The following is a 59,623-nucleotide window of genomic DNA, read 5'->3' on the forward strand; positions in this document are numbered from 1 at the left end:
ATTCGCTTTTGTCTTGTTGTAAACAATTATAATTATATAGTATATTTTCCATTTGGTTTTCGTTTTTATTTTTTGTTTTATAAATTTTCTAGAAATTTCTTGCAGATTTTTGTTGTTTCAGTTTTCAGTTTGAAATGAAATATATTTACATCCAAAACTTTGTTCACCTGTTATTTGGTTTTCCATTGGTAATTTGTATCTATTCTCATTCTCATATATGGTGGGTGATTTTTTTTATTTCATTTTATAAATATGTTTTTTTCTTTTAACAAGTAAACTATATGATTTAACTAAACTAAACTAAACGTATTATTTGCTAAGCAAAGGATTTTAATTTATTTAATTTACGAATTTTACCTCAATTTGGTATATTTCTGTTGTTAACCAAATTTATTTATCTCTCTAGAATTTCACATCCTCGAAATGTATTAAATCTTAAGTATATGCTAGCTCGAGATAATCTAAAAAAGAAGATTGTAATAATTGTGAGTTTATTATAGGATCTATTTTTATGAATCATCAGACTTTGCAGACGTTAAAAAAAGTTGAGAATTTCAAATATAAAGAAGCGAAAAAAGATTTTAAAAAACCAGAGTTTCGCCCTTTATCAGCAAAAAACATTACATAGTTTTATTTTTTATACAGTTTGCTGTAACCATATGCAAAAATATGGAACGAGATTTCCCCAAGCAAATAACAGCAGCAAGGACGTACCGAACCGGAGTGAAAGTGGAGAGTCTTCCGTTGGCAGGTCCTGAAAGAGCTATAAGAGCAGACTGGGCAGCTTTCTGTGCTGCCTTTGCAATAATCTTCTTTGTAAATTTGACCTCAAGCCAGCTTGTACGAAAGATTGGTTAAATTTATTTATTTTCCATACTTTTAACACAATTTTGGTTTACTTTTTCGGTATATTAGATGATTATAACCTTGCAAAATATTGCCTTTGGCTGACAAAGATGTCAACAAGTTCTAGCTTCGGCTAAAAAACTGTTTTGATACATGAAAAGCGGACAGATTTGAATATAATTCCAAGTTTTCTGGATTTGGAAATTTTTATTGAAAAATTTTTTCTTGTTGTCAAATAAAGGTTTGGTGTACTCTCATATATTTTAAGATAATCTTGAATTCTCAGGTTGTTGCGACTTTTGCAAGGATACAAAAACTTTGACAATTTTCCAAAGTTAGACCAGAGTTTTAATTAATTTTAAGACATTTCCAAATTTTCATTAGTTTCATTAGTTTAAAAATGTTTTTCGTTTTTGAGCAATGTGGTTTAACAATTTTTCATTTGTAATTTACAAAAAATTTTCATTTTGTTTTATGCATTGAATTTTTTTAATCAAATTTAATCAATACTTTTTTTTTTTTTTTGTTTGTTTTCTTTAGTTAAGATTGAAAATAATTTGTTCTAATGACTTGTTCAGATTTTAAACTGAATTAAAACAGTTTTTTTTTTTTTTTTTTAATATTTTACATACACTTACTTAAAATATGTTTACTTTAAATGAACGAATATTTGGTTTATATTATGTTATTTTGTTTTTGGATTTTTTAGCACATCAAAAAACTATAAATATTTGGACCAAAAATTACCATTGAACCGTATTGATTTTAATAATTTTCTCTTAAGTTTTCAAGTCAAATATGTACAAAGACAGAGAGAAGTACAGAGAGAGAGAGTGAAAGAGAGAAGAAGGGAAAAAAAAGAATTTTAAAGTTTAAATTTACGAGGAACAACGAAACTGTGGGCTTATCTCTGCCATTCTACATGACTATTTACAAGGTCAACCCATATCATCAGCTGTGGCAACATGCAGGATGAGTAGGTTGTCGCCATTTCGGCTGCCGTTGACATAGTTTTCCCTTCTTTTACTTGAAAGTTCATTGAAATGGTGGCATTCAAATGTGTCAGATAAACATTCCCACTGACACTTTATGTTTAAATGGGACAGACAGAGACTGAGAAAGACTGTGAAAATGGGTGAGGAAAATGGCGCGTGAAAGTCAAGTGTGGAAATTTATAGTCTTCGCTTCTAAGATTTTCACAATATGCATAGAAACACCTCAGCCAGAGGCCAAAGTCAAATCAGCACAGATTGGCATAGGGCAAGGAGCATGAGAGTGTGGTTGAAGTTGGAGAAACTATCGCCGCTTGGCTGCACACAAGTGGCCACATTTATATGGACGATATGTTTGCTTTGTCCCTAGCCAAGTCGTTTGTGCAAGTGTGTGTGTTTGTGTGTGCGTCTGTGTGTGTGTTATGTATGTTGTAGTCATCTCAAAATAATCAGAGCTAGATCCGGACATGGCCAGCATACATATATCTCTGTCAATGACAGTTGTCAACATGACATTTATAGGGACACTGAGACACAAATGTAACGGATGTTTTTTCTCCTTGCTTCAAGCTAAGAATTGTTTCTTGGACAAAGATTGATACACGAATCCCACAAAAGTCCTGGCAGTTGCAGAAGTACTGATACTACTCTTGAGTGAAGCGGTCTTTTATGCAGCCAATTTGATAAATTTCCTTTTAGTTAAGGACCTAAAGTCTGTATCATGAACAACAGAAAATATTTAAGAATAAGAAAATTATACATTAATTGGTGTATTAATTAGATTTATGCCCTCAAGAAGATATTGAGTTTTTTTATATTTTCGATATTGAGATATTGAGTTTTTTTATATTTTCGTCTTGGCAGTTTAAGTTGTGGTGTTCTTTATTTTATTTTAAAAACTGTTAAAGAAGTGGCAAAGAAGTATTTTGGGTTAAATAATCACAACTGGAAATACAGTTCAGACTAATAGTTAAGATTTAATTCCAATTAAGAAATGGTAAATGGATTAAAGTTTAAGATTCTGAGTGAAAATATTTGACACTCAGTTTGAGTACAGTAAGTTTAAGCAGCACTGTATAAGTTGAAGAGTCACTGCTTTGATTTTAGTTCAAGAAGATATCTCTGAAACCGCTTCATGTTTTCTGACTTAAATATTGAGAAAATGTGTTCACAACAATTGTTAAGAGTATTCAAACCATTTCACTTAGATGCTTACACATAATTTTAGTTACACTTACAGTTTGAGCTGCACTGTTCAGCATGGAAAGTCCCATTTAATTGCCGGCAATCAGTGAGTGGGCCCTATGTAAATGCCACCCATGCCCATGCTATCGCCACTATCGTTAGCAGCTGCACTTTCCTCACCCTCACCCCCATCGTCATCATCATCATCGTTATCATCGTCATTAATATGATCATCATTCTCTTGCATGTCCCTCTCTCCGACATGTCTTCCATTACTTTTGCCCAACATTCGGCCCGGTTCATAGGTATCGCTTTCGTCCACCATATAACAATCGCCGCATTCATCTGTGGATGAGTTAATCTCATCACTGAGATCATCCAACAATGTCACTTTTGGTGTCCTCAATTCGTCCGCACAGGCCACTGAGGCACCAGCCACTGAGATCTGGATATTGCAATTGGTGGAGGCTGTGGCCTGATGGGCATGAGGAATGGGCTGTTGTATAGGAGCCTGGGCATGGCTCGCTCGATAACTTAAATTTGGTGTCCTTTGACCCATGCTGGCCATGCCTGGCGGCATCTGGCTGTGGGTCATACTCAGTGTGGGTGGCACACTCAAAACCGTTCCTGTTTTATGAGGATGAGCGTGACCGGCATACAATTGATGTGTATCCGAGGCCAGATTGTGAGCAGTCAATTGCAATGGATGTTGATCTTTGCGTTCTAGATATATATTGATATCGGAGAAAAAAACAAAAAAAGGTTTAAGTCAAAACAGTTTAAACACAAAAATGTCTATAATAAAGTCATAAAAAACAGAATTCTTAAGCTACATATGTATGTGTGCGTCAGACAATAAACACTTCAATTTGTTGAGTAGTCAAGTGAATAGTCAAGGATGCGGACACGGACACGGAAACGGAAGTGCATACATGTCAGCGATTGGTTTATCGCCCCACACACACAATGTGCAGGCATCTGTGAATGCTTCAGTCAAGTGGGCTGAGTCCCTACAATTCCCGCTGGGCTAATATTGTTCACGAGCATATTTATCTATGGTCGAGTGCAAAAAGTTTCCACAATACAATGGCTTTCAAACTATGTGAACGTGGTTGTGTTCGAGTGTAAGAAGGATGTGCCTACAAGTGGGTTCAACTATGTTGAACTCCACCTTTTGCCATTTCCTTCGCCTATCTCCACCCACTTTTACACATTCCGATTCAACGCAATTATCTATAAAATGAAACAAAAAAAGTACAACGAACTTTTCCAAACCCCCCTCCAACCAAGAAGAATATAAAGAATTGAAAAAATTATCAACTCACCCAACGGGGCCAGAAGTTTCGGTTGAAGCGGCAGCATAAAGTCATGTCCAGTTGTTGCCGCTCTTGGTTGCAGACTCTGCACTGGCGGCACACTCAAGTAGTCCGCTGGAAAACAGGAAAATGCGTTCCGTTAAGTCAACAATGTAACGGCAGCAAAGTAAAAGCAAAAGTTTTCCCTACAAACCAAAAGAACACAAAGACCATAGAAAGGAAAAAAGTTTAAATAAAAAATAATAAAAAAAGGCAACCGGCACGCAGCAAACATTATGATAAAAAGTTTGTGGGTACAGGAACCTAAAAAATACAACGAAAAAAAAAACCCAAAAAAGGAAACGGAGTAGAGAAGTGAAAAGTTGCGAAATCATTTTTAATATTTATACATTTTTATCATTTCTATCATAAGCACTTGACGAATGCGAAGAGAAACTTTAGACTAACTTAACAACAAGAGCATGCAAAAAATAACACCAAAAAATGTTTGCTTAATTTGCTTGAAAATACTTTAACAACTAAAGCAAATATAATTTATATTTACGTAAATATAATTATATAGAAATTTATATCGTAATTAATTGTTCTATTTATAATTTCCCTTTTCGATTGATTATTTCATAGTTTATGTTTCAAAAATCAAAATGGGACTGGAATGTTAAAGGCTAGTTTCACTGTTAGTTAAATTAAAGACATATGTATGTAGAGATCAGTATCTGAAATTTTCAATGTAGTTGTTAACCTGAAGGGTCACAGTTTGATGATCAACTATTTTCAATAAATAAAGTTGAAAGAAAATTTTGATTTGAGAGAAATGACTGATTTTGACCATCTTGACGAAAAATAACTACACAGGCCGACATTTTTGAGGTCATGAAAAAGTGTTTGAAGTTCAATAGTTCTCCTATAGTAATTGGGGGGTGCTGATAACGGCCCTGTACTCAGATTTGCTCCATCACGTCAGGATTTTGATTTTGCATTCAAAATGACATCATTTGCTATTGAAAATTCCATGATATAAGCATAATGTTGTACTCAAAACATTATTATTTTATCCTTTTAATATATTTGGCTTAATTGAAAAGAAATTTACAAAACATCAAAGAGTTATTTCTTTGTTATGATGGATAATACCTTACACTCTGGATATAGTTCTATAATGAGTAAAATTTCAACCAAAAAGTATGCAATAGGAATTCCAAGAATTGTCTGCTTTTAAATTTTAAAGAATTGTGGAAATTTTTTGCGTCTTACAAATTGTATATTAGTTATACATATGTGCAAATAAGAACTAATTTTCTTACACAGAATATTCTAAAATAAATTTTGGTTTAAACTTTCTATAGTATACTTTTAAGAGCCTATTTTCCAATCCTAGATCTCTGGATTTCACAAAATCTCTACGTGATGGACAAAAACCAAGTCAGAATCAGCGTACCCGAATTAGTTAGGAACACTTCTCAAGTTAACGTCAGCAAAAATCATGTCGGCCTGTGAACAATAGCTATTGTTGAGACGGTGAATATCTATCTTATCCGATTTCAAAACTAAAATGTGTTAGTCGACGCTGAATTCAATTCAATTTCAAAAATAATAATCTATAATTAATTAGTGACTATAAATGACGGCAACTAGCAATACCCTATAATCAAGATCTTCAAGTAACCCCCAATTTGGATTCTGCTGTTAAATCAACTATTTGTGGTAGTTAGTTTTACTAGATCTACAACTTTAGTTTATGGGTTCAAGAGTGTATTAACGATTTTAAAAATTTTGGATGTGGGTCCTTCCAAATTGACAAAACTTGTTGTTTCACTATCCCCATAGAATGATTAACTTTATCAGAATCAAAGAAAGAATATTTTTCGTCTCAAGTATTTTGCAAATTTTATGCATTTTTTTATCAAAAGTCTTAGTTGTTGCCATTTATTTTATTTATTTTATCATTATTATCTTCTAAATAAAAGCACTTTACCAGTTAAAGTTAAATGACAATGATAATAAGATTAAGAGTAGAAACATTTTACTAGTCTATGCTTATCATTACATGGATCCTTTATAATCGGAGCTGATGGAAGTATTTATCTATGTTAAATGTTGCTTCGGCAATTCTTGGCAATTAAGCCGACAAAGTCAACTCTTTTTTGGCTTTAATGGCATTTGCTTGTTGACGTAGCAAGTGGAAACTATCTGATGGCAGCCAACGGAGAGGTATGGATATATTTTACTTTTACAGTTTTAATTTAAGCAAACGCCAGAATTTTAAATATTAAAATTAATTTACGCTGCTTCCTTGTTTCCCTCTTTGTCCGACCACTTATTTCTCACTCATTCTTTCAGTGGCTGCTCTGATGGGGTCTGGGAAAGTTTCCCGGGAGTATGTAAAAAGTAAATACATAGACGAAGCTGGAGCTGAAGTAAAAATGCCTTTAGGTGTGTGCATTTAATTGAAATTCTTGGCTTGCCCTTTTTAACCCCTCTCCCTCTCACTCACACCAAGACGAGCCACAACATAAATTGTTCACGCCTTTTGAGTCTGTGTTGTGTTTTTAATGGCCACTACGGGAAAATCTCTTGACACCCACCAAGAAACGCAACTGGCCTGCTAATGATTTAGTTTCGTTACTATTTTTATATATTTTCTGGCTTTGGCTTCGTTTTTAACCGTAAAATGCTCTTTGGCCGCAGTAATTTGCGACACTACAGAGCTTGACTTAAGCCACACACCTCGAGGCAGAAGTTGCCTGCTTTTGCCTCCTTTGCATTTCATTCTTTCCTTTTTTGAGCGCATTTTCCGGCAAAAAACACAGAAATGTCATTTGCCTTTTTGCATAGCGCTCAGACGTGCCAAAGTATGCAAAACACAGTTCCAACATACCCACTACCCATGGGTATAAATGGGTATATTCAATTCGTAAGCATTACATGTGCAAAAGAAGAGTAGACAACATTATTTCGATCATCTGAACACTTAGCTTCTGGTTTTGTTTTATCACAGGGTATCTTAAAGTGGACACCTTGATTTCAGATGCGTTTTTGCTTGTATCATGAAACCAGAGCAAACGAATGAAACTGCTGAGGAAAACTTTTAGCAGTTTCCAGAAAAAAATCAAGTTTAAAAATAAGTTTTTATGATAATTACATTATGTATTACATTCGTATGTGAGTCATATTTAAATTTTAAATGAAAACTGCGAAAAATCGTCTACATTCAATGAATGAAAAAAATAAAAAATTATTAGGAAAATTTACTAGAAAATTATCCATGCTTAAATGTGATGACAATTAAAGCAAGTGCCTTAGTAAAAATAATAGAAATGAATTTTAGTGATAAAAAATCGGATGTTCATAACCTTAGCCAACTATCTAGTAAGAAATATTATTTTGGGTTGGCTCTATTAGGAATTGGAAATTAAGTCAAATTTAAAAGGATACAATTTGGCTTTATAAATTTATTTAGCTTTACGTAGTTAGGTCGATTATATATGTATATATTCAGAAAGTTCTATATGCCTGCTGATCAAGATTTAACTATAAATTCGCTTGTGTTTTGTTAATAGGATAAATATGTATTATTTTCCAAAATTCCAAGTTCTTAAAAGTAACATATTAATTTAAAACACATAAGATCAAAATTTTACTAATTTTTCTGATAATGGACCCTCAAATAAATAAGTCTTTTTAAGATTTATACTTTTTGCTTTTAAGTTTGTGCAGCCTTTAACCACTTTAAGTTGCTTCAATTAAAATTTACATCAGACACAAAAAAAAAAAAACGAGAAAGAAGCTATCTTTGACAGCGCCGAAGTTCAAATACCCTTGTAATGGGGCACATATGTAGTTATTTTCTTGAAAAAACTCTTTCAAATTTATTATAAGATTTTTTATTTAATGAAAAATTTCCCACCAAGTTTAGTTTGAAAAACGTTTTCTATTTCTTTAGTGCAAATTTTCTGAATAAAAAAGGATTTTCGGTCGGTAAGATTCGTTTTTTTGATATTTTTGTGGTTTTTTAATTAATATGACAAATTTTTAAAAAAGGCAACATCAATATGATTTTTTTTTACTATAAGACATAGTTCGGTAGTAAACGGGGTGATGTTCTTTAAGTCAGCTACTTGTTATAGTTGTCCGATCTGACGGATTGTCATATTTGATCTCAATTGGGCTTGAAAACTAAGGAAGTATCATTCCAGTAACTTCTTAAATGCTTAACTTATTAATATCATAATTCCATCTTAATAAAGTTTATATATTGGAAAATGGGCTTAAACTTTTCAAATTTTCTACAGAAAGCGTTTTACGAAAATGTTTTTACTAAAATTTAATTAAATCTTAATTAAAAAGTAATAAGAATAAGAATATTGAAAATATAATTCAGAAATAGGGTAAGTTCATGCATTGGATATAAAATCATTAGTAGGGTAAATTATTTATTTGCGATTGGATAATTAAGTTAAACTAGAGTATCGCGAATTCGTTATATCCGTCTATTTACGAAATTTCAAATTTTTTGACAGTCTTTTTATAAATTTTTGTGCGGCACTCTTTCTTTTCAGAGCCTGTCGGAGCTGCCTTTTTGCTTTTGGACTGGCGAGCAAATGGAAAAAGTTTTTCAATTTTGTTTGACGATAAATGGGAATATATGAAATATGACAAAAAAAAAAAAAGAAAGAAAGAAATGCAGAAGAGAAAGAGACATTTTTGCCTAGCATAATAAAATTGTAATTAAAGTTAAATGGCAAATAAAAAGGAGTTGGCAAAAATATAAAAGATTACCAACAATATATAAAAAAACCCAAATTCAGGAGGACGAAAAAGCTTTTTATATGCAAATAAACATAAAAAGTTGCATCTCATTTTTTTTTTTTAAACATTTTATTGACTTGAAAGTGACAAAGTTATAGCAGTCGAGAGTAAAAATTTATGGTATGCGATAAATTTTAACAAGTCGGGCCAAATATGTATATAAACTCGGAGGAATAAGACTAATTGTGCGAATGCCATAAAAGTTGCAAAACACCATGCTTAGACAGACAGAGAGAGAGAGAGAGAGAGAGAGACAGTGGAAGGAAATGAAAACAAGAGGACTCTAGCACTTACAACTGATGAATGAGGGACATGGACCTGAACCTGGACCAGCACCAGAACCAGAACCAGGAACAGAGCTCAGGGTCAATGTGGCCGATGATGTGGATGTCATCACTGGCTGGCCATGCCCATAAGTCATCGAATGGGCGGCATGACTGTGACATGGTTGAATTTGTTGTTGGTATTGATGTTGTTGTTGTTGCTGCTGTTGTTGTTGCTGCTGCTGCTGTTGCTGCTGCTGCTGAATGGACAGGTGAGGCACTTGTTGATTCGGCCTATGCAGGTGATGATGGCCAATCGCATTGACACCGTTGACAGTGCCTTATACACAATACACAATACATCCATATACACATATACATACATATATAGACCAAATTCCAATACACACACAAAATTATGAACATACATACAAATGCAAATAGCAAAACACACAAATTGTAAAGAAGTGTAAAAAAAGTAAAGGATAACAAATCAACAAAGAAATGCACATGAATTTTGTATTTGTTTTTCTCGCAAATGAAAAGATGGCAAACTGAAAATTGCACAAACCAAATTATGAAACAATATTTTGCATTAATCTTCTTATTTTCATTGCGATGATTGCTTTTTGATTAATTACCCAATTCAATTCGCAATCAAAGATTTACAGTTTTAATTTTTCTTTAATTTAAAATAAGAATTTATAAAGGTATTTTGTGGTCTTAAACAGAAATCTCATTAAATTTATTGGATAACGAAAAGATATATTTTAATTGAACAAATTTCAAAAATTTGCACAAATAGTGAAAAGAAATTAAAAAAAATGTGTGGCATTAAATTCAAAAAAATCCAATTGTAAAAATATACAAAAAAATATTTCTCAATTGGCCGTTAAAAAGTTTGTTGAAAATATTCCTTAAAAAAGATTATACTGAACACAAAATTGTGATTATAAGTTTTAATAATTATGCTAAAAATTGGCCTTACTTCAGACATCTATTAATTTTATTTAAACTTTGATATGCAGTTTTGAATCATGTGCTATAAACGTTAGACACTAAAGTCTCACTACCTATTTATTCATCGTTTTCATTTGAACTCTGTATTATTTTTAGTATAAGAGATAGTTATAAACTATCAACATACTTATACATTACAAGCACTGGCAACTAAGGCCTTCGGCTTAGACGGAAACTACATTGATACACTAGCTTGGGATTCAAACGCGGATCCTCGTTGTTCAGATGCCTAAATGACTGTCGACTTAGACAACACAATTATCAGGGATTGTGAAACAACTATTAAACTATTCAAATTACTTATTAGTCTATTAGTATAGACCGAAAAGTACAAATCTCTCTTATTTTCTAACAATAAGACTAGCCATGGAAACTGTAAAGCAAAATACGAAGCAAAGATTCTAAGGTTTCAATTCGAAGTTCACTTTTTTACTATTTTCGATCAAATGCAATAATTTGTTCTACCAGTCATCATTGTATTTTTCCAACTTTTTCCAACTTTTCCAACTTTCAACTTTTATTGTCTTTCCTTTTCCAACTTCCAACTTTTATATTCTTTTCATTATACCCTTGCAGAGGGTATTATAAAATTGGTCAGATGTTTGTAATGCACAGAAGGAGACGTTTCCGACCCCATAAAGTATATATATTCTTGATCAGCATGAGAAGCTAAGTCGATATAGCCATGTCCGTCTGTCCGTCTGTCCGTCGGTGCGTACGCGTTTTACTCAGCCATCTTAAGAGCTATCGGGATGAAATTTTTTTTGGGAGCTTTTTTTTTACCCGGGTGAGATAAAGTATGAAAATCTTTGGGATCGGACTACTATATCATATAACTCTGGAACAAAAATTTTTGCAAAAATTGGAGTATCCCCATGAAATTTACCAATATAATAGAATTTGATATAAAATCTCAGATCCCAAAATTTGACCCTGATCGGATAAATAGAACACAAGTTACAGTCTATATAAATCGGTTCAATCGCTGCCGGCAGCTCTGCTTGCTGCCTACTACGTCATCATCAAATCAACAGAGCACATGCATACACACACAGACGCAACGCTACATAAACTGTATGTGTATGCGTGCGTTGCTTTGCTTAGGGAATGAGGGAAGAAGAAGAACAAATTGTACATAGTATGAAGAGTAAAATTGTTTTGTTTGTATATTAATGAATTGAGTTGCAGAAAACAAATTTTGAACATGTGAAATTATTATTGTCAAGGACTGCAAGGGTATATAAACTTCGGCATAGCCGAATTTAACTTCTTTGATATTTTTTCATTTAACTCTAAAAATGTGTTACACGTTGGTAAATTTTGCTACTTTCTATATTATAGCTCTACCCATCTGGTTTTTCGGCCTCAAAGACAATCTGGACAAATGATTCCAAGATCAGACAATAGATGTCGAGGAAGACTTGTTCGAGGACATAAGAGAAAACTTTACTGGAAAGTGAAAGGACAATATTTATCTTACATTCGCCTATTCGACATAAGGTCCATCTCCTTGCACCGCTTTAGAAATTTTGCGACACTTTATCGGCATATCGTGCGTATACTTAATTTTTTTCTAAAAGGACATTTTCTAGAATATGAAATGGTCTACATTATCGAATGAGCTCCTACCTTTTGGAAAATAATAATGTTTTCAAATAAATTTCATATTTGTAATTATACTCAGCCCTGAACTTCCAGTAGGGTAAGGAAGAGGCAGCAGATGTAGGGTAAATAATAGAATATGCCAAGGGCATTATCAGCAAGTCTGGTCCTGTATTTATCCATAGATTCAATTAACCATTTCAACTTATACACAAAGCATCATCTTTCACCAGACAACAGGGTCATTTTCCAAATGAAATTTTCTTCAATTAAGAGCCACATTTTATGCTAAATTTAATTTATGTTTATGCATTTTCTTAATTGTTCATTGCAGCATTCATTGCTGCTGTTATAAATATGCAAATTTAGCTCAACAGTCAATTCAAATGGAAAATCTTTGTTGAACATTAAATGTCATCCATGAAGTTTTTGATCAAAATCAATGCTAAACTATGATTAGATTCTTTACTTTGAAGATTTAATTTTCTCTATAAGTATTTTCCAAATTTTCAATGCAACTCTGCGTACATTTAGTTTCCTTTCACTCATATGAAATTATCTTTAAATGCTCAGTAAAATGGAAATTTCCGTACAGGACCCCTAGGGATAGATGAATGAATGAGGCGTCTGTTGGGGGTGAGTGTGAGACTGAGTCTGAGGATGAGCGGGTCAGAATGCTCCAGGGAAAGGGTTTGGACGCAGCTGCCTTCGCTTAGTGAAGGGTGCATAAATAATAAAATAATTAAACAAGAAATTGAATGAAATTAGTTTTTGCCTCAGGGAGAGAAAGTAAAAAAAGAGGAGGAGAAAACCGAAAAGCTCAGCATGTGGCATGTGGAAAATGTGTGTTTATATGTACATATGTCTGACCTGTTTAAGTATATGTTTGTATGTGTGTGTTTAATGTGTGTGTGTGTGTATGTGGAGGCTGAGGTTGCTCTTTAAACATCTGCAGGCAAAACCAAAAAAAAAAAGAGAGAACAAAAAGCCAACGGAAAACAGGAAATGTCACACAATTTTCCACAAATTATAATTAGAAAGGAAATTGTCGGCGCAAGTTGTAAAACTCACCAATTTTCGCCCCACCAAATGCATCCTTGAACATGGGTGTGGCCGTTGTAAGCTGGCCTCCGCCACCGCCACCAATCCCTCCGACTCCAACACCCACACCACCAGCTCCAGCTCCGCCACCTCCAGCATGATGATGGCCACCACCAAGTACACCCGGCATCGCTGCTGGCGTCTGTTTAATGGCATTCGTTCGTCCTCGATGAGGTGCCGGCGGCTCACGTTTACGACGTGGCTGCTCTACGGGCAGTACACGTCGTCGCTTCTTCGGCAACTTGGAGCGAGCCTATATAAACAGAAGGTAAACACACAACTCAAAGCATTCTTCTTTGCCACTCTCACCTGTGTGTGCGAATAGAACATGGAGAAGTTGCTAACAATAACAGGTACGGGTAAAGCTATGGTCAATACACCGGCCAATGCACATAGAGCTCCGACAAACATGCCCGGATACGTCTTGGGCGCCACATCGCCATAGCCCACAGTGGTCATGGTGACGATGGCCCACCATAATCCCAATGGAATGCTCTTGAATTGGTTATCAGGATTGTCCTGGGAATCAAAGAAAATAGTTCTCGTAGTAGAAGCTTTTAACAGACAGGACACAAAATCAAATAGATTGTAAAAGTTCTTAATGATATAAGAACTTTTTGATCAAGTCTACATTAAATAATGTCTCTCAATCTTACGAAATGGTTATCTGTAAGTTTTCAAGCTAACTTACGACAGAAATAAGTAACCGTGTGACAATTTTAAAACTAATTTATAATAAATTAAATTTGCATTATAAAATCACCTGCAATTTCTCGGCATAGTATGCCAGACTGGCGAAAAATACAATGCCCAACACCAGGAAGAACACCAGCAACGTCAACTCTTTAGCCGATGCCTTGAAGGTGTGTATGAGAATGCGCAGTCCAGGCGAATGTCGCGTCAACTTGAATAATCGCATGATGCGGACAATGGAGAAGGCCTCCAGAAGGCCCGTATATTCACCCATGCGCTGCATAACGTCCGTATAGAAGCTCAGCGTGGCGGTAAAATCAATGATATTCACCGGTGATTTGATGAATTGCCACAAATTGGGTGACACCTGAAAGTGAACAGATTTCCGAGAGCTCAATGGGCGTTCAGTCGATTTTCAGACTGCTACTTACAATTAGCCGTATGATAACCTCGATGAAGAACCACACATTGCACACCAGCTCCACATAGAAGAAGGCCTCATGCGGCTGGCCGTAGGTTTCGACCCAGCCGTGTTGCCTCCTACCATTGTGGCCGAGTAGCTTTTGCTCGATGAACTCGTTAAATGAACTGCCGTTCAGATCCCGTTTCAGTCGCTGACGTTGATTACCCTTGATGGTTACAATGGGCATGGACTGGGCTGATGTGAAATTGCCACTGCTGTAGCTCGTGTAGTTCGTGACACGAAATGTTGGACCAATACTTCCGCTGGGAGGCGTTATACTATGCTGATGATATTGATGCGTATGATGAGGCGGCAGTCCGGGATCACCGCCCAGCGGATCATGGCCATGGGGTGAGCCACCACCAGCACTGCTTGGTCCGGTTCCTCCGGAATGGTGACTGGTGGGTAGGTCTACACGAAAACCGGGATGGGTTTTCAGGCAGAATGATATCACAGAAACAAATATAAAGAAAACCGACATGCCAGCCACAATCTAACATAAATGAAGATCAAATAAAATTATGTTGAGTATTGACAATCAGAAATTAAAATTTACCTTGGCTCCTGTTGAGCTTGATGGCTCATCGAACATGGCCCAGATTTTGGGTTTCAGACGTTGCCAGCAGTTAAGCTCACCGTTGCTTAAAGCCTCTTCGAAGCCAAATAGTCGTGCTATTTGCTCCTCTGTGGGTTTCTCATTCTCAATATCTAGTTTATCTAAAATAGCTAAGGTATTCTAGAGAAAAAAAAGGTCAACCATTACAAATTATTTCAATCCACTTTAAGTCTCCAACTTACTTGCGTATCGCGATGTATGCTATAAGTTGACCAACAACAGGGTTCCACCTGATTCGAATCCAATCCCCAGAATTCTAACTCTTCTTCGAACAGAGGCCCACAAACGTCTGTGGGATAATGCAGTTTGCCAGTTCTGAAATGGAAATAGTCGAATATCAGTTGGTGGATCAACCTAATTAGCCGGGTGACATTAATTGGCCATTTTTTGTTTCCTCGTAACTCAATAACTAAAATTCGAAGCCCCGCCCAGTCAAAGCAATTAAATCATTAGATCTCCTTGCCAACCATTTTGCATTTATGAACTTGTCTAAACCAATTCATGGACTTACCGCACACTCGTCTGTCCGACTGTCTTTCTATGTGTCTCTCTCTCTGCATGGTTTTGGCCAAAAGGGCACGTGTCTGTGTGTGGCTACAAATTGCGAAACTGGTGAAGGCTTCTCCAAAGGGAAAGCACGCAGAGAGAGAGAGGGGAAGGAGAATGGAATGAAAATGCTTCTCATTCTCATATCACTTGCATATGCATGGCAGCAGGTAAACTTGTGCATGTGTGTGTAAAGACTTGGACATGGTCAGTACACCACATCCTACTTCAGCCACCCATCTCCATTTTCCATTTCCCATTTCACCATTTACCACATTCATAATAATGCCTTGGCCCATTGTTCGTTCAACAACTTTTAGCCAGCTGCATGTGCAACAAATTTTTACTCCTTTCATACATTTCAGTTTTTTTTTTTTCGTTATGCCATGTGCAAATTACAGCAAATGTCTGAAGTGAGTGAGGGAAAGGTTCAGGGGGACATTGGCTGATGGCCTTGTCTACAGTTGTTGGCCAACTTGTAATGCCATATCAGGTAGTGAGCAAGCAAGCCTTGTTTTATTTTATATTTTGCACATTTTTTACTATTCTATTTTTATTATTTTTCGGTGCTGCATGCCTTTTGGCAACTGCTCCGCGTGGGCATATCCTGGCCAGAATGTCCCATTTTTTGTTGCATATTTTAAGCATTTTTTTTGCGCTCAATGTGGGCAACGCCATGATGATCTCTACTCCCTGATTCCTCAATCCATCCAAGTAACCCTCTCCAACACCTTCCCCCTCTCAGTAAAGTGATGTATCGTAAATTGCCGAAGGTTTCATGATAAAATGACAATGATGGGTTACTTTTTTATATTCTGACATGAGCCGTATTTTGCTTGCTCATGCTATCGATTAATTGACACTATTGTATACAAATACAGAAGCCAGGATAACCGTAGAAAATGACTATATGATTTCATGACCTTATTTTCTTTTAAATAACTAGTTCCACTTTTTTCCTGTTGTTTATTAATAGTACGAGTTTTCAATTTCTGCTATAATAATTATACAATTTTAAGCCATTTATTACGGATCTTATTACCCTTAACTGTTTAAAAACTGGATGACGAAAGGTCAGCTGAAAATACCCCCAATGTCTGATTCCCATTTGAATACAGAATAAAGAAATTACTGAATGAAAATGTGAGATCTTTGGAGTCTAGAAGAATCATCGCCTTAAGTTCCCAATTAAGTTTCCTCTTCTAGGTAATCGCTCAATCGTATACCTCGTCGTTGATGGTTCGCTTTAATCTTTAAATACGCATTGCAGTCATGACATTTCACATCAATCGTTGATTCTTTTCGATTGGCAAAATTCATATGCATTGTCATTCCATCTCTGTCTGTCTCCCCTGCAGTAAGCCCAAACAGAGTTCCAATTTGCGGGAAACTCTCAGCAAGTTTTCTGATTGCAACGCCGCAACAAGAAATATTTCATGAACGCCAATTACTTCATGGTTCAGCTCTGTGGGTGGGAATTGTTTCGGTTGTGCATAACAAATATGTATAACCACCACATACATCAGTATGTATGACCAATATTAATGAATATTCAAGATGACTTTTGTAGCCGATGACTGAGGCCAATCATTATCCGCTTAAAACTATTAACTGAGCATAAATTTCGGGCAATTCTCTTGAAAGCAATATCAAAGGATTGAGTTGGAAAAACAATTGGAAACGGTTTATTTCTGGCAACAATCAAAAGAGTTAGCATTTGTTAGGATTACTTAAAGCTATAAAGCAATTACTTAGGCAATTTTTGTTCCATGAACACTTAAATTGCAATCAACAATTCTTTTCGACTCAGACTATCAAATATTTATGCAACAAATCATGCACTTTTTAAGCCGTGATTGATATGTAGTAAAAACCCATTAGAAGATAGAGATATAAACACACGTTTAAGGCCTTAAGTTCTCCTATATTTATAGACTTAAACTAAGTGTCAACTAGATAATGAGTTTTAAGGTAATTTTGATTCTACCATTATTTTTTCTTTGGGTGGAATTGAGAGGCCATATTTCAACCTAGAGTTTATTAACAATAAGAAACCTAAAGATAAAAGTATTAAGTCTCCTATAGAATCCTTAAGGACAACAAACGTTATAAGTATAGCATTAATTCTCATTTTTACCATTAAAAAGAAACTGTTTAAGTTCGAAATGCTAAATTTTTATGTGTTAACATGCAATAAAAGTAAAAATTCTTTAAATTTAATTCTTTTTAGACTTAAAAACAAGTAAACGCAAAGTAAAAGTATTAAAGAAATAATTTTATAAGGCGAATTTATTATGATGGCTTCATCAAAATGCATTACACTTTACTCTCAAACAATAAATAAACTAATATTTTAATTACAAAAAGCACGAAACTCTGTTACTGCCATTAATCTAAACTTTTGAGCTTGGGTAAAGTTTATTACGTTTTTTGGGTCTTAAGGCAGCGAGTAACGAGACGCGCTCATTAGCGGGCTCATTTATCTTGGAGGTGTTCTCCGGGCGGTGTTTTTACGTCCGTCCGTCTCTCGGTTCCGGCCGCTTGTCTGTCATGATGACTTAAGTTGTTGAAAATTAATGAAACTTTGTTTTCACCCCACCCCAATCACCGAGGGAAATGAATCCATCGCATTTTTAGAAAGTGCAGCCAGCTGCAAATGAAGAAAACAATGTCAGCATCTCCATTTTCATTCTCATCTCCATTGATTACATCAGGAATAAGGGTTGGGAAAAAATACTAGACAATCTCATATAGCCAAAGGCTCTGACAAACAGTTTTCCAACTCAATTAGCCAGAGCAAGCAAAACCAACCAACCAACAGTAACAACAAAACGATGTCAAAGGCAACAACCAAGGAAGCCAGAATGGTAGGCAAGGAAGGAAGGGACCAATAAGGGTTTTTGCATAATCCAATTATATCGATATCAGAAGCTTTACTCAATTTATATTGTAATTTGCAAACAACAACAAAAACAAAAACCAGAGAGCAAAGAAGTAACTTCGTTTTTTTAAGATATCCCATATACACGCTTGTATTTAAGAATAATGTCTAATAAATATCTTATAAATAACTTTTAAGAAAACCTAAATACAATACTTGAAAGTTTAGATCAATATAATCCTAAGAGTAATTGTAAACTTTAAAATGATAATTTTAATTAAAAAAAAAAAAACGGTATTCACTTCTTAATAACGACTGAAACCAATTAAATTTTCACACAATCTTCGAACTGAAATTATCTAAGACTTAATTGAAAAATATCCGTTTCATCTTTTTATTCAAATACTTAGATTTTCAAATTCTCTTCATTATTTTAACTACAGGCATACTGATGAATAATTTTTGTGGTATTTGTTTGTGTCTCCTTATCAGCGCCATTTTTAAAACTATCAAAAATTAAAAAATATTATTTCTTTAATTTTCGATCTCCAATCGATTGGATTCCCTTAATGCAAAAATTTTCGGCCAAAATCTAATTTTTATTTTGCCATTTTGGGGGTGAATGTTTGTTTGTGGCTTGTTGGTTCAATTCATTTCATGATTGTATGTATATTTCTTTAACGAAATCCGTTTGGTTTGTTCAATTCAAATGATATATTTAGAATATTCTCCAGGAAAAATTATTGAAAAGAATAATTTGAATGCCCTTGAAAGAGTGCTCGGCTTATTTGGTTTAAAACAAAAACAAATTACCGCAATGGAAAGTTGCCTATAAAAATCGAATTTTAAAATCCGGAAATTGTTTTTAACCCAATGCGCGAAGTGCGTCCAATTTGGCCAAAGCGTTGTAAATCTGAATTCCATATCCAATTTACAGAGCACTTATTAACTCTTCTAGGCGAAAACAAAAGCTGGTTGTCTTACTATCTTAGTCTTCAGTCATTATCGAAATGGCAAACAAAGTGTCAATCTTTTTCTTCTGCTGCATTTTTATTGCCACAGCCCAAAAGGATGAAAAGTCAGACATCTACGAAAAAGCTGCTCAAGAGTGTTTTCTCCCATATACTAAACTAGTATTTGAAGAGTCGCGAAAGAGTTTTCAGAACTTAAATCGCTGCAAGAGCTCTGAATTTTCTGAAATGGCTGGAGTCTTTCTTAACAATTTTCGTGAAACATTAAAGAGAATTACATCTGAATCATTTGGTGCATCCATCGAGTGTGAAGACAAGACCGAAGGGTGTATTACACTTTTTAAAAACTTTTTAAGAGACTTTGATAAGAAACATCTTTTTTTGAGTGGATTTCATGAATCCTTTGAAGGTTGTCCGAAAACTGCTATAACTATATTTCTAAAGGGATATCATTCTGAGACAATCACAGAGTGCTTAAAAAAGTATCCACAGATTGTAAAGAAAAAAGATTAGAAATAAACATTTGTTTGTAAATTTAATATTTATTATAATATTAATATTAAATTGAATGATTATAAACTAAATTATATAGTGAAAACTGTTTTATTTTGAACGTGAAGTGAAACAAACGAAACTCACAGGGTTGCAAGAATATAGGCACTACTTAAACTAAACAGGGGCATTTATACATATTGTAAAAGCATAATGAGTAATGATTTCAATCCTTAACAAAAAGATTCTGATTAATCCTTTAAAAATTTTGCTTTCCACTATTACTAAGAGATTTTTATCCGTTCCATCTACGGACACCCTTTATTCAAATGAAATACACCCAATTGTACTCAATTCGTAGTCAGAGTTAAGATTTATTATTCGGTGACTAGCTTTAAATGGCATATTTCCATTTAGTATGAAAATGCACACGAATGTTGTTGATTTTAGTTAATTAACTACACTCACCTGTAGTAGTTAAGTATTTGCGTAAAGACACCAGGATGACGATCAAAGAAATATTCATTGAGTACCGGATCATAATTGGCCAACGCTTCGGTCAGTCGTGAGAGACGCGTTGCGGGTATTTTCTTGAGCGTGGCCTTGTACGTTTCATATCTGCAAATAAATACCAAAATTAGTTGCCAAATTACTTTGGGTGCGGTGTGTGTGTCTGTGTATACATGTATGTATATGCATGTATATGGCCCTTTTACGTGGCCACACAAATCCTGGGAAAGGCAAAAACGAGAAAAAAGCAAAAGTGTAAGCAAAGTCCAGCCAAAAGCCATTTGCATACATTTCTGCTGACCCTTTTTTTTTCTTCTTTGGCTTCCTATACCTATTTTTTGTCCTTCCTTTTGGCTACAAAACAAAAAAGGAAGAAAAAACGTAGGAAAAATCATAAACCACAACTCGGAATGCGTGCAAAAAGTGGGTCACCATAGTGGACTCGAATTTCCTAGAAACTTGCGTGGGGGTTATGCTTTTTCTTTACACATAGATACATATATAGTTATTTGAATGCCATCTATAAATTCTTTTGTTTGAAGTAGCCTTGACAGATCATTAGCTAGGCAAAAAATATATGAAAATGAATGGCTTTCTTTTCTATATATTTTAGTCTCTTCCTCTTTCTGTTTGCATTGACAAAAGCTAACAAATGGTCAACACAGATAGGAGAAATTTGAGATTATTATTGATAGTCACAAGGAAAGGGCAATATGCAAAGAAGAACAACAATTTATTAAGTTGAAAGACAGAAATAATCATAATGCTAGTCGTGTCATAGGTCGAATGAGCAATATATAAAAGATTGAACAAACAGCAGAGATTACAAAATATTACAATGAAAATGAAGTGAAAGACTCAGAATGTCTTTAGTATACAGATATACTTCTTTTTGGTTATCATTAGTTTAATTTCTTTATTGCATATTGAAAATATAAAAAAAATTGCTGGGCTGAGCAAAAAGAAACATAAAGATCTTTTTGAGTTGCCTTATGCATCTTTCTAACTTATAGAAATTTAATAAAATCTCAATGATAATTACTTAAAACTTTGACGAGGAGAGTGTTCAATAGGTCGAACGGCTGCAATGTTCTCAAAAAGGAAAATTCTTTGACTAGTTTCTGATGTCGTTGACCACTTTCCACTAACAAACCTACTATAAGTATTTTCGAAATGATCTAATCTTATTACTTTGCAATAAAGTATCAACTTGGCACCCTTGTAGTTAATATTGACATATTTGTTCAAAAATTGGATATAAGATTTCCTCTTTTTCAAAATAAAAACTTGCTTTAATATAGGGTACTTTTAATGCTTACGAATGTCACGTTCGACACTGGAGAATTGCTCGTATTGAACATTTCTAATATGAACTGAGTTTTAATAAATCTGGGCTAGAGATCATAAAGTACATCTGTTAATACCCAAAAGACAATTCATAAAAGTACATCTGAAAACATCGCTTAACTACTTTGACCAACAACCTCAAATATATACTTTTTCTATATAAATTTGATTCCCGCTCGTCAATAGTTATGAATATGCGTGTTACATGCAGTGTCAAGAACTTAATATTATCTGTTTGGCATATAAATTATCAAGTCAATTGATGGGTAAAATATGTATTGAAAATAAGTCCATCAATATTTCGTTGGCACGCATAAACCAAACTTAATTTACGTAATCATCCATAAAATTCTATATGCACATGTCGTAAGGGGCAAAGCCGCACTCCCACCAGGACATAATTAAATTCAATTGAAGTAATTTCCAACAATTTGTTTTAAATTTCATTTTCACATTTATAACCAGACCTTTGGAGGCCCTGCAGGGCCATGGACGAACAGTCGGCTACGGCCTGAGAGGATGAGCCATGAAAAATCAGTGCATTAAACTTTATGTCAGTTGACATTTAAGTGCTGCTGAGCTGGCTTGTCCACATGCAATTTGTATATATAGTATGCCCATACGATATATGTACATACATATATTGTATGTACATATATATATGTATATCTTTCATTTTGCCGTTTGTTTTCGGGTATTAAATATTTCATTCAGCTGAGGACAGCATGATCATCAATAACAGGGTCCACCACCACATAACAATTGCCATTAAAGTTTATGGCAATGTTTTGGGAGCAATCCAATGTTATTTGACAATGGTAATTGACCATGGAAGGCATAGACATTCCCAGGACAGCACTGGACAGGACCGATACAAACACAAATGTTTGTTCGTTTGTTTGTCCTGTTTGTTTTCACTCGATTTGGCATTCGCGAATTAGTTCGCCGACTTTGACAGGCGCGGTAAGCTTTCAATTTACGAGAAAAACATAAATTCAATAAATTCGGATTTCACTCTTCGATTTTTAGATATATATATTTCTATTTATTGAGAGTTAAAATCCAGACATTGGAACCAACTCTAACGGATTTATTTTTAAAGTAAGAATTAGTTCGTTATGCACCAGAACAATTTGCTTTTAAGCTAAATAAATTTACTTTTGGAGAAAATCAATTAGTTACCTGCAAATTTTAATCAAGGGTTTAATATTCCGCAACTAGAGACATATGGAAAGTTGAGTTGTCTACGAAATGTAAGCAACTTCTCATAAAACCAGGAAAATTTATAATATATTCGCAAAAATAATGTGGACATCAGCCGATTTCTAAGGATATTCGGAGTTTTGCATATAATTATTCTCGCTAGAATTGATTTTGACGTTTAAGTTTTCCAGTTTTGACAAGTTTCTCAAAGAACAAGCTATATTTTGAATTTTAATTAACAAATTATTGAAAAGTAAATCAAACCGACTGAGATTAAGAGAATTAAAACTTGAGAAGAATTTAAGAGAACATAAAACTTGTATACAAAGGAATCATCTATTTCTAGCTTGTTTTAAGAAATTTGTTCGTCAAAAATATACCCACGAAGATAGTATTAGAAATAGTTTACTTTGAGAGGTTCGTTTTTATAAAACTAATGTGATAGATGCAAATCCTACAATATATGGGAATATCGTTATGAAAGAAGATATGAAATTCCTTTAATATCATGTAAATGGGTTGGTTTAAAATATTAAACAATACGAATGGATTTTGGCATCTGGCTATCAAAACTTAATGGTAATAATGACATCATTTATAAGTCATAATACTAAGTCAGTGCATGGAGAGCATTTAAATCAAATGAGTTTGTGATATGTACATAGACTGAGAATACATATACATACATATGTAGGTATATATATGAATGTTATATAAAGTTTATGTATTTGAGATAAGGTATTTGTTTTTGCGAGAGCAATTTACTGCATTTTGTGTTTCTGTTGACTTTTTGAATTTAAAAATTTGTAGAGTTGAGTAAACTTTTAACAAAATAAGGACGACAAATTGTTATTATTGAAGCTTAATTTGATTCGTGTGCGTGTTGGACAATGCAAACTTTATATAAATGTTGTTATTTAAATTTGTTTAACTTGCAAATATTTTTAAACATTTTTTTGTGGTTTTAAACAGGTAAAAAAGGGTGTAAATATAAAACACGGTTTTCCTTAGTTTAAAATAGAATTTATATAATAGTTCTGTATGCTTAAAAATATGTTTTTAACATCGATATGTGCTTTGAGTCACTTTAAGATCTAACCCTCTAGTCGATAAGTAGTCGAATTTATGAGAAAGAAGCTGGAACAATTTTATTTGAATATTAAAATTCATTGAAGGACTTAAATATAAAATTTTGAGATCGATTTCTAGGTCTCCAAGTTCTTACGGTTGCGACCAACTTACTTAGCGGAGATTCTCAAAACGAAATGCTCAAAAAAACAAGCTGAACGATTCCACTACATATGTGGACAAGAATGGGATCATGTGAAGTTAACCTGCCAGCCCAATAAGGAACGATTTAAATCGATTATAGGACTTTCCTTTAAAATTGAAATCTTTCTAGAAAACAAAACGTAGCAAGCTGAGAAAGAATCGAAAAACAACGTCGTGAAAAAAGTCAAACAGAAATTCAGTTTTATTTATTAGCTCTAAGGTTGAATACCAAATTTAATTTCTTGTCCTAAAATTTTATTTTATTTAACAAATTTTCGTTTTCGTTGGAAAGTTGAACAGTTCTTGTGAATCCTTTTTTTGGGCCTTAAAGGTAACATACATATATACATACAAAAACCAGTACGCCAATCGCAAGATCGGTTAAGAAAATACTTGCAATAATTTAATATTAATATACGAATCAAAATTATAAAGAAAAAACTACATTTTGGCCGTTTTTAAATTTAATAGAATTTCTAACTAAATGTTTCTCATTTCACGCGTTTGTTATTACGGTTTTTCTCATAGAATAATGTCATATCATGTAAATTTATTGCAAATTTGTGCGAGAGAAATGGCAAAATGCAATTTATTTAATGTCATATTTTGTTTTTCTTGTTTTTTTGTTTTCATCTTTCTACATTTATTCACCTTCCCACTTCTTCACATCACGAAAAGCTGTCAACAACTCTCATTCTACTATCGGTATTATTCTCCACAGCGCCAGAGAGAGCTCACTCAAGAGAGTCCCACTCAAGTCGCAGCAGTTCTCACTCCCCACTCCCCACCTCAATCACTCATACGCACAGCTTTTGGCATTATCATCAGAGAGTGAATAGAGGAATCCACCTCGCTGAAGCCATCTCTAGAAACCACTTGAAACAGAAACGCTCTGTTCGCTTTCTTGTTTTTAACTCTCACATAGCTTTCGCGAGTGGAACTGCTGAGACCTCCTGGTTAGTTCTTCAACGACCGCTGAGCAATTAGCAAGCATTTCTGGTTCCTAAGCACACAAAAGTATAAAAAATAAAATAAAAATGCAGCGCATTTCGAAGACCAGCACCAGCTTGTTGCGTGCCCATAAGAGCATTACTGGTATCGTGGCCAAGTATTCCTCCATTCCTGAACCCCAGAAGGCTCCTGAAGTGCTCTACACAGGGGTAAGTGCCCGTAAATTATTAGAAATTTAGAAAATTCACTTATCAATCGAAAATTAATTTATTGAATATTTCCGACAAAAATAATTCTATTTGCTTTGCTTGACCTTGAGAGAGAGGGGCAGGCACAATTGCAGCTGTTTAGTATTTCCTCCACCATATAGACAACTTCTTTATGCCCTACAATTTGCGTCTCACGTACGCCACAAGAAAAGTTTTATCACTTTAGGTATTAGAAAAATGTTTGTTTAAATAACTGCGAGCCATCCCTTAAGTGTAGGGGATTAAATTGCCTAAGTAAACCGAAGAACCGGCATAGAAAAAAGACTGAAATTGCTTGTTTAGACAAAGGCCATGCAAAAAAGTCTATTGAAGTGTGTGTGTGCCTGCGTGTGTAATCGCCGGTTGTTGTTTTTGTGGTCTGTTTTCTTTATTCTGTCGTTCCGCTTGCTGTTATGTCACATGCCCCTCCCTTTTCCCCCCTGCAATCAACCAACTATGTATTTCTCTGAGCAGAGCAAACAGAGACAAAAGCGAAACAATTTTTGGGGGCAAATACGACAAAATTTAAATACTGATTCGATTCAGCGTTCTCTCATTTTCTTGTTTTGCTCTCCTCCCGATTTTTAGTCAGATGTTCATCATAAGTTCTGTTTCAAATACCCTACGCAGAAACGATATTGTCCCTCTTCCAAGACATTAGGATGACTTTACATACCTAATATGTTCTTATTCCCAAGCCGATTGCTTGTCAATCTAAATATATTTACAATATAGAAACAAAAATTGACGACAAAATTAATGATAAATTTCCATATAAGAGTTTATGGAATAAATCCTCTACTTAAAGATACGATTAGTTCCTCTTTTTATACAGAAAGGACCTTAAGAAAATGTAAGATAGAGAGTTAAACCAATTATTCTATATTTATCACTAAGATTGAGCTGTAACATCAAGTTTTCTGGTCTATTATCGCAATTGATAATACTAATTACTTAAATTAAGCTACAAATAATTTTGTTGAGTATAAAATGAGGGTATAGAGAATCCGTATATCCGAACATACATAGGGGATATATTTTTGCTTGCCACAGAAAATTCACATACATAAATTAAACATATACATATGTATACATAGATATATGTATATAACGAATCGGTCAATTAAAACATCTGTTCATAAAAATAAAACTTTGCTGCGCGTGCAAATAGGATGACAATTGAATGACATGAGATGAATAATAATAATAATAGCTGGAGAAAAAACGAAGTTAAATAATGCAAATTAAGCTTCCGCTTAAATGGAGGGAGGATCACTACTAACTTTATTAGTAAATTAAATGATGAGTTATTAGAGGAAGGTTCACATAACGAAAACTACTTAAAAGCGTGGTCAATCTCTATGATAAATATATTAATATCCCCATATGCCAAAATGAGTTATGAACAAATTAGTAGAATTTTAAAGATTTTTCGATATCAACTCCATTTTGCCACAATATTTTAATCCCACAATCTTCAAATATGGGGACTACTTGTTAATTCCAACGCCTGACTTTTAATCTCAATGCTTTTGGCTTTAACTACATAGTTGTAGTTGTAGTTTTTATAAATTTAAAGAGCAACAACGATTGCACGTCTCTCTGTAATCTTTGCTTTACCTTATCAACTTGTTTTGGAAATTTACTCGCAGTTTCCGACGGCTAAGAACAGCTGATAGATAAGATGGCACACTTTCTGATAGCTTCTCTACATAATTGCCAGGCGAACCGGTTTCCCCAGACGAATTATATACACGCGCCTCCCTTTGGTCAGTGCCAAAATTAATTGAGATTCAGAAACATTTATGTTTGCCGGCGTCTAGTGGAAATTTTTTTATATAAACGCGTCATCATTCCCGATAAGACGAAAACAAATTGTGAAATAGAAAGGTGTTAGGAATAGGAATATGATGTGGTGTATATAAAAATAACAAATGCTACAAAACTTTAATATAAACAAAAAGTGTGTGGCATACCCTCAGTCAATTCTAATCTGTGTTGCTGGCGGGCACACGTTTTTGATTACAAGGTGAGGTGGGGTGTACAAACATACATAGACATGTATATTAAAACTTAGACATATACATCGGCTGATTGTGGTTACGAACAGTAACTGAACCGCAAGTCAAGTGGTTATCAGATAGTTTTTGGGGAGTGGCCTAGGTAAATAATTGTTATTACTTCTGTTTGCCAGTTGATTGTGAGTGTATATTGATCGCGATAACTGACCAACTTTTATTTTTTTCCTATTTATATTTTGTTTTAGCTTTTCATCAACAATGAGTGGCACAAGAGTAAGTCGGGAAAGACTTTTAAAACCATTAACCCATCCACTGAGCAGCCAATTGCTGAAATTCAAACTGGCGGCAAGGAGGATATCGACATTGCCGTCAAGGCCGCTCGTCAGGCATTCAAGTAAGTGACATTTTAATAACAAATCAATTTACAAATGAACACTTAATTTGCAAGTGCCTTAACCATAGATCTTTAAATGTTAAATACATATCTTAAATCTTTAAAGAAAAGGGGCAGCAGTCCTCCCCTGTCCATACCTGACCACACCCTTGATAGAACACATTTCATTGGCGTAGCTATTTTTGTTAACAGAGTTGTTTATAAACTTTTATATACATATTTGTACACATTTTGCGTATTATTTGCTCTACCCCTGTTTTCGTTCTAATATCTTTTACTAACTCTTAACCTCTTAATTGTCCGATTATCTTTTAGAAAGGGTTCCCCATGGCGTCGTATGGATGCTTCGGAGCGTGGACGTTTGATTTATCGTCTGGCTGATCTTATGGAGCGCGATCAAGTCTATTTGTCTGTAAGTTAACCGAAATATATAACTCGAAATATGCTAAACTCAATCTTTCTTTATAGAGTCTCGAAACATTGGACAATGGCAAGCCTTTTGCTATGTCCTACAATGTGGATGTGCCCATGTCCATTAAGAACTTGCGCTACTTCGCCGGCTGGGCTGATAAGAATCATGGAAAGACGATCCCCATGGATGGTGAATTCTTGTCTTACACCGTACACGAGCCTGTCGGCGTGTGCGGTCAGATTATTCCCTGGAATTTCCCCATTCTGATGATGGCCTGGAAATTGGGACCAGCCCTGGCTACCGGAAACACCATTATTCTGAAGCCAGCAGAGCAAACTAGCTTGACTGCTCTCTACATTGCACAGCTGATAAAGGAAGCCGGCTTCCCTGAGGGTGTGGTCAATGTGGTTCCTGGTTTCGGTGATGCTGGCGCTGCCCTGGCCAATCATACTGATGTGGACAAGGTAGCCTTCACTGGATCCACTGATGTGGGCAAACTCATTCAGACGGCTTCTGGTAAAACCAATTTGAAGAGAGTGACTCTGGAATTGGGTGGCAAATCGCCAAACATTATTTTGGCCGACTCTGACTTGGATGCCGCTGTAGAACAAGCTCACTTTGGCTTGTTCTTTAACATGGGTCAGTGCTGCTGTGCCGGATCTCGCACCTTTGTGGAGGAGAAGATCTATGATGAGTTTGTGGAACGTTCAGCAGAACGTGCTAAGAAGCGCGTCGTGGGCGATCCCTTCGACTTGAAAACCGAACAAGGACCCCAAGTGAACCAGGAGCAGATGGAAAAGATTTTGTGTTTGATTAAGGAGGGCAAGAAAGACGGTGCCAAACTGGTGGCTGGTGGCAATCGCCCCAAGGACACATGCGGTTACTATGTTGAGCCTACTGTATTTGCCGATGTCAAGGATGACATGACCATTGCGCGCGAAGAGATCTTTGGCCCAGTGCAGCAATTGATTCGTTTCAAGAGCCTCGATGAGGTAATTGAACGTGCCAACAATTCCGACTACGGTTTGGCTGCAGGTATCTTTACCAAGGATCTGGACAAGGCCAATTATATCGCCGGTGGTCTCAGGGCTGGTACTGTCTGGGTGAACACCTACAATGCGCTGGCCTCCCAGGTTCCCTTCGGTGGCTACAAGATGTCCGGTCATGGACGTGAGAATGGTGAATATGCCTTGTCGAATTACACCGAAGTTAAGAGCGTTATTGTCAAGGTGCTGCAAAAGAACTCCTAAGGAGCAAATAACCTCAGCATTGGTGAGAAGTTTTCCCAATTAAGTGACCATTAATTGGAGGTCAACATCTGGTTAGCTTTAAGGCCCACATTTACTCGATCTACTTTTAAATACCAACTTAAACATAACTATATTGCTATGGCCCCTTTCCATTTGGCCAAAAATTTAGCGTAATAAACATTGCAAATAAATTTAATGAGTATATAAATTTTCTTTATGTCATTTGTCATATGATTAATTCATCTGTGGTAAGCTTTAAATCTGTCGATGGTTACACCTGTGATAAATGGCAAATAATGAAAGAATTTGTGGTATTTGTTAGTTAAACGAAAACAAATAGAACTTAAACGTAATCGAAACGAAGCTTAACTCTGACTCGTATTTAGAAGTATGAGTTCTCGTCAGAAAATGATAATATGAACTAATTCGATATAGTCAATGGCTTTCACTATCGGTTTTATTTGATTGATGAGAAGGCAACTCTTTGATTGGTGAAGGCATTTGACATTCAAGACGAAATTCTATTCAAATATCAAATACTCGTTTCTATAAACTTATTCAAATGAGTGATGTTTCAAACCGAGCAAATCAAACACAAAAGCACATATCAAGTAACCGAAATCTGACATTAGTTTCATTTGAAAACGGACAAGAAATTAATTAAAATGAATACTTCTTTGTTTAATAATCTATTCTTTGACTAATTGACTCCCATTTTGAGTGCTTATTCTTCACCCCATACACCCTTAAGAAAGAATCTACGTTTCGAAATCTATTCATCTATTTCTACTAAGCTAGCTCTTTATTTTCAAAATCATTAAATTGTTTAGCCAATCACAGGATCATTTTTCATTGACATTTCACAATACTTTTCAGTAACTTTTTCTTATATTATATTGGTTTTGGCATCCTTCGTGTTTCTTGTTGTTTACGGCACATTTTGAACTCAATGTCATTATTCTGCTTACTATATGTATATGTGTAGGGGGAGGAGCCAGTATGTCAGCAGTGGAAAAAAAGTATTGATTGCTTTTTTGCTGTTGCATAAAACAAAACCAAGTAAACATACACAGCACATGGCAACTGGCCGGGCCGTCCGAGCGAAAGGAATAAGCTTAAATTTATTTGCATTTATTGGCATTTGCTCACATCCATTTTACTGCTGTTGGTCTTCTTTGTTTTAGTGCTGTTATCCTTTCGAGTGGGCCACTTGCATGGTAGCACAGCTTGGGGATTTGGTCACACACCAGGATGCCATCAGGATGTCGTCAGGACGACACAACGTTATCCATTGGGCGGCAGCTGAGCGTGTCAAGTGTTTTGCGGTAACAGCAAAAAACAACTTTCTGCTTATTTTTACCATTTTGATTGTTTAATTCTCTCTTTTTTTTCTCGTTTGTATGACTCTTCTCTTGTGTTGGCAACACAAAAATTGAATAAGTGCATTTGTATGCAATTTATTTAAAATATAATAAAATTGTTTATGTTTATGTGTGGATGTGGGTGTATGTGTGTATGGGTTTTGTTCTTCCACAATGGCAGTAAATTGCTTTTGGCTAGAAAAAGTGTATACAAAATGTATTTTGCAAAAGGCAAAAGTGCTGCTACTGGATTGTGGATTTGATTTATTTATAGGATTGGAGTGGAGGTGGAGGTAAAAATGGCAAAGAGGCAAGAGGCAGAGCAAGAGAGAACTATAAGCTAGGTGGTCGAAGAACAAAAGTTGCAAGTTTCCTTGTAAAAGTTGCATAGTTAAGTGAATTTGTTTGGTGTTTCTCAAAGGTAAAGGCAGAAATGGAAAAACAATTTGTTTTGTGTGAATATTGAGGCAAATGTATGCTAATGGCATTTGAATTTAAATAAATGTGTACCATAAACAACAAACAATATACACCCAACAAATATAAAATGTGTGGTTGAGCATTTGTTTGTTACTTTTACATTTACAACTCTCCAATACCACGAATTTCAATTAGCTTATATAATTAAGTGACTCTTGAAAGTGTTTAGGACCTTACCATAAAAAATCGGTTTACTTCTTAATCTTCAAAGTCGATGTATTGTTAACTGAATATATATCTTAAAATTTTTTTTTAATAATTTGTTGCCAACAGTCTTTAAAAATCATTTCCGATCGACTATTTTCTCTTTATGGCTGTTGTCTATTTTTTCCAGGTATAAAATATTTCAATTTGATAATCACTAACCAATTTTTTATGCTATTTGAATATATTTGGCACTTGATTCTGTTGGAATTTTATATGAAATAAACGCTTAAAGGGAAAAGTAGAATAATAGAAAAAAATATAGAGAGGGACAGAGAGAGAGTCAGATTCACACACGGCGTATGCGTAATTGTCTGGGTATTTCTCTGTTCCAATTTTTTTTTTTGTTGCAGACAATTTTAAATTGATTTTCACTTGATTGCAACAAAATTCCATGCATATTCAAATGGCAGACAAAAACCAAAAATCCACGAGAAAAACTACTCGAAATTGCAAATGATCCATGTCCAATTTTAATACCCCAAATGGCAGGTGGCCAAAAAAAAAAAAAATTCAAAACGTAGCGATTTGAAGAGGAAGGAGGATTGGGAGAGGGCAGAATGGAAGGATATCGAAATGCGCAGCCGTGCGCATTCAAGCGAATGCACAGGTGCGCTCGAGCGTTGAAGTTTATATTTTCATTTTCCACAATTATTCACCATTTTATTTTTTTTCTAGTTAGTTCCTGCCATGAGTGGAAAGCATAATTGAAAATCATTCTTCATGCAGCTTAATAAACCAGCCACAAAAACTCAGAAGAAAATGTGTGGAATTTGCTCACCCAATTATGCTTGCCGACTTGAAATATAGTTGTATAGTTTAAGGACTGTAAAAAGTCCAATTATGATTATGTTTTTTTTTATATTTTTAATGTAAAGTAAAAGGAAAGAGTGAATGGAAGCAGTTGAAGTCAATGTGAGTTGATAATTTGGAAATATTCATCTCTAAATAGATTGATAGATAGTAATTGAATGCTTTAACAAAAGGACATTTTGAGTTCACTACACAAAATACGGCATATGTATAATAATAAAAATTAGATGCTATCTTGTTCACTTATTTAGACAACTTCGATTGAAGCTTAAATAGTAGACGAGACATAATACCAAATTAGATAGCTCCATTTATCATTTATCAGGATTGATTCCATCCTAAAATTTTCAATCAGATGAATACTTTTAGATGGATTTTAAGCAAATTTAACATTTGTTAGTTAAATCACTTTTCTACTTTTCATCAAGATCACGATTAATAGATAATATCTAAATTAGTTTAATTATATTTATTCTTGAGAAGTTGTTTACTAAAATAATCTTAATCAATTTTATACTAAACAGTAGTCCGATTTCTGTTTAAAGTGAATAATGTTTGTGCTTAAGTCCTTTTATTTAAAAATTTGCCTCTTGTTTAATGGTTTTGTATTAGTTCATTAAAATTGCATGATTATAGTATACTTTCAGTAAGTTGGCTCACTTCACTTATTTTAGCATGGTATTTACTTATGTAGGTATATCTTGCTCATTTTGGCCATAACATTAAGTACCAGCAATTTGAGTTTATCGCATTTTGCACAGTCGATTACATTATTATGAGCCACGGCTGCCAACAGACAAAAAAAAGGGAAGCCAAAGTGAAAAAAAGTGCCTAGTCGAGAAAAAAAAGTATCCACACTTTGATCATTAGCCGGAAAATGACCCAGAACACGGACAAGATAAGCTGAGAGGCAAACACAAACAAAAGTAAACGAAAAAACGCATAAAATAAAATACAAAAATACGAATGAAATGAAAAAAAGGCAAACGAAAGTGGAGAGAAGAATTGTAAACAAAAGGCTTAAGGACAGAACAAACATCTAGGATTAGTTTGGGCAGGACAAATCAAGACATTTTATGTTTTGCAGTCAGCTTAAATACAACATTCGAATTCAGCCCAAAAGTAGGCCACAATAAATTCTATTTTTAAGCATGACGAAAACGTAAAGCGGTTTTAAACGCGCTCAAAACGCCGAGGAAACGCAGGGAAAACATTTTTCAAGTGTGCATAAGCTTAAAATCAAATTCGAACACACTAACACATTCACTCCTCACACACACACAGAAGCACACAGGAACATATATATGTATGTATGTATTCTGATGCAATTGCCGCACACTTAACCCAATAAACTGGCTCGGGCTATGTGTGTCAGCATTAAGCTGCGATTTTCACTCAACTTTTCCAAACGGTCCTGCCCCCCATGCCTTCCCCCCACCACCAACAGGCGTCACTCGCCTGATGTCCCATTACCTAAGCTAAGCAGGCTAAATGCTTTTGCAAAGGGGCACAATGTCATTTTATGGTTATAATGTGATTTTCCCACAGAACGGTTAGAAAAACGGAATTTCACTTGTGCAAAAGTTGAGGCAAAAAGACGAAAAGTTTTCCTAGTTGATATAATCTAGTATATGGTTAGTTTTCGTTTGTCTTTACCTTGCCAAGGACTTGGCCAAACAGCAAGCTAACTTCAAAGATAATCCTTAATTTTCTTTGCAATAAAGAAAGTTCAAGTGAAACCATAAAAAGATGCTCAACATTACCAATTTGCTAAATATTTTCTTCGCAAGTAGCTTTTTTAGTTAGTAAAACAGTTTAATGAGTAAGTGTTGGGTCATTGCCTGATTTTACTTTCAAATTCCTGCAAGTCTTCAAGTTTTATGCTCTTTTTTAATCTAAAATCATATATTTGTTAGCAATAAAAATAGTGAAGATAATACCACAAAGTATTTTCGATGACTATTTTATTGAATATTTACCATTAAGGTAGTAGTAAGACTCTTTAATCATGATGTCAAAACACCTGCTTCAATAATTGTCCTGTCTATCTATTTGATCCTGAGCCGACAAAAACCAATCTAAACTGAAATATTTAAGTCCTTTGTGGCATATAAAAATGAAGTATTAATTAAATGAATGCAAAACTACTTAATAAGATTAAACATATTTGAGTTTCTATATTAAAAACTAACACTTCCTAAGTAAATTTTTTTAAAATAACCAAACAGCATTGAACACCTGACCCTGAAAAACACAGCAGCTTCTGCAACGAAAATCTATTTTCTATTTTCGGTCACTTATTATTATGCCTTGCAGATGTTATCGATTTTTACAAGCATCATGAACAAACGCTAATCGCGTGAAAATGCACAAAAACTGCTTCTCCTTCTGTTGCTCTTGCTGGTGCTGCTGCTGCTCGTGATGGTCCTTTAGTCAGTAAAAAAGAGCTTCCTCGACAACAACGGAGCCTCGACGGCTTTTTGATGCCACTTCAAATTGAAACGCAACGATGCATCTGACTGTTCTCCATTCTCCAGCCACTTTTGCTCGTGTTCATTCGAAAAGAACATGTATGGCTGGCGTATTGTGGGGGACTTTGGTAGATGCCGCTATTCCTAGTAGTAGTTACTTGTTGTCCTTCTTCGACGACTCCTCCTCCGCCTCCTCCTGGCATACCCGGCAGTCCAAATGGCAACACATCGCGTCAGTCCGGAAATGTGCATAAAGTGGAAATGTATTGTGCATTGGCGTGAGCCATTGACGGCATTTTTGGCCTCCCCCATCATCGTACGATACAGAACGAAGAGCCTGGGGACCCACAAAGCCAGACGCAGATGATGTGCTGATGAGTTGCCATTGCATTGGCATCGCTTTTGGCTATTAACTTGCTCAAATATTTGCTTAGGCAGCCGCCGTGCACTGCACTAGACGACGCTAAAAACAGCAAACAAAGTCAACACAAAGTAAACAAGTAAAATACAAAAAACACGAAGAAAAAAAAGAGAAATAAAAATGGAATGTCCTGGTAAAAGAGGCAACATCATGACTCTATATATGTATATGTTTGTACCTACATATTCTACTTAAATATTGCTCAGTGATAGCGACAGGAACTTTTTATGTCGTAAAAATTTCTGAATAGACAAACATTCGCCTGGAAAAAGGTTTCTAAAGTGTTCATAAACTTGACAAGCCAAAGCAACGAAATATAAGGCAGCAGTTGACGTTAAAAAAGGGAAAGAAAAGTTACTTTTTAATTTAGGGAAATATATTTTATGCCGGAGGTAATATAATATAAGCTGAAAGTCGAAAAGGAAATTTTGGCATATCTCCAAAAATAGATTTCCGATATTTGTATGTATGTAGATATAAAAATGACACCCTAAAAATGTAAATCTATGCGTAGGTTCTTTTTAAGAATTGATTGTATTTGACATTTCGACTCTTAACTGAAAATACTTGAAATACCAAAACAGATCGGTTCACTTTAATTATAAATACAGCGCAGTTCCATTTGACAAAAATTGGAACTATATATTTGTGCGAGTTCTAGAGAGAGACTCCCGAGTTATGGAATGACAATAGGTGTTGTCTGAAGTCTTCCACTATAATTTTGTTTAGAACACGAATCCATTCACCCATTCCGATCAACTCTCAACACTCGACTCTACAGACAGATTTGATAGACTTTTACTTATTCATGTAAACTATCTATTCTATCAACACATGCTTAAAGGAATTTTTCTCTTTCAAATTATTCTTTTTCAAATGATTTCAATTCCAATTTGGCGCCGTTTTAATTTCATTTATAATTTTTTTGATATTTTTCTGAAATTTCTTAAAAATTATTATTTCAATTTTTATTTTTTTCATTATTTCAAATTCATTTTGTCAAAATCGTTTATTTCCAGAACGTGTTCAATTAAATTCGAATTTGGACCCGTGTTTCTCCTCTTACTTCAATTTCATTTTGCTGTTCAACTTCTTGTCAACTCAACTAACCACAAAATTGTACACAAAAATGTCCAATTGTCCAGCATTCACATTGCGGACAGGACAAATCGCTACAAAAGGACACAAGTGACAAGCACTCTGCGGTATATGCTGCAGCAGAGGCTCACCCACTAGAAGAAGAAAAGAAATGAAACTGAAGCAGAAGCAGAAGGAGAATGCGAATGCAAATGCTCGTGCCAGTTTCACAGCTCAAGCAACCGCTTAGAACCAAGTGCCAAAGACAATGGCATAAAGCGGGCCCCAAAGACAAAAGCGGACGCGCTCGACGTCCACACGGAGAATGGAGCCAGGGGCCAGCAACACGAAACAGACAAAACCACAGCCAACAGGGAGAACAATTTAAAATTAACAGCTGCGCGTGTCGAACAAAGCAACTTTAAATAGCAACTTGAAGATTTTCATCGTTGAAAAGAAAGAAAAAAAAAACACAAAAAACAAAAACAAAAAAGAAAACAACAAAAAACAAAAACGAGACGGGAAAAAGGAAAAGAGGGAAATGGCAAAGTAATAAATAAATTTCCTGTTCTTTTGCCTGTTTTGTGTTTACTTTCTATTCTATTTTATTGTGGCTTCTCTGCCTAACGGTTCATTAACTTTTTGGCTTTTAATATACTTGTGGACGACCAAAGTTCCGTTGCGTATTTCCCCCTAGCAATGGCCCAAAAAAGCAACAACAACAAAATACAAAAAATAGCTCAAAAGGCCTTAACCCACTTCCGCCATGCTGAAGGGTCTATACTCTCAAATTTATACCAGATCGAAAATGTATTAATTTATTTTTGATGCCATATTTGACACTATATTTAACTAAGAAAACCTAAGAACACAAGTTCCTAGTAAGTTCTTTTTACTAGCAGAAAAAGTTTTAATAAAAATTTCGAGAATTAGAACCTATAGATGGTTAATAAGTTTCTTAGACTCGACAGAATAGGCCTTTGTAGATCAAAGTGGCAAACATCTTGCCAAGGGCAATACTCCCCTTTTTTGGAAAGAGTCCACAAAACAAAAAAATAGCACAAAAAATGTTCTGTTGTCTGTTGTCACTCAGTCAGTGAGGCGTTCTTTGAGCTCCATTGGTTAATGTCTTCGGAGCGGGCATGAGAAGGGCTTACGGTGGGGCGTGTCGCCGAGGAATCGCTTTGTGTCGAAATTGGAAAAACATTCTCTCCTGTTTTTTTGTTTTCTTTTTGCCAACGCGGGTTAAAAAAAGGCGGAGAGAGGCCTATAAAATAAATAAACAGTGCGAACAAAAAAAAAAAAAATACGAAATGAAAACCTGCAAACGTTTGCAAAATCCAGAGAAGAGAGAGAAAACAATTACTACCTTAACCCTTTTCGAGTCGTCGAGGTGTGATACTGACACTTTCTTCTTCGGTAAATATGGGTTCGAAAATAAATGGTGGTTTTTCTTTTAATTCAATACATTACAGCAAAAAACAATTAATTCACAAATTTAAAATCTTGATAAAGGGAAAATTTATAAGTCAAAAATTTATTAAGGTAAACAAGATCTAAGCTAGCAATAAACTTTTAAGTTATTAAAAGTGATTTATTATGCGCTTCAAATGCAATTATGAATCACATAATAACAGCAATTTAATATATATATATATATAAAAGTTAAAATTGCATTTGCAGTACTTTGTGAATGTCACAAAATATATAGTTTAAATTCACAACTACTTTAAGCGTTGAAGATATGGTATGGCCATTACGTTGGAACAGATGGCCAATGAGAAAAAGTGGAATGAAGTTTAAAGGTCAAACATAGGGCCATCGGAATGGACGACAACAACATCCAGCAATGGTTTCGAATTCCGATCCTTGCAAAATCCAATCATTTGCGGTTTTTCTAAGCTTTAATTAGTTATGATCGAGACAGACTACAAATATTACGCATACGCATGGTGTTGGTTGGTAAAGCAAAGTGGACATCTAAGAGCTATCATCTAATAGCACAAGAAGAAAAAAATATTATGCATACGCACGGTGTACAATTTATGGTAAAATCTGGTATAGCAAAGACCTATAACGACTTTTGATTTATTCTTGCTATGCATCTGATTTTGCTTTAGCCTTAGTTATGATTAGGAGAATGATGAATCTACCATATTAGATAGAACTCATAAAAATGAAGTTTTCAGCAAGAATAATGAAAAACTCATATAAAATAATTCAAAAATTAGTTGTAAAAGTAACTTATATATGCAATGCTTAAGTCTTAGCCGCCTTCATCTGGCGCTTTTTGTAGTTGTAAGCTCTGTCAATCCGTACTTAGTGGGATTTACCACAATAAAGGGAATTACTTTTCAGTGCGGGCTCTCAAAATGTGCGGTGTGACTTGTCGCACAACTATGTTTCACACATTTTAGGGTTAACTGTACCGCTGTAATTTCGAATTCCATTTAGTACTTCGGTTTACTGACATGTTTTCTCTCCTATATACATATTTTTTTTTTGTTCCAGTTTGTATAAACTGCGAATATGTTGTGTGAATGAGTGTGTGTGTGTGTGTGTGTGTGTGCGTGTATGTTATCCGCAAAAAACATTTTTTGAACGCAAACAAAAATGAACAGAACCACAAAATCATGTTGTAAGCCTTGTCAGCTTGGCACACACACACACACAGTCTCACATGTCTCTAGCCATTTTCTATGCGTCCTTGTGGAAGAGATTCCACTTCCTTTATGCCAGTGGGGCTCCCCCTTTTGCTTTCCTTGCCCTGCCGGCATGTGCGTGTTATTTTAACAGCAATTTTAATGAAGCGCGAAACCGTTGAAATACAATTTGTAAAGCTAAAGGAGAGAAAACGCCAAGATAGAAAGAGACCGATACAGTTGGAGTGGAAAAGCATGAGAAATTTCCCGCTGCTCCAAAATAAAAAAAAGGGCCAAAAGGAAAAACGCACTTTCGGCTTGTCTTTTGTTTGCGCGTTTGGGCGAGTTAATTAAAAAGGGTTTTTTTCTTGTTGTTGCTGTTGTTGCTTTCGTTGAATAAACTCAAAGGCGAGTGAAAGTGAAAGGAAAAGATTGTTAGCCAAAGTGAAAGCCTTCTTCATATATTTTAATGTAATTTCATCTTGGGCAATCCTAACCAACGCCCTACGCCCACTTCCACTTTCACCTCCACCCACACACTCACACACACACAATCAGAAGTTATGATTAAAATATATGGCGTACGATCGTGGAAAATGAAAATTTTGGGGTATACAAAAAGAATTTTGTTTCTTTTTTCAACTGGAAATTGAAAATTATTAGTAGCAAAAACTTGCTGAAAACCATTATCCATTCACGGACTATGGAATGTTGCCTAATGGTGGGCATGGGATGGGGGAATTGGTTGGGCTGTCTGGTTTTATTTATTGACTGTTAAACTTTTCATTAGCCATTTCGTTTAATTCGCACACAATGGCGAAAGATTGAAAAGCAAAAGGCACAGAGGCAGCCCCAACAATAGCAAAAAGCCCAGGCCACCGACAACAGGAAAAAAAAAGAAAACGAAAATGGCAACGGAAATACACAACAACAACAAAAACACCAAACACCAGAAGCAACACAAAGACAAACACAACACAGATACAAACACACACATAGAGACACAAACACAAACACAAACAAGTGAACTGAAGAGCACTAAGTATAATGTATTTCTGTGTTGAAAGGCAACCACAGTGGCAACTTTATTGCCAGAATCTATGTATGTATGTGTGTGCGTCTGTATGGATATATATATATCACAGATACAATCAGTGCGCAATTGTCTGTCCTGATGAGCTGCAATGTTTTTTACTTCCTCGAAATTAGAGATGTGTAAGTAAAGTTCTAAATTCTAAAGAACAACAAAATCCCAAAATGGGTATTCAATTTGAGTTAAGACTGATTCCAAGAATCAAATTATTGATATTTAATCAAAACACATTTCAATTGCTTGTTGAAATTAAAGTCCAAAAATTCAGTTTGGATTTTTGAAGCGTATGTTAAAAACCAAATTATTTAGGCCAACTGAACTTGACGATAGAAGTGTCTATTAATGGCATTACAACTGTAACACGAATGCAAATGAATAATTCATAATAGATAGTAGTTAGTCTCAGATTGAAAGCATTCACGACCTCATCGCTAATATGCCCAAACACACACGATTTCCATACATTTCAACATGTCATTCCCTTGAGTTGGCTTGGTTTTTTGCTTTTTGGTTTCGGTTTTCTCTGCTCTTTTTTTATGACTAAAACTGCCACGTAATCAGAATGATAAGCATCACGCACACAACAAACACGAGCTGGCAGAGCCCCAAGAAAAAGAGAACAAACAAAGCAACAACAACAACAAATCTCAGAATTATATCTGTATTATGATTAGAAGAAGACTGAAAGGTCCTTGTCAGCATTGTTTTTTTTGTTGTTTCGTTGCGATTTGTCTTTTTCCATTTTTCCCCTACAATTAGTTGTGTAGACATTGTATTGGACTGAAAAACCGCACAATCTCAGATAACTTTAATATTCTGAAAGCTAATCTCATTGTCACCACATGCCATAATGAATGATTTGGAAAAAGTTTGCGCTTATCTACCCTGTATTTTCTTTAAATAAGAAGTGTACAAGGATCTATCAAAATCTGTGCAACAGGCAGTCAGAAAGAGGAGGGAAAAACACATAAAAGAGAAATTTGTTTCTTTATAAACGAAGAATTTTTTCAACATCCTTTGAGACTTGACTGAACTTGATTGGCAAATAGATAGAAATCACCTTTGGCTTTAATTAAAAGCTGCTCAATTGCAAACCAAAAAAACCCCAGAGAGTTTTGAAATGTTTAATTGGAAACAACACCCTCAGGGAACAAAATAACTAAATCTAAATTTAAAGAATTAATGGAAAAAGGAATCAATGTTTTGGCGACACATTTATCTCTTTAATTTGTACTCGAAAACTTGCAATTGGTTATACTTTTTTCATTCATTGTGTATACACATTAGTCTGTCACATATCTTCCAATATTCCGATTCCTGGTTAAAGTGAAATTAATGGTAAAACAAGTGGCTGGTAATTTATCTTGTCTGCAGTTGGAGCCTTAGACACCCATTGGCATTCCACATGACTGGATAATAGTGAGTAGTGATTTGAAAGCATGACAAAGTGGATTGTGAATTTTACATAAGATGTAAGGCTTGCTCCATAATGAAAGTGATGTGTAATCCATAACAAGCGTGAGAAGTTTTCTAAATGGTTAATGTAGCAGAAGATTAGTTATACAAAGAAAAGTGTGATTTAAATTCTCAAATGTATGTTTTGAAGTTGGTTTTAAGCAAAGTTTAAGTAAACTGATTTAAGGGCAGTTTTTGCATTGGCCATTAACAAAAAAATAAATAATTTAGTAGGCGCAAAAAATCTCAGTAGCAGGATAAATGCTTTCAGTTGGAAAAATGCGTTGAAGCAGACAGCCGATGAGAATGGGTCTCAGCCACGCCCAACAAAATACACACGGGCGGATTTTCGCACACACATGTCCCTCATACATAATGCTGATAATGCTGCTCATCACGATGATAATGATGATGATGATGGAAACGATAAAAACGATGAGACTGGGGTTTTCTTATATAGAAAACGCTAACGTTGATATGGCAGCAATATTTACATGAAATTACAGACAATTTAGGTTTCGTCCAAATTTATCTAACAATAAGAGCAAAACAAGCAAGCAAGAGAATGGCATGACACATTTCCTGTCCAACTATTCCTATACTGGAATAATATTTGACATAGATACGTGTATTTGCCGTACATTGTTGACTTGCCAAAAGGGCGATGGAAAAACATTTCAGGCTAAAATAAATAAACTTGATATCGACAGACAAAAAAAAAAAAAAAAAATTAAAGCACCTCACCGACAATGTGTTATTTTTTGTTCTTGCTTCCCCTTGTTTTTCTTCCTGGAAGTGATCTAACAATGTTCAATTGACTAAATGAAATTTAATATTTAAATTATTCTACTTTGAGTTAGAAAAAACAAAGTTTTTTTTTTCATTGTCATAATAGAAAATTTCAATTGAAATTTTTGTAATGTCTTTTGTGATTTTAGGTTAACCGCACTCGCAAATTAACAATGCAATTTGCAGATGCAATAAAAATGCTTTGGTCTAAACCGCACAATTGACCGCAAACCAATAAAAATACAGCAACAACAAAAAAAGGAAGAAACTAGCTATGCAGTTGCCTTTTTGTTTTTGTTTGGTTGTTTATTGATCTGTCCAACTAGCATAAATCCCTTAAAATTGACATATTTTGCCTGTACAAGTGTGGACTACTAAAAGCCTGCCATTCGATTGGAGAGAGAGGAGAAACTCGAATAATGTGGAGGTAAATGGCTTGGTTACGTTTTGGGTGGGCTACATTGATAGGGGAGCGAGTAAGTGTTGTAATATGTCACACTACTTGAATTCTGTTCTGTTGTGTTCTCTTCTAGTCACACAAACAAACACACACACACACACACACACACCCACACGGAAAACTACAACAGAGACGGCCTCCTTCTACCTTCTTTAGAAACTTTGCTTTTGTAGCATACTTATGCGGGCCAGAACTGGCATCATGCTGTCAACTTGCAGACGTTTTTAGCACAAATAATACAACAGAAGCACACATATGTGCACACATACACAAATAAATTTCTACATATATATATACTCATATATTAAACACATACACACACAACAATACCCATTGTTACATGCCTCTCAGCCAAGTTGTAGGAAAAACTCCGAGTATATATTTCTGTACATTTTTTTCTTGCTTGTTTGCCATTTACGAAAAAAAGGCATCTTTAGTTAAGTTTGGTCAGAATTTCATAGTTGCACATGATAGGAAGTGTTTTCAACTATCATGGTAAACAATAAATTTAACTTAAACTAATGTGTTTTGAATTTCAACTTATCAACATAAAATTCATACTTGAATGGTTGAAGGGAAGTAAGATTTTCATATAAAATCAAATAAAAGGACAAGTTTCAAAAGCTAAATGTTTATGGCCATGGAATGCATTTGAAAGATGTTTGGATTGGCTCTATCAACAAATTTTTAAGGCCTTACTAAACAATATTTACTCAAACATATTAAAATAAATAGTCTAAACTTTCTGCGTGAATGTATCGACATCTTTATTTGATTCTGAACTGAAATAAAGTAAGTTATTAAGTGAAAATTCAAGATCAAATGGAGTACAGGATTTTTCTTTCTTAAACCCAATTAAATATTTTCGTAATTAGGAATACAACTGCAGGCTATTTTATATTTAATTTAATTAAATTTAGTCAAACTTCACTTCGATGTTCTTTTAGTCTAGTTTGGTCTATAAAACTTTTGGAATGAAAAAACTATTAAAATGTTTCAACCGCATTAAAATTGTTTTCCCCTTGGCACATTTAATTGACTAAATTGATATGTAATCTGTGAATTTTCACATGAATTTGAAATGACAAATTTTAATAAATAATTGTCAAAAAAAAAGAATATGTTTGGGAATTCTATAAAAGCATTTTTTTTCATTTTTCTTTATCTTTTTAATTAATTTCTAAAAATGTGTAGGTATTCATTTTGTTTTTCATATTATTTTGTTAAAGAAATTGAGATGGAAATTAATTTGATTTTATTTCACTCACCTTATGCCGCCCACATTGAGTATAATCCGATTTTCGCCATCCATGTTGCATGCAACAGTTGTGGCAACAACAGCAGCATGCCCCCAAAATGATGATGACGATGTGTGATATCAATAGGCGAGAGAATTTTCTTCAAAAAAAGCAAAAATGAAGGCAATTTCCGCAAGTGTTTCGCACGCTCACACACACACACACCCACGAAAGCAGATTGTCGCAATCCTGCACATACACAGACACTCTCACACATACACACACTAATGCACCCGCACACCCAGATGCAAGTCCTTGGAGTGAGTCCTTCTAATTACGACCAGTCACAGGTTGCATTCGCTGAGATTCTTCTCTATCAATTTCGCGAATTTGGTTTTACTGGTTTTTGCATATCCTTGCATATCCTTTTTGCCCCTCTCTATCTTCTTCAAGCTCAACCGCTCTTCATCTCTGTTTTTCTATATGTGTGTGTGTGTGTGTCTCTCTCTGGTGTGGCCTTTGAGCTGAAAATATTTGAAAGGGAATGAGAAATTGGTTAGCAAGGATTTTTAGTACCCGGGCAAAATTTAATAACTAGAGTAATGTGTGTGCAGTTTATGTATGTATGTATATATACATAGGATGGTATATATGAATTTGTATATACTTTGTAACTGTGTGTGTGTGTGTACTTTTTGTATAGAAGAGTAATCCCACAGATAGCAAAACTTTAGAGAATGCCCTGTGCACAAGCTAAAACTATTTGCCTTTGACATAGATAATTTAATTAGATTTTTATTTCCCAAGTTGACGATGCCAGGGAATTTTTATAGTTTATGACTTTGTATTTAGCTCAAACGGGTGCAGCATTTTTTATGGCTACTTTATACATATATACATATGCATTGTAAATATATATAAAAACAAAAATTAACTCATTTTATACCATAATATTTATAATTGCATAACATTAACTTTTATCCGAAATCAAAAAAGTTTGACTGCTTTAATGATGTCAACATATGCAAAATATATTAGGCACTTTTATATTAATACAAAAACTATTCCAAATTTACAATCATTGACAGCAAAGGGTGAAAATATTTTAACGCGAAGGTGAATTTCCATGGATTTCGATGCTATAAGGCTGATCCACAACTGGAAGATAGGTTTGTCTGTGCTAGTAAGCAATCATCTTGGCATACCATATAAGAAACCCTTAATCAATTGGCCACTGACCAAGAATACAGGATCAATATCCCATGGACTTTGTCTCAGTTCTACAAATAGCAGGAGGATAACCAAAATGTGCCTAAACGAAAATGCACGTCACCAGGAAGAGCAATTTTGGAATGCTCTCTTAACTCTAATTTACTAACTATCTATACTCTCAATACTTAAAACACTTTTACACATATACTATAACACGATGGGTAAAGGATGCTAGCTTTTGGCGTTAGTCTTACAAATTTGCATTATATAACTAAAGAATATTCGAGGTTTCCTCTGTATTGGTGATTAATTCTGTTGATACATTTGCCAATCTTCAAATATTTTGAATAATCTTTCACTTAAATGTTGATGATCAACTTCTTAAGTCGCATAGCATTCAAACTCTTTTGAGTTTCCCTAAAAAGAATGACTTTAACATCAACAGTATATTTTTTTTTTCTTTATACATATTTTATTTGCGATCTGCCTTAAAGTAGGCAATAAACAAATTGACTAAATATTAGTAATAATAGCCGGATGGTTTAAGCTCCAGTGAACTCAATTCATATATTTACAAATTTACATATTAATAACTACCTATTCGTTTCTCTGTATGGCAGGTCTAGGACATGAGTTCTTTTTAGACGCCCTGTGGTGACAGAGTTATCTAATAGACTTAATGCTAAAGCGTTTTCATGTTCATATAGCCTATTGATATATCTACTTGTATGAGATTATACCTCGTCCATGCCCGTGGTATTTGGAGATCTTTATGGATATCTGGATTGGTCATATATCGACAAGCGTCTGTTATTGATTTGAGAGTCATAGACTGATATCACTGCAGTATTTCTATGTTTGATTTGCTGGCTGCATAGCTGCAGCGCATAAGTCCATACTGGCTTAAGAACAGCCTTGTATAGCAGTATTTTGTTTTCAAACATTGATTATAAAAGTGGTTATAATAAAATATCATAAAACACAGGTGAATAGGCTTATACGATATGTCTCTGCAGACAGATGTAAACTTAAAGATAGCTGATAGTATGAAAACGTATAATTCCTTGTCTTATTATCCAATTTAAAGACGTTCGATTAACGTAATAACGTTTCTCTCAGGCTTCATGGTTATTTTAGTTTGACTTGGATAAAAGACCAAAGATAATTTGTTTAAAATGCCTACCAAAAGGGCATTGTAAAATTAAAGGACTATCATTGTTTTGCCAAAAGAAGTGTTCGCTTACTGTCTTTGGCAAATTACGTATAAGCCAATTTAAAGGACTTTTTATTCGAAATACTTATTTGGGTATTCATCTTAAAGCTCTTTGCACTTTTAGCACTTTAACCTGTCATCTGGAGTTCAATCAATTTGCTTTTTCATTCCCATCATCAATTTTATCACACACACACATACACACACATACACAACACATACAAAAGTGACTAACAATATATACAGAAAAATAAAAATGGCAAACGATAAAAAGAAAGAAAACAAAAATGTCACAAAGCATGTAAATTTGATTGACATTCGCCTTGAAATTTTAAAAATGATTTTGGCTTTTCTTTATTATAGTACAAAGAGAAAAACGAGAATAGAAAGAAACCAAAGAAAAATTATAAAGACGGGCAAAGAAGTGTAAGCAAAAGTTATGACCCAGAATGAAACTTTTCCGTCTGATTGATGGCCAAAGACGAACTTAAATTTTTGCATAAACTTTTCTTCAGAAGAAGCTGACAAATGGCAAGTAAAATTATCCATAAGAAAGAAATACTTTGTATGCAATATTCAATGGTTTAAATCTTTAATTTAATAATCAAAATCATGTTAAGTTTATTTTTAAAAATACATTCATTAAAAGAGCCTTCAGGGCCAGCCAACTGCCATCTCATTTGTTCGCTCACTCTGTCCAATGTCAACGTAAACTGCTTTTTGAAAAGCACAACTCATCATTTCACTTTGCCAAATCAAAATGTCAGGCAGGAGGCAGAAATTACGTATACGCCGCTTAAGCTCCGCCAGGCATTAAGTCAACGACTTGGGGCCAGAGACACAACCAACGCACAAAATTAATTTGAGTGAAAAATTTACAAAAAAAAGAGAAAGAGGGAGAAAGAGAGAGAGAAAAAAAATAACAGTACATACAAAATAAAAATAAAACCACAATCCGGCATGGAAAGTAAAAGTTAAGCCAACCTAAGAAAAGGAAAACGAAAAACCAAAAATAAGAGAGAAACGAAAAATTGTGTCTCGTCATTGCGGCATTTTTATGGCTAAGGAGATGTAAAATGGAAATGGGCGACACTTGCAGCGATATACATATAAGATACTGTCTCTTCTTCTTTCTTTACATTTTTTTCAGCCACTTTGCTGAGTATGCAAATTTTTTAACTTGCTCCTGCGTCCTGGCTCCATGTGTTCGCTGTCAAAATGACAAAACGTTGGTTAAGTGCAATGGCAAGAAGACGAACCTGACGACGATGACGACGCCGACGACTACACAAAAGTCAGACTAACTAACTAACTAACTGACTGACTGACTGACTGACTGACTGAAAGGACACTCGACACTGCAGTTGGATTCAGAGTGCCAGGCAGCATCATCAAGTGCGTCATCAATCTCTACAGCGTTTTAACCGAAGTCTTGCTGCTATTCATTAAGTGGTTGTTCAGCCATTGACAAGAGCAAAACCAGCAGGGGGCGTTTGGTTAACTAGAGACTGAGAGAGAGAGAGAGGGTGAGACTCAAAAGAGGAAAGAGATAGAGAAGAGACTGGCAGACATTTCGCGCTTTGTCTTTACTTTCATTGTGGCACCGACTGTCAGTGGCACTTCTGGCCTCAACTTCAATTCGACAAAATCAATCAATTGCCTGTTAAGGCTTGAAATACTTAAAAGTCCAAAGAGAAACTCTGGGTGTAAATGTGTGGAAAACTGAATAATAAAAAGGCCAATTTCATTGTTTCTCTCCTCTTCAAAAATAACAAAACAAAGTGAATTATAAAGACATGAAAGGTCTTCCGAAAACTTTCCAAAACAAGAACATTTCGAAACAAACAAGGAGATATTCTATTTTTTCGAAAGCCTTTGTAAACTTTCATTCCACACTTAGTTATCAATCTTTTTTTTTTTAAGTGGCCTTCAATCTTCTTCAACAACACGGCCAAACGGCATTAGAACATTGATTAGAACATTAAGTAAAACAGATTCAAGTTTTTGTATCCTTTACATTTAAGTAGTCAGAATAAAAAAACCCTCAAATAAGAAACCGTGTAATATTATTTAAATAAAATGAACAGATTTAAGGTCCTAAATTGTATGTTTCGAGTAACTGATTGCCTCAAAGATGTATCACAAATTTTAAATTAAGGAATAAACACCGGAGATAACATTCAAAGGAAAAGGTTGTTATTAAGGACAATAAGAATCTGGCCCAAGGGCAACAAAGTGTAAGAGTTGTATACGGCAGAAGTGTGAATTTGATTCAGGTCGATGAGCACTTAAATGGACGCATTTGATTAGTTTTACATACATTAAACTTAATCAGTCAGAGTGGAAAATTAAAACAAATCTCTTGGATTAGGGATTATATTAAGTTAACAGTTTAAGTTTAAGATTATGCTTGTAAATGGAAGAGAAAGAGAAAACATCTGAATCTAATGTAAATATCGTAAAGTGGAAATGTAATTAAACATTTTATAATTACTTAAAATGCTCAATGAAAGGCCATTGTCAGAGCTCTTAAAAAACAATTGGACAAGAACATTTTAAATGAAAATGGCTTTAAAAACGAAATACAAACATATTTTAATTGTATTTAAAGAACGTCAGTTATATGCCACATTAAACTCAGCTTGCTAAAACAAAAGGAAAAGCAGAACAAACTGACTGAAAAGGAAAGAAAGAAAACTGCCAGACGAGAGACAGTGCAAACCCCCAAACTGTAAGATAATGTCCATGTCTGTATCCATGTCTTTTAGTCCTAGTAGGAGTACGAGTCCCAAGTCCATGTCCATGATCATGTCTGCTTTAATGCTGGCTGATGGTGATGGTGCCTGTGGCAAGCGGAAAATCCAAAACAATGGCACCCACATTTCCAAAAAAAAAAAACTACAAGAAAGAAAAACCCAAAAAAAAATAAAAACTTTTCACAGCACGCTCAAAAGCAAACAAAACTATGGCAAACTAAATAGAAAAACTTTTGTTGCCCCAATAACAAATGTTGCAACAAAACGCAGTCATAAATAGAGTTGAGTTCTGTAGTTCAGTTCTCTTTTGTAGAGGTTGGGGCTTGAGGTTCCAAATGCGAGGTTTCGGATACTGATGGGGTTCGAGTTGTTGTTAAATTAGAGGCAAAACTGCAATGATGATGATGGTGCAAAATCAATGGCCAGGAAGCATACAACAAGGTCAGTGAGCGCCATTGTTCCGGCCAGGGGAGGGAATAGGGTCGAAAACAACACCAGAGTCGAAAGGACAGTAGCTGATTGGAGGCCAGCGTTGTTGTAAATGAGCTGTATCTGACTTGTAGCCAAGTCAAAAAGAAACTACAAACAATACTGCCCCTAAGGGAAGTTATTTATGAGTTTGATATTATATAGAAATTCGGCAGTTGCAAAAGATAATCTAGGACTTTAATTTCCACAGAATAATTATATATTATTTAGATCCATTCCGTTTAGTTCAACATGTTTATAATCAAATCAAACACCAAAGTGGCAACTCGATAAAAATGTAAGAATACGCAACACGAAAACGAAGACACATAACTCCTGCTGTCCTCAACAATAAAATGCTTCAAAGGCATCGGTCCATGATAATAGCCAGAAATCCATAATTCGTTTGTTCGACTCCAACTCTAGTCAACTCGACTTGTGGCAAGTCAGTTCAATCCCATGCCCTTGCCAACGCAACTCTCTGCTTCACATCTCCCCGCATAATCGCAAAGACATTGGGGTAAGACAGAATCAGCAAATGGCGCGGGCGCTTAAGAGGAAGAAAAGGAAAAAAAAATCGAATTATGAATACAGAACAAGGCAAATGAAAAAGGGGGAAAGAAAAAACGGAAAGGAATAAGGCAAAGGCACAGAACACGAGCAAGAGACAGAGTTGTGGATGTAGACGAGGACATGCACCGCATAAGAAATCATTGGCCTGTACCGAATAGGATTATCCCGTTGTTGTTGCCTTTATGCTGAAAATATGATTACTATTTGGCGCAAGCTTTAACTTTATGGCTTCGCCCCTATGTGGGCGGGGTTAGTCGTATTTTTTTCCTTCATCCTTATTCTCATTCTCATTCTTAGTCTCGTCTTGTTGGCTTCTTGTCGTGTTGCTCCTCCTGTTAGGCATAAAATAATAGACCATAAGAAATTGAATTGTAATTTATGCCATTTATTATTTCTCCCTGCTGATATTTTATGTATATGTATCTATGAAATATGTTTGCATTATATGCATAAATAATTAGATGACTCTCGCATGAGGGGTTGGCAACAGAAAGAAAAATGAATACATTCAAATAGCTCTATATTGAATAATAAATTAAATTGCTTTTCATGGCTTTTTTTACAATTGCTATCAAATTGTTGCCATAAAATCAAAGTTATATTTTTTAAATAACTGCGATTAGCAGTCATTTAAATTGTTATTAAGATAAAACTATATATCTAATATGACTGATAAAAAAGCCATTTCAACCATTTCAAATAGATTTATTAAAGCAAATCCCTCGCATATGTTGCTTTTCATAAATTTATTCAACCATTAACACCAGCTTCCAATTGTTATCCTTTATTTTCGAAAAGGAGTTAACTGTTTGACTATATTTGAAATTTACCAAAAAATCATTTCAAAGTTCAACATTTAAACTATTACTACTATTTAGAATGTCTTTATATAGGCTTTTAGGTAGCTGGACAAAAACTTTTACTGAATATTACAAGTCTTGCTGGCACACTCTGCGTATACGTTATGCAAAGTATAAGAAACTTGATGAGAAACCCGATTGACACATTTTTAAGTTAGTTTTCGATAATTTTTAAATAAATTCAGACTCATCCACTAATATATTATATAATAATTTTATTCCAAGGCTTATTCTCAGGATTCATCAGTGAGGTATCCCGAAGAGCCATAACCTATTATTGTTTAACTTTAATAACTATTCAAATAGTTTTTGAAAAAAAAGTGTTCGTCCTTGAAGCTGTTTTCCCTTTAAACCGTTAAAACATCATCACTCAAAAGGCAATAGCAAAACATTGCATTGCCTTTCACATCGATAAGCGCTCATAAAAAGATTTATTATCCCTGTCATACAGAACTATAGTGAGATTCTTTTTGACCAGAAGAAAACATCACTCAACTCATTGGCAGTTATTCCAGAGTTTTTTTCCCCATAGTTTTCACGTCTTTTTCACTTTACCATGAGCTTGAATCAAAAAAAAAGTACATTGCTTTTGATAAGGAGTTTATCCACAACGAGGAAACCGTTTTTTTTTTTTCTGTCTGAACAAGTTTCTAGCATCGACGGGAACTCAAAATGTTTCGAATTGTGGAAACTGTTTTTATAGCCTTGAATGGATATAGGAAACTATTGATTTTAGTACTTAAGAGAAAAAAATTGAACAGTCTAAGGCAATTGCATATCTACACATTTTGTTTAGTTAGTTCTGATGGTAGAGTATTCCAACTTTACTATAACCAAAGTTTGTTCAGCTCTGCAGTTTTTTTTTTAACTTTTTAAACTCTTGAACTGCAAAAGTACTTGAAGAAAGATGGCCCTGAAAACATCTAACTGTTATGTGTGTATATATAACTTATTTTAGTGCTTACTATTCCTTACTTCTCTTCTATCTCTATCTTTCTCTTTTCTTACTTGAGTTACTTATTCATGTTGGCAAAGCTAGAAAAAAAGAAGGGAAAATATTTTTTTTTTTTTTTTTTATGTTTGACATGTAAAAATATTTGAACTATGCTGGCTGCTGGGTAGAGTGAAGGCATTTGGCATTGGCAGGCCGTCTGAGTAAAACTATTTTCTTTTCATTTCCCCTTTCGAAAGAGTCCTAGATGGGCAAGGGACAGGAGAGTAGAGAGAACATACAAAGAACAGAGAGGTGGGCTGGCATCCATGGCCTGCACTTATGGCATATAATGGAACATGGATTATACATAAATATGCATACAAGTGTATGTGTGCGTCTATGTTTGTATGTTTTTCAGTTTCTTATTTATGTTTTGTGATGTTTATTTAATAGATATTTGTTAGACAGCAAAAAATATGTACATAAATACTCTAATACATATGTATGTACATTGCACATTATATTTGAAACTCAAACTGAAAATGCCTTCAGCCTGTCTGCTGTGTGTGTGTTGGTCTGTTCGGATTTCCTCTGGTTTTTTAATTAAAAGCAAATATATTTGCAGAAACCCCTGCAAACATTTTCATGTGCAGAGGCTTAAATTCCAATTGGTTGGGGATAAATGTAAACCTAAACCGGATTCGCTATCACCCGACCCTGCAAACCGGATCCCCCAAAACCAATCGACTAACCGATACATGTTTGTTTTAGCCTTTACCTGGCCAACTCGAGAATTTACGATTAAAATTGTTTTTTCGCCTTTTTGTAATAGTCTTTTCGCTCTTTTTCGCTTGTACGGCCAAATTGTGTAAAATATGCAAGTGTTAAATAAACCTAGAAGCTACAATTTACTTTACATAATCCACTTATTAAAGGGCACGTTTGTATGCACATTATCACTTCTGACTAAACTAACTTTAAGTCAAATCGAATCTAGTAAAACTTTTAGTACAACTTCCTTTATCCTTTGTCTATTTTAACATTTATTTTAATGTTGTTCGATGGCTCTTCACTCAAAGTAATCATTCGATTTCGATTAAGTTGGCTACTCAAGCTGATTCCTTGAATTGTCAAGCAGTAAACAAAGACTACCACGTTTTGAAGTACTTATTCATTGATTAGAAATACTTATTGGCTGGCACTTAACTATTTGCTCAAACTAATTAGTAATTTACTGCGGGAAATAACACACAGATTTTAATTGACAATGCTTTTGTTTTAGTATCAACTCAAGTTGTTTACTTCCGCTGAAAAAACTTTGCAATTAAGACTTGATTTTAAGAACATCTTGACAATCATTTTGAATAGCTATGTCCTATGCTTGTAATAAACAGAGGCATTAAGCCAATTAAATAATCTAAAAATGACTTTTGACTTTTGAAAGAAAAATTCATCCGGTTTTGGAAACAGGTTTGAGGTATTTATACCTCTCTCAACATTAACTGAAAAGTGGTAATACAATCCATCTACAATTCCGATATTCTTTGACCAAGTCAATGGAACCAAAATATTTCACAAAGTAAAATCAATTTCAATATCAGGTGCACAATCTTTATTGTCTATATTACACATGGTTATTATCTGAAATATTTTTCCTTATGATATCATATTCTTATCTGTGTTATCTTACAACTCGATATTGACTGAAAATCGATTCAGGAAATAGCAAACTATTGGCATGAATGGCAAAACATTTCGTTCGTCTTCTTTGTTTGCTGTGACGTCAACCTGTTTTAATTAAATGTGCAAACTATTTTTCTTGCACTTAATTGTGCCAGCGTCTTTTGGGGGCAAAATGCAATAAGGACTTGCTGTAGCTACCGCAGCAGCCTTAGCAGCCTTTTGGAGCCAGAAGCCAGGATCTACACTCCTGCTAGGCGCCGGAATGTAGGCTACACAAGTCACTGGGTCACAGACATAAAAGCAGCTGTTGTCAATGACAGGCCCTAAGGGGGCCACGACCACGCCTCCCCTTTAACCCCTCACGCCTTTTCAACACCCAAGCAACAACAACACGAACAATGAGCTTGAGTATTTCGTAGTCTTTAGCCCCAGGCAATCTTCAAATTATACTCAAGCTCAAGACTTGCCTAGTGAAATTTTCCTGTTCACTTTGTTTTTCTTCGCATTAAATATTCTGCTTGACTTTTTCTCGGAATTTTTCCTTAAGCCATTTTCCATCAAAAATTATTTCTATCTCGTTTACTTCACTCTCTCGCTCACACACATTTTTTTGTCTTTTCTTTTTGTTCTCGCTCTTGTGCAACCTTTTAGCTTGTCACCAAAAATTTTTAGTAGGTGACTTTAGACCGCTTTTTATCAATAAAAGTCTTAAAAACTTAAAAGTTTTTGCGGCGGCTGCTCTTGCTGCTGTTCCTGGTGCGAAAATGAAACAAAAAAAAAAAAACAAGGTAAGCGAAAAGTTTTTCCTTTTAGAGCAGAAATTTAATGAATGGCATGTGTCCGTACGTATGTCTATAGAAAGTGCAACAAAAAACAATTTATGGGGCTAAAAAAAAATTGAAATTTTCTATATTTAATTATCCTTAAAAAATTTGAACATCGATTAATACTATGGGTTAGACAAGTAAGGAATCTCTGGCTAACAATTTTAGAATAAAAGTTTAAAGAATCCAAATCTTTATAAAACTACACGATTTAGTCAAAGGATTATTTATCACAAGCAATTGGACTGATGGTCAAGGGCGGAAACAAGATTTAAATTAAATGGGCAACAATTTGTGACAAATTTTTCTAGAATCCTTTTGATTTAAATTTTAAAGAGAGAGTTACATTTTTGAATAAACGGACATGGAAAAAAAATGTTTTTAAAATTGTAAAGGTGTAAAATTTAACAGTTTAGGAAGAGGCAGCTGCCCTATCCTATTTAGCTTAACGTTTTAACTTGCATTAACATGACATTTTATCCAACAGTTACAACTTTTACGTTCTTAAAACTCTGACTAATTTGGTGAGTGATCTGGACGATCCGAAATACCTAGGGTGAGTTTTTAATATTCTCAAGCGACTCATTTACAATTTTTTCTAAAGAAAAGCAAATCTTATCTGTATCATTCATTATTATTTCATTTCACCACATTTAGCAATTGGCATTATCTTTTTTGCGGAAACCCTCTCTTCAAACAGAATTAAAGTGATTTGCGTTATCTTTAAGGGGGACATGCCCTCTTTTTTCGATTTGAATGTCAAAAAGATTCCACTCACAAAAATTGAGTGCGAAGTTAAAAAGTGCTTAATGCATTTTGCCAATAATCATTAAAAATTAATTCTGATGCGAATTCCCAACCATGGCGGTTGCCATAAAACTAACAAAAACAAAAAAAGGGGAAGAGACAAAAGAGACAGAAATTAAGTGAAATGGCAAAAGTCCATTTTTCAATTAGTACGAGTCTGAGTGAACAAAAAATAATATGCTTTTTTTTTTTAATTCCCATCGAATAAGTACCCACTACAACAGGGTGGAAAGTTTGTACAAATTTTTAGCATACGTTGATATATTTTTTCCAATGTCAACATGGTTAAGATTTTAACTCATTTAGACCGTTGTGATATCCACTGACTGGCGATCAATATGGACAACCCATTTTATTATAAGGGATAAGAGCAAACCATATATATTTTCTCCAATAGAGGACGTTATTTAACTAAAGAAATTGGGGCACATGTAGATGACTCACCCTGTATTCGTAAAAACCTCAAAGGTTTTAAAATTATTTTCATGTTTTATGTTTTCAAGCTGTCAAATTGTCAAATGGATGGCTTCAAAATTAAATGCAACGTTAAACAAAACAAAATGAACTCTGCAAATAAATTTCAAGAAATATTTAACGAAAATAAAAGGTTTGTTCCTCTCGCTACCATTAAAATGTGTTATTAAGGATTTGTCTAAGGTTTATCTGTTTTTTAATCAGGATAACATTTTTTATTTTGCCAAGTACCATCTGCTACTTCATTACCTAAGTCTTGATTAAAGGATTTAGATGTTTGATTTTTCTTAAGCTGATAATGCTTATTAATCAAAACTCAATATTTTCAAAGGCGAGACTTATTTTAAACATGAAATGTTTTATGTTTTAATATTTCTAAGGGCACAGTAAATTGAACAAACTTTGTAAAAATGGTTCAACTATTAACTTTAATTATAAAGACTGTGAAAACATTCTTACATTAAAGATCAAAGCGTTGTAAACAAAATCAAATGACATTGCCAAATGTTTGCCAAAACAAAATGAAAGATTTGTTTAGAAAAATTTACATATCTATTCTTTAGAAAACAAACTTTTGTTAACTGGTTCAGCACATACACTCATACATATTCGTCCTTTAGTTGGACCATATTTGTGGCCAAAACAGAGAGAAAGTTTAATTTACAATCCATTTGGATTGGCCCTGTGTCGTGTATACATTTGGGACAAACACTTTTCAAAAACCTGAAACCTAATAATGTTAAGCAAAAAGTTTTGTGCGATTCTCTTAACTTTTTACACAATCACACTCACACACACACACACCTAGTAAACACCGTTATCAGGAGAGGGGAGAAGGAGGAAAACACAAATAAAAAAGGAAAAAGACTATAAAAAGAGTCGCTAACTTTTCGCCGTATTTATCAAAGTTTTCGGTCTGTCCTTTTCTTCATTTTTTTTTTTTTTTATGATGGAATCATTGTTTATTTCTCGTGGCCTGCTGAGAAATCCCTTATGCCCTGGTAATTGAGTTATGTGGCATATAAAAGAAGGACTAGAACTATTTAAGTACACACTGTACTTAGACATGGTTGCAGCAAACAATAGAACAAAAAACGGGAAATAAAAAGACAAATAGTGTGAGTAGACGAAGAGATGGAGAAATGTAATTACGGATTCGTCTTCTGTGCCTTCTTCGTCTGCTTCCTGTCATTTAATGGCAACAAGAGACAAACGTTGCCATAAAACACTGTACGAGTATGCCAAACAGCAAACAAAAGCAGGCAACAAAAACAACAACAAAAGACAAGGAAAAAAAATTAAGGCATAAACTACAATTGCTCAGATTATTGCACGTCGTGAGGTTTACGAGGCATTAAAGTCAAAAAGAGTTCTAGAAATAAAAGCAACAGCAAAAATCCTTTGTGCCCCCCACACCACCATCAACCACCAAGGATAAGGGGTTCGGTTGGAGGTTACGCTTGCCATATAATTTTGCATTGTAAATTCCATAGACGACATTCGAATTGGTAATCGAACTGCAACCAGCTGACGCTTACCCCACAGTCCGCCCCTTTCCGTGCCTCGTTGTCTCTCTCTTTCTCTCTGCCGTTTTAGGAGTGTTGGCCCAGTGAAATGGGGCGTATGAACAATATGAATATTTTATAAGCAAATTGGAAAATGGCTCGCACAACAAACAATGCGAAATTATAATTATAGTTACCGTATAACGACGATTCACAAGGAATCAAAAGTTGGTCAACCATATGCTTGGAATTGCAATGGAAAGGCTCTCGACTAAACTGTGTGCAATTATATTATATAGTATATTATATAGTATTTGTATTCCTCCTAATGACTAGAATATTAAGAAAGTCTTAATGGCAAATTATTATTAAATGGCTCAAAAGGAAAATCTTTTCGACTGTGCCATTTAATGGGACACAATGTAAATATAACCATTTTTAGTTGGGTAATGCAATAAATTCTCTCAATTTCAAAAAGTTTGTCTCCTTTTCAATATCAACAGAAAGATTTTTATTTCTCATGGATTGAAAATGTATTTAAAAATTGCGTTAAATACTGTATGTATTTTTTCCAACAGTATTTAATTCAGATAAAAAATATGAAAACTGGCAGAAAGTTGTTAAAAAAAAATAAACCTTATACTGAAATGGAAATATTTTCTCCTTTGAAATCAAAGTTTATTTATAATACTGCCGACTTATTCTTTTAATTAAATCTAGCGTCTAACTGATATGAACTAAATCATGTAAAGCATTTATATTACGCCAGATGGAATGACTATTAGGAGAAATCTTTTGTCGTTACAGATATCCTATATCTTTTATAATGTCAGTCTGGTAGTTTTCTACTTGCTTTTGTTTTATCTTATCGAAAGCAAACATAAATTGAAGCTGACACAAAAAATAAGGGCTACCTACATTTTTGGCTGTTATATTCTGTATTTTATAGGTCCCTAGGCGTTGCACAGGACACAACACACAACACAGAGGAAAAAATGGGGTGAACAAAGAAGAAACAAACAAAAAAGTAGGAGGGAATGTGCTGTTATCCGCATTAAAGTTCCCATGAAAACAAAGGTTCGCAGACCCAAAATGGAGTTACAAAGCTAGCACAAGAGAACAAGTGGCCGAAAAAGGAAGAAAACTAGGCAATGTTACCTCTTTGTCAAAATGTTGAATGCTTTAATCCTTTAGGCAAACTTTAGGTGAACACAAAAAAATGGCCGTTTTCCCTTTTATCTCGAGTGCGAAATGCACATATATATGTATATAGTAGGTATATATGCGAGTATATTCCTTTATTTGTAGTATGATTTATTTTTTTAATTTTCTTTGTTGAAGAGGCCAAAAAACCTGTTAGTCATCAGAGGACTCCACTCCACTCCACACACACACACTACAACGCTATCGCGACCCGGTGCTGTCAATTACCAACACTTCGATACACACAGACGCACTAACACGTACACACATGCATACAGGCGCTCACGCACTCACTCACTCACTCACACAGTGGCTTATTAACACAAATCCATTGCCAAGGATTGGTTACTTTTAGACCGTAATAAATTGCAAGTTGTTGCCGCACGCACGTCCACAAACGAACTGACAATTGAACGCGGCGCGCAGCCTGCCAAAAAGGATATGCCAACCATGCTTGTCGTATCCTCGTATCCTGTTCGTCCTCGTCCATTGTTGTCGTAGCTCTTGAGATGATGCTGGGATGCTGCAGTTTTACAAAAAGCTCGCTCTCTCTCTCTCTCTCTCTGGCTTACTCTCTGATTTTGTGTGGTGAATTCTCGTTTTTACACTGAGCCAAACTTTGTGTGAGTTCTAGGCAAATTTGTAACTTTACTTTATTTCAACATAAATACAAAGTGATTAAATAGTTGTTTTTTACTTAAGCACTATGGTGTTAACAGTTAGATAATAAAATTTCCCCAAAAAGTATGCAATAGAATTTGTATTTTCTTCAATAGAATAAAGATTTCAATGAAGAAATTGGTGCTAAATAACTACAAAGGAGCTCGAAATTTAGACTGTTAGCAATACTTTTATAAGTCCTGAGATTTGGTTGAAGGAATTTTACTCATTCCAAATGACTCTTTGACTTTCCATTCCATGCGATTGGCATTGGATCAATAGCAATTTAATGGAAAGAAAAACATTTAAAATTTCAGAATTTTGTATTATATTTGTTAACACTAGTTGTTAAATTAAATATTTAAATAAAAAGATTTGGATACCTCCAAAAATTGCTGTGACACACTGCCAAGGGTTGGGGTAGTCAACAAGATTCCTTTGGACTGAATGATCTGACATCAAAAACGCAAATAACATTTTAGTCTGTGTGACTTTCGCTATGATTTGAACTAAGATTATTTACAAATATTAACAAGAAACTAC

The 59,623-nt window shown here is 34.7% G+C and overlaps 2 protein-coding genes across 4 annotated transcripts; one reads left to right on the forward strand and one right to left on the reverse strand.

Moving 5' to 3' along the window:
• Positions 1-1,363: 1,363 nt before the first annotated feature.
• Shawl (Shaw-like) lies at positions 1,364-58,844 on the reverse strand. 3 transcript variants are annotated; one of them, XM_068284470.1, is made up of 12 exons: positions 58,376-58,844; positions 43,939-44,432; positions 20,265-20,414; positions 15,089-15,221; positions 14,847-15,026; positions 14,259-14,783; positions 13,898-14,194; positions 13,444-13,653; positions 13,105-13,387; positions 9,443-9,751; positions 4,349-4,453; positions 1,364-3,746 (listed from the first exon to the last, which is right to left on the reverse strand). In XM_068284470.1, the coding sequence occupies exons 2-12, from the start codon at positions 43,980-43,982 to the stop codon at positions 3,127-3,129; spliced, it is 2,856 nt and encodes a 951-aa protein (XP_068140571.1). In that variant the 5' UTR covers positions 43,983-44,432; positions 58,376-58,844; the 3' UTR covers positions 1,364-3,126. The 3 variants fall into 3 exon arrangements, with proteins under 3 accessions (XP_068140571.1, XP_068140572.1, XP_068140573.1); XM_068284471.1 differs by lacking the exon at positions 9,443-9,751; XM_068284472.1 differs by lacking the exons at positions 1,364-3,746; positions 4,349-4,453; positions 9,443-9,751 and adding an exon at positions 12,662-12,982.
• Positions 24,312-29,612, forward strand: Aldh (Aldehyde dehydrogenase). The gene is made up of 5 exons (XM_068284666.1): positions 24,312-24,459; positions 24,850-25,288; positions 27,594-27,742; positions 28,058-28,154; positions 28,211-29,612. Exons 2-5 carry the CDS (start codon positions 25,166-25,168, stop codon positions 29,402-29,404), a joined length of 1,563 nt encoding a protein of 520 aa, XP_068140767.1. The 5' UTR covers positions 24,312-24,459; positions 24,850-25,165; the 3' UTR covers positions 29,405-29,612.
• Positions 58,845-59,623: the final 779 nt, after the last annotated feature.

The sequence above is a fragment of the Drosophila tropicalis genome, unplaced genomic scaffold (assembly GCF_018151085.1).
Source record: "Drosophila tropicalis isolate 14030-0801.00 unplaced genomic scaffold, ASM1815108v1 contig_393, whole genome shotgun sequence".
In the NCBI taxonomy this organism is placed as follows: domain Eukaryota; kingdom Metazoa; phylum Arthropoda; class Insecta; order Diptera; family Drosophilidae; genus Drosophila; species Drosophila tropicalis.

Excerpts from the sequence above, each read along its gene's own strand:
- Aldh (XM_068284666.1), top strand. The coding sequence starts at position 25,166 with ATGCAGCGCATTTCGAAGACCAGCACCAGCTTGTTGCGTGCCCATAAG. Across the intron at positions 27,743-28,057 it reads GCCGCTCGTCAGGCATTCAA|AAAGGGTTCCCCATGGCGTC; the intron begins GTAAGTGACATT and ends ATTATCTTTTAG. Across the intron at positions 28,155-28,210 it reads GCGATCAAGTCTATTTGTCT|AGTCTCGAAACATTGGACAA; the intron begins GTAAGTTAACCG and ends CTTTCTTTATAG.
- Shawl (XM_068284470.1), bottom strand. The coding sequence starts at position 43,982 with ATGGATGGCGAAAATCGGATTATACTCAATGTGGGCGGCATAAG. Across the intron at positions 20,415-43,938 it reads CTCAATGTGGGCGGCATAAG|ATATGAAACGTACAAGGCCA; the intron begins GTGAGTGAAATA and ends ATTTATTTGCAG. Across the intron at positions 4,454-9,442 it reads ATGTCCCTCATTCATCAGTT|CGGACTACTTGAGTGTGCCG; the intron begins GTAAGTGCTAGA and ends CCTGTTTTCCAG.